The following is a 72,089-nucleotide window of genomic DNA, read 5'->3' as shown; positions in this document are numbered from 1 at the left end:
TGTTACTTAAGATAGCAAGATAATTAAAACAACTTAAATGTTGAATAAAAGGGGAATAGTAAAGTAGATCAGAACACATCTATATAAATGGAATCTTGTAAAAGTATGGTTTGTTGGAAATTGCTTATTTTATCACATTACATGATAAAAGCAGTATATGAAATTATATGCCCAGGATGGGCTCAAATACATGAAAAATTCACGGAAACAAAATTGGAAGGTAATATGCCAAAAGATTAACAGTGGTTGCCTCTGGATGGTAGGGTTATGACTGATTCTTGTTTCTTTTTATACTTTTCTGTCTTTTTCAAATTTTCTACAGTGAGCATGTAATTACTTGTATAATCAGAAAAACATTTTTTCTGAATAAAAGGGACAAGCAAGTCTCAAAATCTCAGTGCCTAGAAGCAGATCAGCAATCTGTTTTGAATGTTTCCAAGGCAGTGAACCAGGCAAAAGTAAGAAGGATGATTTCAGAGTCCCTAGGGGGGAGACTTGTGTAGTTAGTTCCTTGGAAACCAGAAGTTTTAGCCACTCAAAACACATGTAAGTGTTTTTGGTGTGAATCAAAACCTTCCATTAGACATAATTGCAACAGCAGCTGTTACACAACCTGTATAAACTATTTTTGGTGTGAACCAAAATTTTAACAACATAGAAACTCTGTTAACCATTTCATGGTCACCTAGGTGTAAACCTCATCCACTACTGGCCAGGTTTAGCTGCCTTAACAGAAGGGAAATTCCTGATATTGTGGTGGAGCGTGCAGAGAACGCTTAGCTAAGAATTAAGACAACTCTTCTGAGTGCTTCTTTTTCTTCTTCACAGTATTCTCTCAAAAGATAACAAGGCAATTTGAAATGGCTTTAATATTTACTGGATTTCTTAAAACGTTATAATTAGTTAATACCCATTGCAATAAGAATAAAAAAGTATATAAAGACATAATTTCCTTATTTTTTCTAGTTCCTTCCACTTGGAAAAACGACATTAATCTGAGGTGTATCCTTATGCACTTTTCTCTATGCTTATATAGTATGTACACACACACAAATAGAGACTTACTTCTCCCCTTATTTTCTTTACAAACATGGAGTGATACTTTACATCCAAATGAATCTTTAAGGCAGGGAAAGTACTCTGTATGATATACTGCAAAGATGGTTACGTGTGAGAGTACAGAACCAAGAGTGAACCCTAATGTAAACCATGGACTTTGGGTGATGATGACGTATCAACATAGGTTCATCAACTATAACAAATGCACCACCCTGGCGGGGATGTTGACAATGGGGGAGATTGTGCATATGTGGGAAGAAGGCAGTATATGAGAAAAGTTTTTACCTTCTTCTCAATTTTCTGTGAAGTTAAAACCGCTCTAAAAAATATAGTCTCAAAAAATTTAAAAAAAAATGAATCCAAACATAGACTCGCTTTGTTTGTCTTTAAAATACAGATTCCTGGGCCCCACCCTAAGCTTATTGAATGTGAGCTTTCAAAGAAGTTTAATGAGTTCTATAATCGGAAGAGTTTGATAAATGCTGCTCTATATATTATTCTGCAACTTGCTTTTAGCTCTTAACAATACACCATGGTTACCCTTTCAGGTTAATAGCTATACATCAAAGTCATTATCTTTTGGTAGGTGTAGGGACAGATTAACAGATTCAGTTACAAAATGAAACTAAATTATTTGTTTTGCAACAGACACTGTAAGCAAAGTTAAAAGGCAAAAGACAGACTAGGAGGAAATATCTGCAACACATGTAACAGAGAGTTAATATTCCTAATATACGAAGAGGCCTTACAAACTGAGAAGTAAAGAAGTTTGAAAAGAAGGGCACTGTTGTAGTAGAAAGTGGACTCTGAGATGGTGTTAGTAAGCAGCATATTAATTAACCTTTGGATCAACACCTATGGAAGGGAGAAGAAGGAAGCAGGAGTGAGCAGAGCGAGTAGAGCTGTGTTGCAGGCCCAAAGATAGTCTCAACTAGAATGGCCCTTCAGAGTTATTCCTCAACAACTTCTTTCAAAGCTATCATGGGTGGGGCTGCAGTGTGGCCGTCATTCATTTTCAGCTTACACCCACACGCCATAGCAATCCACCCATGAACCAAGTTCAGGCTTTTTCCTTTTTTGTCAGCTGGTCACGAGGGATATTCCCATATGCCATAAGTGTGAGCGTAGGAAGAGATGCTAGTGAAATAGTGGTGGATGACATGGGAGTCTGGGCCACCTGCTGATATAGCTACTTGACTCCTCCGGTCCTGCTTGTGCTGGAGTTATCACTTCCTTATAAGAGCTTCCTGTTAGGCCCATTTGCCCTCAGGATTTGGTGGGTCAGACAGAACCCAGCTCATGATGAGCAGCTGTGGCCACATACTCTCCTGGTGTCCCATGATCAGCTTGCTCTGTTCCTACCAGGACCCAGCAGCACACTGGGAGTTGTTTTTCAAAGGCATATAATTCTCTGAAGATGGCATGGCCTTTCTCCAAAACTCCAGGAGTCTGCACTGTGATTATCCCATGAGATTTGCCATCAATCCCACATGGCAGCTTTTCCCACCATTACGACCTTTAATACCATAAGGTACTCTGGTCACAGGGCCAAGTAAAAGGGCTGCTTGCACTCTGGTGTAGACTGCTCCAGAGCACTTCCTGCTTTGACCTCCACTCAAAGTTGCCAGTCTTCACATCATCCAGCATATGTGGCAGAGCAGTATTCCCAAGTGAGACATATACTGCCTCCAGAACCTGAAGAGGCCAAGCAGATAGTACACTTTTCTTCTTTGTGGTGAAAGGTACAAAGTGTCATAATTTGTCCTTTACCTTGGATGGGATTACTCAGTGTGCCCCTAACCTTAGTGGACACCTAAGAAATGTATTGATGTGACAAGCCCCTGAATCATCATAGCATTTACCTCCCGTGTTGTGACTGTCTATCACCAAGGCCACCAATGTGCAAGCCACTTTTTGCTCATCCAGACTGATTAACGTGATTTCTTTATGCATCAGTGTGATGTTCTGTGGGGTATCCAGATCCCTTCGGACTATATTATGACAAAGGGCAAGAGAGTCAACGTAGCCCTGTAACAAAATCACAGATGTACATTGTGGTCTGTCCCATGTGAATCTGAGCATTTTTTGATCCTCTTTTCTGAATAGTGTAGAAAAGAACACATTCAGAAAATTAATGGCAGCATACCATGTGACTGAGCCTGTGCTAATCTGCTTTAGCAAATATCCTACATCTAGCACAGTGGCAGAGGTTAGGACCACTACTTGGTTGAATTTACAATAGCCTGTCATTTTCCAAGATCTATCTCTTTTTCCCTAAGGGTCAGATCGGTGAATTAAATATAGCTGTGACACGGAGTGGCTGGGCCCGTGAGCCATGGCCGCTGAGCCTGTGCGTCCGGAACCTGTGCTCCGCAACGGGAGAGACCACGACAGTGAGAGGCCCGCATACAGAAAAAAAAATATATATATATATAGCTGTGACAGAGTCTAACACCTCTGCATGCTTGGATCATTAAGAATGACAGTAACTTCCACACTTCCATGCCAAATACAACATTATTTTTCCCACTGTTCCATTATGGAAAATATTTCAAACTTACAAAAAGTTTAAAGTATGATACAGTTAACACTCACGTAGACACCAGCTAGATTCTAAATTTTACATTTTATTATATTTGCTTTGTTGCATATTTATCCGTTCTTCTATCCATGTATCAAGCCATTTAATTTTTGGATGCATTTCAACGTAAGCTGCAAACATCAGGACACATCTGCTGGAAAAATTCAGCATGCATAGCATTAGAGATCACTGTTTACAGTTCCTGTTTTAGGTAACATTTTCATACAGCGAAATGTACAAATCTTAAGTGTACCATTTGATGACTTTGACAAATGCATATAACCCTGTGTATCATACCATTTAAGTACCTCCCATCCGCAACACATACACACACACCTGGGACTAGCTCCACCTGGGTGAGCTAACAAGCTACTCATCTACTCCTTCGCCCATAGGTTAGACAAGTGCCTTCTGCCCTCTGAACCCCACGTACCCAGGGACCACATCTCCTTGACCCACAGCTGACCAACTGGCACGCTGGCCAGCTGGCACCGTGAGCTCTCCAGGGAGAGCCAGCTTCGGGTGCTAACGGCACACTCCTGCCTGGTCTGGAGAGCCGGCCCCCCCGCCATAGGTGCCCCCTTCCTGCCCCTCCAGGTAGCTGCAGCTGCCCTCTCCTTTCCCCTGGGATGCTCTGGGATTCTCGTCAGGTCGGAGCCAGGAGGCGTGAGGCCCAGGTTTGTCACGATGGGAAAATGGAAATCATGGAAATCACAGTCACAGAGCACACGTGTGCTCTGTGCTGACCGAGGTAGCAGTCCTGGGGCAGGTCCGCTCAGGCCTCTGATAAGACCCTGGGAAGAGAAAGGAGGAGAAAGATTTCACTTAAAAGCCAACGAAGCCCAGAAAGGAGAGTGCCTTTCTGTAGGAAGGGCTTATGCCTGGCATTGAGCTGGAGGAAAGCGGCCACGCTCCCCATAACTGGGAAAAGGGATGGAGCTGCACAGACCTGGTGGGGGGCAGTCCTGGGGGCGCTGGGAGGGAGATCAGGAGGCCCATTTAGCACTTTGCTCCTGCCGCCTCCCTCGGACTGGCAGGTACAGTGGGGGAGTGCCGATTCCTCTCCCAGCAAGAACTCTGTGGAGCCATCACTGTGGGAAGGGAAGTCCTTTAGTCCTCTGTGCCACTGGCCCGTAGGTCTGAGCCCCTGGCCCTAATTTGCCCTCTGGGCTTCTCCCTCAGAGCCCCTTCCCGTCCCTGGTCTCTCCTATCCAGGCCCTCAGTCAACCCTGCTGTCCTCCAGCCCCCTCCTTCCACGGTGAGGGCTCCACAGTTTAATTATGCTCCAGCACTGTGTTTCCCTGTTCCCCTGGCTATAAAATTGCCTAATTTAGCTCTCTAGATCTATTTAGATCTCTAATTGATATGACAGTTGGAGCGTATATCTCTCCCACCTCTGCCCTTTATTTTATCTATTTATTTTCTGAAATCTGTTTGCCTTTCTCGAGTCTTCACAACTGGAACTGAAATTAGAGCTGTAAAGCACATCATGCCAGTGGCTGCAATGAAACTAAATCTCTGTTCAAAAATACTTATTCATATTGTATTCCGAATGTTCTACTTCATGTGCCAAAGCTTTTACCACTAGCAACAAGCCACTGGAGAAATAAGTACTAAATGTAAATCGAGTTAGACCACCCATGGGTCCTATTTGAAATGACTGGTCAGAACAGGTAAATTCAAAGAGTAAAGTGGAAAGGGAATTCCTTCTAATTAGGAAACAGGGTTTTGTATATCCTCTCTATCAATATGTTTTTGTCTCCCTTTTTATCTTCCGTGTAGTAAGGAAGAAAGAAGTAGAGAGAATGGGGCAGCTGAAAAAGCAAATGAAGTTAAACTAGTTTGCGTTTGCAAAGTGTAGGCCAGTGGTTCTCAAACTTGAACCTGAATCAAAATCACCTATTGGTCTGGGGCAGGGCCTGAGAATTTCCATGCTAACATGTCCCCAGGTGGTACTAATGCTGTTGGTCTGGGGACCACACTTTGAGAACCACCACTGCTTTAGGGGCTATGCTGAGTAGGCTTAAAGGTCACGAGTCTCTGGTCCTGGGAAGACTTGCCCAGTGACAGGCACTGCCCCGTGTGCCCTGGAGGAGGTTCTAGCTCAGCAGGCAGAGCTCAGCAACCCGCTCCTGGGGAGCCTACAGTGGCCAAAGAGCACAGGTTACGCCCGGGACCTCCTGTCAAAGGCCTGGTCTCTTTTGGAGTCGTCTAACTCCTGCCAAGTCATGCCTCCCTCTTTCTGGGTGGCAGACGGATCTGTAGCACTGATAAGCCCGAGGGAACGTGGCCTCAGATGAGCCCCAGGCTGCAGAGCAGGCGTGGTTCTCAAACTGAGCGTGCATCAGAGTCTCCTGGGGCAGGGGTGCTTGGGAAAAGCCAGATTGCGGGGCCCACCCGCAGAGCTTCTGAATGTTAGGTCTAGGGTGGTGGTGGCTGAGAATGTGAGTTTCCAGCAAGTTCCCAGGTGATGCTGACTGATGCCTCTTGGCCAAGAGAATAAAAAGGCTTCTGTGTTCTTATGACTGAGGCAGAGAGGCTGCTGAGAAAGATGCAGACCAGGAGCAGCCTGAGCAGAGGCTGGGTATTTACTTGGCACCAGACTAAAAATTCTGAGTGACTAGATTTTTGTTAAGGATTAGTGAGAAAGCACCAAATTATATACAGCATTTACTCATTCTAAATATATTTGAAACTAATCATTGGATGATGTTATTTACGTTCAGCTGTTTCAACAAAGGGAAGAGGCTTTGCAGTAGGCCCTTTACATATGTTACCTCATTTGCTTCTCACAACAAACAAATGGAAAAAGACATCAAAAAAAAAAAAGTCTTCATTTTTCCAGATGAAGAAACTGAGCCTCAAAGAGCTTGAGTGACCTGCCTAAGGTCACACAGCTGATAAGAGCGGGACCTGAGTTGAGGTCTGGCTCCAAAGCCCTTTCCGCTATACCCTGCTCACGAATGCATCCTTATTGAAAGAGCAGAGGAAGGAGGGAGAGTGTTTTCAGGGAAATCATGATAGAAACAAAATATCTGTCATGGAGAGTAAGCAATGAGGATGGAGGCTGAAGGGATAGGTCAGGACTAGATTGTGAAGGGCCTTGAAAGTCACCCAAGGAATTTGTACTTTATCATAGTCAATGAGGAGCTGCTGCAAACATTGTAGCAGGGGTGGGATGCTAAATTGGGTGTAGCCTAAGAGGCCCGGTGAGGGGGAGTCCTGGGGGTAAGAGCAGAGGGGGTGGAATCACAGAGCCCTGGAGCTGGAATGTGACAGATGAGAAAACTGGGGCCCAGAGCAGGGAAGTAACTTGCCGGAAGGATGCAGTGGGGCACCACCCAGCTCCACCCCTACCCTTTCGTGCTGGAGCCCTCATTCCCCAGCTGAAGGGCCTGTTGGTGACTGACAGCACACAGTCCAGCCCCTCCCCGGGAATGACCCTCAGCTGAAGAGAGCCACTGTGCCCAAGGCTGTGCACCCATCCCAGGTGGCAGCCTGCATCTAGTGACTGGCCAACACAGGGACATAAAGCCCTGGCTCCTTTACCACAACTTAGGACCTCTCTGACGGGTCATGCCGGCTCCAGAGCTCCCCATGTTGTGTCTGCATCACAGTTCAACTTCCTCCTCTGCCCGCTCCTGCTTTCTTCACTCCCCACAGGTACTGAGCCTGACGATGCTCCCCAAGAATCCTCCTGCCTGCGAAGCTCTGTGTCACGCTCTATTTCCCTGGGAACACAGCCCGTGATGCTTCCCCAAGGTCACAGGCCAATTCAGTGGATTCGGGACAGGAGCCCATGTCTTCTGACTTTCGACATTTCTACCAAACCTGGCTGACCTCCCACACTGATTCCTCTTAGGCTCTCTCTCTCTATAACATCCATCCAGGGATTTGGGACAAGTGACCTTAGAGACTGGGTCAAAGGGTGCTAGGAGAAATGCCCCTCGTGCGCCAGGAGTGCCCTGCACGGTAATGAGTACATGCGTGCGTCAAACAGTTAGAGCTGTTACAGGTTCATCCGCCAGGAGGAAATGCAAGGTGCCTTCCTGGCCCCTCCAGGCTCCTCCACTTGCCTGGGACAGTGGCTAGGGGAAGTCAGCCTGGACCAGGCTGAGATAAAAGAGATCACGTCAGTGGCTCAGGGCTTGGAACCCAAGGCCCTGGACCAGGTGAGGCTGGCCTTGAAGACTAAAGCTCTGCCCCAAGACACAGAGAGGCGTGCTAGGGATTTTCAGAGGGCCCACCACACCCTGCTAATGCATTTCCTGCTCTTCATTTTGCAGCAAGACCCAGGGGTTCACAACTGGCACCTATGCTGTGGCCACCGGCAGGATCTGCTCACTGGAGTCCTCCCTCACCATGTGTCGGCTGCCACTGCAGCCTGTTTGGTGGTGAAGTATGTGCAACCTCGCATTATGGCCTGTTTACAGCCCGGTGGAGCCACAGTGATGGAATTTGTACAGATTCCTTTGCTGCTTCTGCTTATCGCTGTACAGTGGCAGCAAGGCCCAAAGGAGACCAAACCCTGGTCTTTCAACAGTTCCCTGGGCCCCTCCGGATCGCGCCTCTGTCTTGGGGAGCTGGAGAGGGGCTGAGAGGAGGCCTCTGACCCCAGTTAACAATCAGGGGGCCAAGTACTTGGGAAGACACAAAGCTTTTGTTTAAATATCAAATCCCCCAAGTAGTAAACAGGCCAATACTTAGGGCAGCGTTCACAATGCCCCACAGCAAGCGAGACAGATGGACCACAGGCCTTACAAGAAGGCCAGGAAATGGGCATTTTTAGAAGTTCCAAGACTTGAGCCAAATAAGAGCGAGGGCCAAACAAGGCTTTCACAAGCGTTGTGCTGGGCTGAGAGGGAGAAATGGCAGCGGTCACTGTGCAAGGAAGATTACGGATGCTCGGTCCGGACAGAAGGGTGCTGGTTAAAACCTCACCAGAACGGACATTTATTTATTTATTTTTAACATCTTTATTGGAGTATAATTGCTTTACAATGGTATGTTAGTTTCTGCTGTATAACAAAGTGAATCAGTTATACATATATCCCCATATCTCTTCCCTCTTGCATCTCCCTCCCTCCCACCCTCCCTATCCCACCCCTGTAGGTGGTCACAAAGCACGGAGCTGATCTCCCTGTGCTATTCGACTGCTTCCCACTAGCTCTCTGTTTTACATTTGGTAGTGTGTATATGTCCTTGCCACTCTCTCACTTTGTCCCAGCTTACCCTTCCCCCTCCCTGTGTCCTCAAGTCCATTCTCTAGTAGGTATGCATCTTTATTCCTGTCCTGCCCCTAGGTTCTTCATGACCATTTTTTTTTTAGATTCCATATATGTGTGTTAGCATACAGTATTTGTTTTTCTCTTTCTGACTTACTTCACTCTGTATGACAGACTCTAGGTCCATCCACCTGACTACAAATAACTCAATTTCGTTTCTTTTTATGGCTGAGTAATATTCCATTGTATATATGTGCCACATCTTCTTTATCCATTCATCTGTCAATGGACACTTAGGTTGTTTCCATCTCCGGGCTACTGTAAATAGAGCTGCAATGAACATTTTGGTACATGACTCTTTTTGAATTATGGTTTTCTCAGGGTATATACCCAGTAGTGGGATTGCTGGGTCGTATGGTAGTTCTCTCTGTAGTTTTTTAAGGAACCTCCATACTGTTCTCCATAGTAGCTGTATCAATTCACATTCCCACCAGCAGTGCAAGAGGGTTCACTTTTCTCCACACCCTCTCCAGCATTTATTGTTTGTAGATTTTTTGATGAAGGCCACAGAATGGACACTTATTGTCCCTGCTCATTTATCCTTCCCCTAGGATGCCACGTCCTACTTATGGTTTCCATAACTGCACTTCAGGCTCCTTGGGCTTCTCCACCAACTTCTCCACCAACCTCTCTGCCGACCTTGCACTCATTATGATAATTGCACCCACCTGACTTCTGATGGTTACGCTCAGCCATAGGGTCTCTGTCTTTTCAGAGCTCTACAATGACCACTGCCATAGTGAGCCTACTGTCATGGCCTCTCCTCTGGACAGGCTGAACCTACAGAGGAGAACCACCACTGAATTTCTTAGTGGTGCCGGTAGCCCTCTCAGCCGCATGCTTCTCAGAGCCGTGGTAAATGGTGTATCCTGTGCCTTTCTGTTTGCGTTTTGCAGTCTTTTCAGTATGTCCACTCCAATATGCTCACTTCTGAATCCTTTCATCCCTTATTCCACTATTTCCATAGCAATGCTGGCATTTCGACCTCACTTAGTGTGGATCATCATGTTTTCTATACCTGTAGGAGCTGTCCTAGTAGTGAGTTTGCACCACCTCTTGTGGTCCTTGCCAGGGTATTAAATCCTATTTTCCAGAGGAGTGTTCCTACATTGATAAACTCTCCTCTTCCAAATTTATAGTCTAGCTCCCTTGATCAAGCGATCTCAGAATCCAATGTTATGTGTACTTTTCTAGGTCCTGCCGATCTATGCAGGCTAGGCCATGCAGCTCCTGGGGGCATAGTTACTTTCCTCCCTTATCAAGCCTAGCATGTTCATGCTATGCCTTAACCCTTGTTATAGGCCTAGTGGCCAAGAGGGGAAGTGAAGGTACATTTTGTCTTGTGGTGAAGAAGCTCTGCATCATCTCCAAGTAAGGGGTGGGGAGACTATTAGTAGGGAAGTCAGGCCAATTCTACAGGCTCAGAGGGTTCAGGGAAATCTGGGGATTCAAGATTTTTGTGGCATCCATCTGGATATCCCCAAACTGTATGTCAGGGTCCTATGCTTTCCCAGGAAGCATCCTGACTTTGGCACAGCAAACCTGTCTCCATTGGGAATTTAATCTTCTTTGGAGCTCAATAACCACCAAATTCAATTGGTCTTATAGCTACTCTTTCGCCCTGTTTCTCAAATACTTGATATATCACACCAGATCATATGTTCCCCTTCTACCAGTATACCAACCCAATTCACCACCCGGTGAAAGTCTTAACAGTAATAGGACTGCCACCTTGTGGCAGGGGGCTATCTGTGATCCACCTACCCCTCTGTGATGCGGTCCTCCTTGCCAACTGGGCAGTGAACGATCTAGCTCCCAAATCCCATCTAAGTGCTGACTTTCCCGGATAACACCCAGTTTCAAGTGTCGTAATTTGAGTTCCCCAGGAAGCCAACTCTATGACAGAATGTAGCATGCAAGAAGCCTATTAAGAGATGTCTTTTGGAATAACACCTGTGGAAGGAGCAGTCCTGGGCAGAGGGGAAAGTTGGGCTGCACCGTAGGCCTAACAGCAGCCTCTGCCAGCCCCACAGAGAGATCTGGAGTTACAATGACCCTTCCGAATTATCCCAAGTTGAGCTGAGATGGTCAAGCCTCTATAGTCTTTCTCTGGTCAGTCACTGCTGTGCGCTGCCCCAGAAAACTTTGTGACCTTGAGTGAGGCAACTCTCTGTACCTGCGGCAATCCCTGAAGGGGCTAACAGAGGCAGCTTTCCAACAGTGCTCTCTGCACCTCAGGCAAAAAGTCCTTTATTGAAATGGGCGATGGGCTGGCACATCACAGTATCCAACACAGGCACCAACTCTTTAAGAACTGTCAATTAAAAGTAAAGAATTAAGCATTTATCCTGCCCTTCCTATGGGAATTGTATTTCAGAGTAACCAAATAGCCATGGTTGATGAGGAGAAATTCTGTACAGAGGGGTACAGTTAATAAATTACAAGAAATGATGAGATTAGTTTATCATTGTTTTGCAGCCCTAATAAAATATTTTTTTCAGGCAATGAACATCAATTGATGAAACTACAAAGTAAAAGATCGATGGGAAACTTTATAATGGACCGTTCAAGTTGCCTCTGCTTGAACCCACTCATCAATCTGAACACCACTGACTGTTAGACAGTCTGTACTTTCTGATGTGTTGCAATAGGAAGTACATAACACCATCTCTGAGCATTCCTGTTTTAAAAAACTTTGTACTGGAATCTACTGAAGGCTTTAGAGCCAACTTCTGGTTTATAGTTATGTCAACTTTATTCCTCTAATGAGAGGAGCAACCTAAGTAACAACAAAAATAAGTAAACAGACAAATGATTATGTAGGACATTCAACAGTACAAGGGACTTGATTTCTTCAACAACTCAATAGAATGAAGGAAAAAAAAGAGGGGAGACTGTTTTAGATTAAAGTAGATTTAAGACACATAACCAAGTACAATGTGTGCCTCTTGTTTGGATCTAGATTTAAACAAACCAAATGTAAAAAGACATTTTTTGAGATAATTGAGGAAATCAGACTATGGCTGGGTATTAGAGAACATCAAAGAACTGTTATGAATTTTGTTTAGTGCAAAAGTGGCATTGTGGCTGTATATCTTAGAAATGTCCATATTTTTAGAGGACAATGAAGTATATAGGGTAAAATGACATGCTGTTTGAAATTTGCTCTAAAATACAGAAATAAAAAAATAAAAGAATATATAAAGCAGATAGAGAAAAGCCCTGATAGTTTTTTAAAATTTTTTAATTGAAATATAGTTGATTTACAATGTTGTGTTAGTTTCAGGTGTACAGCAAAGTGATTCAGTTTTTGAATTTGAGTAATAAGTACCTGGGAATTCATTTTATCATTCTTTGTACTTTTGGGTATTTAAAAAAAATTTAAGACGCCAAAAAAAAAAAAAAGACAAATTCAAAGGACCCAATGGGGGAAATAATGCTCAAAGGGTATAAATATACAATAAACATTTGAGAAGATATTCAACTACACTGAAAGGGAAATGCAAATTAGAACAATAAGGAGATAGTATTTTTTTATATTTATTTATTTATTTATTTTTTGCGGTACACGGGCCTCTCACTGCTGTGGCCTCTCCCGTTGTGGAGCACAGGCTCTGGACGCGCAGGCTCAGCAGCCATGGCTCACGGGCCCAGCCGCTCCGCGGCATGTGGGATCTTCCCGGACCGGGGCACGAACCCATGTCCCCTGCATCGGCAGGCAGACTCTCAACCACTGCGCCACCAGGGAAGCCCGAGATAGTATTTTTTATTCAAAAGATTGACAGAAAGTTGAAAGATCAAAGCTATGTAGTGCTATGAATGTGGCAAAATCGCTAACTGCTTCTGGGAGGGCAAGTTGCCTCCATCTTACAGTATTCGTTAAGAGTAAATCACACACATGCTATTAGACACAACAATATTCTGTAGAAATAATTGCACCAGAAATTCATGATCTGTACATGAGGATGTCTGAGGCAGCACTTTTTTCATTGGCCAAAAATAAATAAATGGAAAACAATATGAAATATCACAAAGGAATGGTCAAATAATGGTTCATCTGTACCAGGGAACATTATATTTAAAAACTAAATAAAAATCTCTTCTCTGTAATCAAAGTGTATGTTTAATAGTACAAAAACTAGAAAATACAAACAAGAAAAAAAAAGGGAAAATATTCATAATTCCAGACCTGGAGATATCATCTTGAAATATATCATTTCAGGTGTTTCTCATTGTAGGGTGTGTGTGTGTGTGTGTGTGTGTGTGTGTGTGTGTCCACATATGTATGTATAAATGTACTTGTTTTTCCAATAAAAAAGGTATCACGTTACACAATATGTGGTGACCTGTTTCCTTAATTCCCTCATGAATATTTTCCACATGAATAAATTTTCATCCACAAATACGGCCTTTAAGAACTGCATAGTATTCCATTTTATGGAAACTGCATAACCTAACCCATTCCCTACTTTGGGGTATTTAAGTGCATTCCAATTTCTCCTTTATAAACAGCCTCCCTGCGCGCTTGCAAAGCTTTGAAGTGGATTTGCCAATTGCCTTCTGGAAAGTTCTGGCTGTTTCTGGAGGCATTTGAGGCAAAATAGTCCGAATGCTTGCCCATCACGCGAGCTTGCTATCTCCCCAGATAGCAAAACTATAGTCTTTAGAACTTGTAAGACTTGTCTTATCCTGCCCGTTAGTCATACCGCCGAACTGGGACTCTGTTCCAGAAATCCCTGCACCCTCTCCCTCCCCTCGCCTCATTCCCGCCCCTCCCCACGCGTCCGCCCCCTCCCCCCCGCTTTCCCGCTCGGCGGCCTGGCCTATGGCAAACGCCAAGAATTAATTAGGGGCGGGGATCAAGGAGCGGCTGTCAGGAGGTCGCCATATTTCTGTACGGCCCCGCGGCCGGCCCAGCAGTCGCGGGTCGGGAGAGGTGCTGACAGGGCGGGGCCACCGCGCGGCGCTGCCGGCCTCACCCCTCCCGTCCCGGACAGGTGGCTGGAGCGCGCCCCGCCTCCGCCAGCTGCGGGTGGGAGCGAGCGAGGGCCAGTCCCGGACGGCCGCCGCCAGCTGCGAGCGGGAGCGAGCGAGGGCCAGTCCGGGACGGCCGGGCGAGGAGTCCGGCGGCGGCGAACGAGTATCGTGGCGGCCAAAAAAATGCTCCTGTACCGAGGGGCCCCCGCGGGCCCTGGCGCGCCGGGCAGCGCGCTGGCCCGGCCGGGCGGCGGCCCGCAGGCCTTTGGGATCCGCCTGAGTACGGTAGGTCGGGGGCCCGAGGGGGCGGACGCGCGCGCGGGTCCTGGGGCTGCGGGGGGCGCGCGGGGAGGGCCCGGCGGGCCGAGGCCTCACGCGGGACTGGACCTTCTCTCGCCCCCAGATGAGCCCCCGCTACCTACAGAGCAACTCCAGCAGCCACACGCGACCCTTCAGTGCCATCGCGGAGCTGCTAGGTGAGTGGCGAGGGCGGGCCTGGCCGCGATCGCCCGAGGCAGCGGTGCCAACGTGGTGCCGCGGACGCGAGAGGAATGTGCGGAGCCGCGCGGGGCGGGCGGGGGTTGGGGTGGGGGCGTCGGGACCCGCCCCGGCTCCGTCGCCAGGGACGAGGTTCCGCGGATTAAGCTGAAGAAACAAGGTGTGTCCTAAGAGTTAGGACTCCAGTGTGGTTTTTCTCTCTGGCTCGTGATGTTCCGGGCACTTTAGGATAGCGTAGTTAATAATCAAAAGGAGATGCATAAAAATATCGGGCCCTGAGGCAGCTGGGCTCCACGGGGGCCGGCGACAGACGGAGGACGCCAAGCTAGCAAAGGGGCATGAAGAAAGGTCTGGAAGACGGAGTTATTTAACTTTTGGGACCAGAGAGTCTGGGAATGATGGGACATCTCTTAGGAGATGACACGAGTGCATTTGGCTCCCTGCGACTGCGGAGGGCTGGGTCCGCGGTCCACGAGCGCCCTCACACCGCTGGAATGAATACTGAGCACTTAACCTCTCGCTCCACCGATGTTTGCTTTTAAAGCGTTTTCAGTTGATCCCTTGAAGCCAAGTACACCAGCTTTTGCAGCAGTGTGCTAAATACTGTGTGGAAAGCAAAGAAGAAAAACATTCCTGGACAAAATGCAGCACATTGCAAATGTTTCAAAAGCTGAAATTAGGGAGAGATGTTTATGGGGCAAGATAGCACAGAACAAAATCTTGAAAATGGTTTCAAAGCTCCCCAGATGAGCCCCAGTTACAACTTAAGCAATCGCTGTGACCATGCAGTGTGGATTGCCTTGGGCGAGAAGTCAGTGGGCAGCAGGAGGAGATGGTCAGGAGAGTGATTTGGAAGGGTGATGGGGAGCTTTGATGATTAGTTTGACCATAACACAGAATGCTCACAATATGTATGTTCATTAGAAGGTGAAAGGGGAAAAGTGACATTGGCACGTTTTGAATCCTGGAGAACAGGGACTATATTTTTAAGGTTTTGCACCATGCCTTGAGGGAAACTCATAGTGGAATGCGATATAAGTGCATGCAACTTACAAAAAAGAGGAAAAAGTAACAATTTGCTTAGTGGGAAATGAGAGACAGAAATGTGTTGTTCCCTCACAGTGGCACTGTGCAAAACCATATGCACTTATGCTGTACTGTGTACTGAACTTTATGGGTGATTTAAAAAGTGTTCCATTTGTAATTTTGAATATATATGATTTTTGCCTTAAGTATTAACTTAACCTAATTCTAGCCTGAGCTGACCCGTATAAGTGCAAGTATACACGTGTATTATATATCAATACATACGCACACATCCCTGCACACATACATACAAACACAGAGATTTTAAAACCAAATCACAACTATTTGTGGTCATATTAATAATAGGGAAAAGGGAGAGCAAAGTGTTAACAGGTAATCCGAAGCTTTCATTTTAGGTTTTCCTTCATAGTTTTCTCCTCCACTTATGCATTAATTTTCTGGTGAACCATTCATTCGATAAATATTTATTGAGCACTCACTGTGGGCAAGGCCACTGTGGTGGGTACAAAAATGAATACAACATAGGTTCATCTTCTAGTAGGGGAGACAAAACATGTACAGAAGGTTTATTCTTTGTATAACTGCAAGATAAAAAGTGATATATCAGCAAAGATAGACACATTGGGTGCTGTGGAAGTTCAGAGGAAGGAGGGATGACTTCCAGCTTACCAGGAAGAGGAGGTTTAGGAGAGGCTTTGGAGAAGAGGTGACATTTGAGCTGAGATTTGAAGGATTGGGACATGTGGATATGGGTGTGGGGAGGGGAGGGCATTCCAGGCAAAAGGAACAACTGCATGAACAAAGGCATGAAGAATACTGAGTAGTTGAGTTTAATTGGAGCATGGAGTTCATGAATAGTCAAAGCTATAGGTCCTTAGAGAGTTTACATAGAGCTTTCATAAATACATTTTTAACTATACCTTTTGGGGTAGACAGCATCATCATCATTATTATCATCCTGCAGATAAGAATACAGAGGCTCAGAGAATTTAATTGACTTTTCCAAGATTGTGTGTTTAGTAAGTGGCAGACCCAGGACTCAAACACAGACATTTTTACTCCAAGTACCAAGCGGGGAATGAAGTTAGGAAGGTGGGCTGGGACCGAAATGTGACTGGGAGGCTTGGGTATTTGAGCTTTTAATCTGAAGTTTTCTGAGCAAGGGAATGTCATGATCAGAACTGTGCTTCAGGAAAGTTAATCTTGCAGCATTGTATAAGATGAATTGGAGAAAAGAGAGACGTGGCTTTGAAAGACGAGGTAGGAGGTTATCGAAATAATCCAGATGAGAGGGAATAAACTCTGTAAACTAAGAAAGTGTCAATGGGAATAGTAATATTCAATAGCAAGGTGTAAGAGAGCCTAAGGATGTATAGGGTAAGAGAGAGGGAGCACAAAAAAATGACTGAAATTTCAAACTTGTGGTCATTTGAATGCTGACACTGTGTGTGTGTGTGTGTGTGTGTGTGTGTGTGTGTGTGTGTGAGAGAGAGAGAGAGAGAGAGAGAGAGAGAGAGGGAGGGAAAACAGGAAGAAGAATAGCCTTGTATCAGAAGATGATGACTTTAATTTTAGACAAGAACAGTTTTAGATACTTGCAGGATGTCTGTAGGGCTGCAGCTTGGCCCTGACAACCTTAGAGGATCCTCATAGGCTATTCCGCTGCAACAGGAGGGCATGGGAGGAAGCGCTGCGTCAAAGCCATCTCCCACTCGCCATCCTGTCTCTCCAAGGATTCTGTCATGGGACACTTTCTCATTGCTTCCTGGGTTATGATGAGCTATGAAGCTTCAGTTACAATGCTATTTTAGAAGATCAGGGGTCAGATGGTTAGGGGATAAGATAGAGTCCCTGGGGTCTGGTTTCTCATGCTCTTGCCTAAGTGGTGGGTGAGGGAAGTTAGAGTTCTCCCACTGAGGGTAGCATGGGCCAGGTTACGAGAGATAAGACTACTGGGATCTGGTAGCACATGAGGTTGTGTGGGCCAGGTTAGGGAATAAAGACATCCCAGGACCTGGTAGTGTAGCTCTTGTTACCAAGTCCAAGCTCGCTCTGCTCGCCGCACAACAGGCCAGTGAATCAGGAGACGAGGTGTTGAGACAAGGAATATGACTTTATTCGGAAAGCCGGCCGACCGAGAAGATGGTGGACTAGGGTGTCAAAAGAACCATCTTATCAGGGTTTGGATGCCAGTATCTTTTATAGAACAGAAGGGGGGAGGAGATGAGGAGGTAAAGTGAAAAGGCCATAGGTTTTGCAAATATCCTCTAGAATGGCCAGTCTCGGGCAAGGGATGTGTTAATTTCTTCTTTCTTGCAGCCATCCACAGGTGGACTGGGTCAGGATGCTTCCCTGAACAAAGGCACTTTGGTTTAACATTCAGGCAGAGAGGCAGGATTCCCCAGGCAGCCCATTGTGTATAGACAGTATCCTTTTAGTGAACAAAAGCAGTGGAAAGCAAAGGTTAAAGTAAAAGAAACAGATCCAACATGTAGTCAGATTTGGGTCTTCCCTGTTACCCTCTCACCTAAGTGGTGGGCCAAGGGAGAGGAATAGGGGTTCTCTCACTGCCCTACCTGTTCACAGGCTAGATGGGCTGGGCCATGGGAGAAGATAGATTCCCTAGGATTTGATAGCATATGCTACGTGTTGATAAATTTTTGGAAGGTTAAAAGAGGTAAGATTGAAGCCAGCCACCGGATTGGTGCCTTATTATTATAAGTTCATTTATTGAGGCCAATCTGTTATTATTACAATTTCATTTGTTGAGGCCAAGTGAAAGGCCACTTAAAACTGAAAGTAAGTGCAAAGCTGTGCTTACTGCTGCTGGCCTGTCTGCTGATCTCTCTTTCCCTGCTGCTTCAGCTGACCCTGGCCTCTGGCATGCCACCCCCATACTCCACCCGCTTCCAGCCAAGGAGATAAAAGGTCTAGCTGCTCCTGGCCGTTACCTTGTAACTCCTGAAATGCCTGTATTAAAACTCTTTGGTATGTTTCTGTAAAAAAATACCTAGTAAAGTTTGGGTGAAATTTACAGTAAAAAGGGAAAAAATAAAAGTGATTTTTTGGTGAGAGGCCTGCAAGCTGGTTCATTGAATGTACAGTTTTATAAATGCAGAATTGGAATTGATATGTATTATATGTTTGAATTGTGAATGTTCATTGAGTGTTAGAAAAAAATTCCTCTATGTCCAAAGTTTCCAAAGTAGAAATGATGTCCTGTTGGTTGACAAGTTAAAGGTATCAGTCTCAATGGCCTTGGCTTTCTTCCAGTAGGAGTGATTGATAGGTTCTAAAACAATTCAGGGCCTGCTTGCCAAGTAGTTTCTTGGAACAATGTAGGCAGCTTCACAATGCTGAATCCTTCTGTCAGTTAAAGAAAAAAAAACCTGCTGCCTCTTATTACAAAGTAAAACACTGTATTTCTGATAAAGCCACTATCGCATGTCAGACTTAAAATTCCTGCCAGAAGTTGACCCACTCGATTTACCACGTGCCACAAGGCTTGGCACCACCTAGTCCTTAAAGATTGACTATATCAGACCTTTTAACCCCCTTCTGGGGCTATCGGTGATGCCTTTCTGCTGTTAAGACTTTTTGGTGACAGCTTTATCAGTGACTCTGGCAACACCATTGTGGCCCTTGAAATTAATCTGTCTTGTTTTATTTGATGGACATTCCACACATTTAAGTGGTTGTAACTGATACTGTTAATCGTGTTATAAAAACTGATATTTTGAATATGTGCGATACTTCTCTTGCTTGTAAGGGATGTTCCCAGTAGAGAAATGCCATGATCTGAACATTGGTAGTGGGACGAGTACACAACCAGAACCCTACCCGGATCCCTCAGCCCAGCCACATGGTATTAGTAAATCAGTGTAGGATCCCAGGGAAAGGGGAACAGGTGGAAGGGAAGGTCTTTGTCTTGATTAAACAGCTAGTAAAGACAGGAGTGCTTAAGGAACCTATCCAACAGATTGCACAGACTGCCCTCCCACTTGGGCCAGTGAGCCCTAATGAGACTTTTGTACCACATGTGTTAGTGACTGACAATTATGTAAACTGGCACCTGTGGCAAAAAGATGTGGCTATTAGACAATGGCACCCCCTGGGGTTGTAGATATGGCACATATGTTAGAATATGGCTATATTGGATGTTTTTGGAGTCTTAAATAATTAACCTATTGTGAAGACCTAACTCAGAAAGAATCATGAAACTTTCTGTATTTATATTTCCTACTCTAATTCTATGTTCTCCATTTAATGAGGGTAAACAGCCTCACCTTCAGGACTATTACAGAGTGCCTAAGCAGAATCACTCCTCTAAGCATGCTTACTACGATCATTGGGATTTAGGCAGGCAGTTAGTGTTTTGGTTTTTAACCTGTAACTCTTTCAGTGCCTCTTAGGCTATAAACAAGGATGGTGATAATATCTGTGTTCTTCAATGGAGGAGGTGATGTAAAAAGAAAGTAAAAGATAAAATCTTCACAATAAACTCTAACGCGTGTGGTATGTATCTATTTGTACCAAAGCTGCAGGTTCAACTCTTCTCCATAATCACCCCTTACTGTATACGTTTGTGAGCAGTAAAGTGGCTGAAAAGACAAGAAGGGATAAGACGAAAATGGAGCAAAATGCTTGGTATATGGAGGAGTTATTTTTCCCACAATCTCTGAAGTTTGAAGAGAGAAAGCAGATTGCACATCAGTCATCATATGAAATCTAGAAATCAGCTTCATAAACCCATCTGCCATCATACCTATTTTTCCCTATACCATTAATGCTCCCTGCTCCCTTCTGGGACATTCACATGAAGGGAATAAAGGACAGTTTCTATGCCTTAGGGGCACTGAACTAGAGCTTTTAATAGAATATTAGAAAAAGAGATCTGATATCACAGATTTCTACCTTTTGCAGATAATGCTGTAGATCCAGATGTATCCGCCAGGACGGTCTTCATAGATGTTGAGGAGGTCAAGAATAAATCTTGTTTGACCTTTACTGACGATGGATGTGGGATGACACCTCATAAACTACACCGAATGCTCAGGTAAAGATGTCTTCATTCTTTTTCTCTTGTCTTGAGTTCATGAACTCTATTTAAGGCTTAATAATTTTCCTTTCCCTTTATTCATTCAACAAATATTTATTGAGCTGCTGTTATGTGCCAGGACACAGGTTATGAAATAATCACTCTTCTTGCCCTCACAGAACTTAGAGTCTAGCTGGCAATTCAGACAGTCAAGCAATAATCATAACAAAAAATGATAGAAAAGTATAGGATGCAATGAGATAACTCCTCAGGGGAGCCCAGTCTGATCCAGGAGGTCAGGCAAAGCCTCTTAGATTAAGTGATATTTAAGCTGAGATCTAAGGGGTGAGTAGTAGAATTCAATGAGGTAAAGAAGCAGGGGGGCAAGGGATGAGAGTCCCCGCAAAAAGAACAGCATGGGTAAAAACCTGGAGGTCTTCACTGGTCTAAGACCTTTGCAAACTTATATTAACTTAAATTCACTCTTAGTTCAGGAGTATTGGCGTTGGAACAATTTATGGATTGAAGCATGAACATGCCTGGGTATAATCAAGCCCCACGAAAGATAAATAGAGGACATCATACACATAATCTTTGAAAGTTTTGCAGTAGAATTACAAGGTTAGGAAATTCTCTTTTCTAACTGCTGAAGCTGGTGATAACAGATTTCTCTTGCCACTGTCAGTTCATTTAATTACTTTAAAAGGTTTGTAGTTAAGAATGTAAGTTTGTACTTTATCATCTTCACATATCACTCAGTAAAAGATGAGTGTTTCCTCAACTCCTTCCTTCTCTCTTCCTTTTTTTAGCAGATGAGGTTGATTACTCTCCATGAGGCTTCCTGAACTAGCGTGTGAAGCATGAGTACCAGTGGAGGGGTTCTGTGGAGGAGGGAAAGGGCTCTGAACTATAAAAACGGAAAAAATTCATTTGGTTGTAGTTCTCTTTGAAGGTATTCTAATTCTATAACCCTGTTTGTAGGGAAATCCCTTTGATCCACCAAAGAAAAGAAGTGAAATTTGGACATAACCAATTATAAATTTGGTTATGTTTTACCACTCAGCAATCTGTGTACCTTACGTCTCAGATCCTTATAATTAGAAGAATATCTGAGGAAAGCTTCTAGAAGTGAGATAAGAATGCGGCCAGTATGTTGATGAAGGTATGGAGTTGGCCCTATTTTTAAACTTATAGCCTCACTTTTATCTCCTAAAATTAATATTTTATATAAAGAAAAAGAGGATTTTAGATGGGATGGAACCAAAATATTTATGTGTCTAATTCTGTATATACTAGTTTTTTTTCTAAAATCACTTATCCTCTTATTGGTTCCTTCCCCCCACACCTTATCCCGGTGACATGGGTGTCAAATACTGGGCCCGACAAATCTTACTACCTTCTATTTTGTCTGTAGAACTACATCTGTGAGATTTGGTGCTTACAATTACAAGGCAAGAGGAAGGAGGAGGATGGTTTCAAAATAATTGCAGCAACTTTTGTTCCAGATTCTTTCAACAAATTTTTACTGAGCACTTTTGTGAGAGTCACTGGAGATAAAGTGGTGAACCAGACAGACATGATCCTTATTGCCAAGGGGCTGGCAGTTTAATGAGAAAGATATAAAATAATTGACTAGTAATACAACTACACAGGTTATTCCACTAGTGGTAAGTGCTATGAAGGAAGAGTATAGTTTCTATGAGGGTATATAGCCGAGGGATCTAGTCTAGTCTGTGGAATCATAAAAGGCTACCATGCAGCTCGGTGCTTTGTGACCACCTAGAGGGGTGGGATAGGGAGGGTGGGAGGGAGACGTAAGAAGGGGGAGATATGGGGATATAGGTATATGTATAGCTGATCCACTTCTTTATAAAGCAGAAACTAACACACCACTGTAAAGCAATTATACTCCAATAAAGATGTTTAAAAAAAAAAAAGGCTATCATGAAGAAATGACATTTGAGTTCAGATACGAAGGATGTTTTGGTCCCAAAAATCAGGCAGGAACTACAGCAGCCATAGGGTTTTTTGGCATTATCATGCCAAATATGTTTCCCACTAATTTAAGCTGGGCCGTTGTTCCTCATATTTGAAAATTAATTTCAGAGAATTTTTAAAAATTTTGTTGAAGTATAGTTGATTTATAATGTGTTAATTTCTGCTGTACAGCAAAGTGACTCAGTTATACATATATATATATATATATATATATATATATTCTTTTTCATATTCTTTTCCATGATGGTTTATCACAGGGTATTGATATAGTTCCCTGTGCTATACAGTAGGACCTTGTTGTCCATCCATTCTATATATAATAGTTTGCATCTGCTAATCCCAAACTCCCAATACTTCCCTACCCCTCACCCCCTTGGCAGCCACAAGTCTGATCAATTTTAGAGAATTTTTAAAATGAGTCCTGGATTATGTATAGTTATATGTGTTGGATTTTATTTCTGATCATATCTTAAAATAAACTTGAATCTGTTAGAAGGTCCCATTTATTTAAAAGAGATTATTTAGTCCAATTCTAACTTCCAGCCAGGGATTCCACTTACCACAATTTGTTTTAAAATAGTTGAACTTTAGAGGTAACTTTGAAAATTATTATTAAGTATATTAATTTTTCTGTTTGTGGTTTGGAGGCATATTATTTTTGTATTTGGAAAAAAATAATAGGTAACTATGCAAAATTATTAAGCCTACAGAAATTCTATTTGACCTGTAACATTTGTTATAATCTTATTCACATTTTCCAACTTTTTATGCTACTCTTATATTTTCAGGCTAATAAAATAGTTATGTAACTGAAACAACAGTTTCTCCCATAAATGCAGAATCCCATGAAAATCAAGTTAAAAAGAAAAAGCCTATCATTAAATTTCTGTAAGGTCCATAATTAATTCTCTTTAGCTTAGGGGGATAGGGTGTGAACCAACTAGTCTATATATTCAGCTGCCTTTTTCAGCAAGTTGGAAAAGGTCAAGGATTAAAAGCAGCCACAGATCCATGGATTGAAGGTATTTGCTACCTCTGATCAGAAGTGCATTTCCTAGTAGGTCTGTTCTTCTAAAACAACAGCCAGAGAATAACAGTGTGCTTAGCATTCTTTCATTATTTTATACGACATATTACATCACCAGTATATTTAGGGAGCAGCAGTACCTGCCCTTGTATGTCCATGAATTTGCTAAGGTTTTTTTCTCATGGATCAGAGTCCCAATTTAAATTTACCCCTCTAGATTCTAGAATCGTGACATTTTAAGGAACTTGGGAGCAAGCTGCTATTTTCCTGGATTCCACTCAAGGAGCCCCCTTGGTGTGTAAACACCGTTATCTATTACACGAGAGGATAGAATAGGACTTACTTAATGAAGAGAAACCACCTGTCTAACCAAACTATATAAGATACGTTCCTACCATTCTGTTATTTATTGTGAAGGCTTTTATATTAGGTAGTTATTTGATTGGTATCTGGCATCTATTCTGCGATTTTCAGTTAAATAGAATACCTAATATGGGAATGCAAGTGGAATAAAAGAACACACGGGAAGAGTTAAGGGTAACATAACAACACCAACATACTGAGCTTCCAGCTCCTCTCATCTCATTATTCTCATCCTTTTCCATTTCTGGTTCTGGCCCTGCCCCACTACTTATCTTCTCAACCTTATATAGTCATTTAGTCTCCCCAAACCATAACACAATGAAAGTTTATAGTTACAAAGGAAAAAAGAGACGCTAGATGGCAGAACAGGCCAGAAAGGTAAGGAAATTAAGGGAGTAATATAGTCTCCCTATTCTCACCACTTCTCCTTGAGCACCTAATTGAAGCTTTGGTGGCATTAGAGTAGGTTTAAGTCCAAATAACCTTATAGATCCATTTCACATGGTAGGTAACATTACTGTTTATGAAGAGCCCTGAGTTTTAGATATGACATTAGATCTCAAGTAGAGGTAGAGGATAGCACATGACAATTCTCAGAATGACTTCTAGAGTTAGTTTAAAATTAAAGTTTGAATACTACTTTATAAGTTGTAATATATTGTACATACAGTGTATCATTTAACCCTCCTAACGACCCTATCGTTTTTAGGTAATTCTTCCACAGGAGGAAAAGGAATGCCTGAATCTTACCAACTTCTTTAAGTTTACTTCCTGGAATGCTAAGACCCATAGACTGCAGAAGCCCAATGCTCTTTTGGTATTTTCAAAGGAACTACTCTCCTAGAAATTACCTTTTTATGTGGTAGGATTTATTTGTTGGATACACAAAGCTCCTATAAAGTGTCTGCTCTAGAGGGACACAATGATGTTATCGTTTAACACTTTGAAATAGAAAATTAAAAGGTGGTCCCCCTTCCTCAGGAAGTGAACACAAACCCTGGCCTCCAGGAAGTTGAAATCAGGCACCTCAACCCAATTAAAAGAATAAGAGCCAAGGCCAAGCTGCTCAGCCATGGCAGGTAGAACATCTATTTTATTGATGTTGGAGAAGCATCTAATCTGTAATATACGAAATCTTTCCTTAGACTGTAAACCATGCGGGCAAGAACCATGTCTCTTTTACTAACAGTTGTGTCTCCAGTGCTTAGCATGATGCACAGCACATAGTAGGTACTCAGTAAATATTTATTGAATGAATGGTAGTGTACAACATTGTAAACTTAGTCCATCTAGAGAGAACTAATCCTTAAAAAATTAGTTTCATTTGTAATGAGAGAAGATACATGAAGATAATAATCATTTTCTAGATGTCATATCTTTAATTTTTTTTTGGTTCGGTCATTTTGTTGTGTGTTTGAATGGAAAATATAAGAAAGGGAAAGGATCTGGCTCCCAGATTAAGCTGATCATAAGGGGCTACAGAGACTGTTGAGGTGGCTCGGTGAAAGGCCCTTAATAAAACAAGGGAGACTTTATACTGCAGCTGTTTGCTGATATTCACAGGCAGAACTACCTATTTTTATCCCTTGGCCACATTCCAATGAACTGTCCCAGCAGATGGAGCAGAGGGTAAGAACTGGAAGTGTTATCCTTTGAGTGAATAGTTGAAATTGTCAAGATATATAACCTCTGACTTTCAGATTTCTAGAGAGTGATATGACCAGGTTAGGGATGCCTAGCCTAGTACCTCTAACTAGTGCTAGTGCCAGTTATCTGGTACTCTTGTTACCCTCTCTAGGGTGTACTCTGAGATAACCACCCTTTTCATCTTCCCCTAACTTTACTATTAGCAATCACAGCTATTTTATCTAGACAAGAAAGGCAGCTGCCCCATGGCCTTCTCCAGCTCTCTCTGTGAATGAAAAGAGGCCGCCTTTACGTTTTATAAAGTGTGACTCTAATGTAGCGGAAGCGTTTATGTACACACAGACCACACAGGAAAATCGGTCCCATTACCCTGTAGTTATTTCCTATGTTTTTAACTTAATAATTTTGCCCAGAAATACCGAAAGGAAGAAAAAAGGAAGGACTTTTCATAAGTGTTCTTCATTTGAAAGCCAGACATTCTGCCTACCTATCTTAGGATGCTTTTTACCTTTCTGATTTCTTTTTTCTTGTATAATTACAGCTTTGGCTTTACAGACAAAGTAATAAAGAAGAGCCAGTGTCCCATCGGGGTCTTTGGTAATGGTTTCAAGTCAGGCTCCATGCGACTAGGAAAGGACGCTCTCGTCTTCACCAAGAATGGGGGTACTCTCACTGTTGGACTCCTATCACAGACCTATCTGGAATGTGTCCAGGCCCAAGCAGTTATTGTACCAATTGTTCCATTCAACCAGCAAAACAATATCCTTTCTGGAAATGGAAAATGTTAGTTAAAAATTAGTCCTATCTGACTATTCTGATAGAAACCTCTTTCTACAGGTCGAATCCAGCTATCAAAAGTTTTCATATTTAAAGAGGTATTCAGGTGTCTTAAATTTAACTGGAATTTCACCCTATTAAATATTTTTTAAATAAATGGATCATTGACAGAATCTTAGAATTATATTGCAGTTTTCACTGTTAGGCGATTTGATCTATATACTATCTCCCCACTCCCACCACTCCTGTGGTAAAGTTCCCTAGGGCCTTCTCTTTTCTTTCCCCCTAAGGGTAGTTACATTTGCGTCACTCTCCTAGAAACATACTATTTATCAGCTTATCTGACAGCTGAATAGCTCACTTTTCTATACCTGGACAAGCTATTATTTCTGTTAGACACCAGGTGTCTTTACGCAGGCAGTATAGCAATAAAGTTTGAACTCATTGCTTCCAAAGAGTTGAAAAATTCAGCCTTTGAACTATTTCTTAAGTATAGGACTGTCTTAATTTATATTATATCTTTGAAGCTATATTCTGCAGGCGTAACTGATTATGGTTTTTGTCTCTACAACCTTTCTGCATTTCCCCCCTTTCCTTTCTTCTGTAGCAGTAACACCCATGCTTTATATCTATATGTCTATATTTTGTCTAAACTGGCAACCCAAAAGGCAGATCTTCCTGACTGATAGCATCCTCTTAAGATATTAATTTTTCTTTGACTATACTTGGTTTTACAAAAAATGATTATTACTGAGGATTCCTTGCCCAGCCTAGAAGCCATCTTGAACTATTCAATTTTCAACAGTGAAAATGACCTGCTGTCCCAGTTTGATGCCATCCCAGGCAAAAAAGGCACTCGTGTTCTCATTTGGAACATCCGCAGGTATAGTATTCCAAGAGTGATAGATTCTAATCAGCAAAAGCAGTATGATGAAGCATATTTTAATAAATCGCTCTAGAGAAACAGAGTAGATAAATTTTGATACATGTTTGTATATCATTGCAAACCTATCCTTAACTTTCTTAGAACCACAGCTCTGTTTGAGACAGTGCTTCTTATTGGTAAAACGTGGAGCTTGATAAGGTGGAGACCTACATACATATCCTGAAGCTATTACCATCAAGACAGTTCAACATTATTCTAAAATCTTCAGAATCCATTATAAATATCTATTTTATATTCACGGACACTGTTTTGAGATAGGTCGATGGTAGTTATTTTACCTATTTGCAGTGAAAATGAAGTAAGAGAAGGAGAAATTAGGGTAACAAAGCACAACACAATCTTTAAATAATAAGGACCTCTGTATAAATAATAAGGACCTCTGTATTACTGTTTTCAGAGTAGCTGGATTAGAAGTGGAAAAATCTTCAAAGCAGATACATTTGAACTATAATGAAGCTGGCTTCAGGTTATGTATTTAGAGCTAATAAAATAACCTAGAAATACTTTGGGGTATGTCATTTGTTTAACTTTGCCATGTTAAATGGAACACAGTGTCCACTGAAACCTAAAAATCTTTAATATAAAATAGAGGTGTTACTCTTATGTTTAATAGAACAGAGGAGCAGATATATTCATTCTTCTTTTTTCTCCATAGGTCAAGTATTTTGCCTCATTTCTTAGTTGGGTAAAACTTAGATAAAAACCATGCTGGTTTATATAGAAAGTACTTTCCATTAAAAAGAAAAAAAGTAAGGTAATTTACATCTTCCTGTGTCCTACTGCGAAAACCTCAAGTAATATAATTTATATTATAAAGGATCATTTTCATGAGCCATTTCCAGTGATTTAAATACAATAAGCAGACTTTTTCTTTGCATATTGTTTCTCAGTTATATGGTACTAGGTGTTATATAAATAAAGGATTCTGTGGTCCAAGAACTTTGGAAAAAGCTGGCTTAAACAAAGCTTACCATGTTGCTTTATTGCAGGACTTCTCCGAGGCTTTAATATGCTAATATTATTTCAAAATACATTGAAAACGTTTAAGAGAGCAATGTAGAATGCAATGTTTCCCAATTTCAGAAAAAATGTTTCTCCAGACCTCCTTTCCTTGGATGGTGAATGGTGAGCACCAGAGAGGACAGGGAATCTCCTCAGAGTACATGCGTTAGAGTGGGGTGGGGTAGCAAGAGTCAGGATTATCCTGCAAAATACAGGATATACTATTATAGTGACATGAGCTTTAGACAGGATACGTATCATAGTGGCTCTGGTTCAGCCCTGAAAAAGGAGCTACATTTTCAACACAGCAGCTCTGAGCTTCTGAAACCTCCAGTATGTGGGAGGTATCCCTAGAGCTTGAGGTGGCTCTGGGAGCCAGGAATTGTTTCTCAATTTTATTTGATTATACAGGCTTTATTTATCTCTTTATTTCTTATTTAAGAGTATCTTGGGGGACTGCTGTCCCACAGAACAAATTTGGGGGACCATTGTTCTGATATGTATTTTTTCTCTGTAACCTATCATTTGTTTTGCATTTTTTCCAGTAACAAAGATAGGTCTTGCCTTTTTTCCCTGGCAGTTTTTAGTGATGTAGCCCAGGGTCTTGGAATGGACCATATTTAGGTGACCCAAAGGGATTATGAGAAGAAGAAATGGTCCTAAGGAAAACAATATGAGTACTATTATATTTAAATGATAATTCTAGAAGACTAACAAGTATATGCTGTTCCTGTCGCAACCTTTTTTTGTCCTTCTAAGAAATAGAATTAGATCTGGGGAAATCTTAGTAGTCCTTATACTATTGCTAAAGTTAGAAAGAGTAGGTTTTGATTCATCTGTCTATTCATTTGGGGGAAATGATGTTGAATGACCTACCGAACAATACCCAGAAAGTTGAGATCTGTTTTCAGATCCTGCCTTGAGGATAGCTGGCATCCATTTGATTTATCGGATCACAGACATTCCCACCTTCCTTTTTTTTCTTTCCTTCTGTGCTTTGTATCACATCTCTATGAAACTTAGTAGATTTTTTTAGGCTGGAAAGGCCCTTAAATATTGTGTGATCTTCAAAGCAAGTAATGTGTAGTTCCTTTGAATTGGTAGTCAGGGAAAGAAATAGGTATCTGAGTTTTGGCTCATGTTGTTTCTTTTCTCTTGGGTTCCTAGTGCATTTTTGTCCTTTGGAGCCAGTTTTTGTTAGATTGGTACTTGTCTCTTTTACCCAGAAATAAAGATGGAAAGTCTGAGTTGGACTTTGATACAGATCAGTATGATATCCTGGTATCAGACTTTGGCACAGAAGAAAAAGAGACTGGTGGCATTACCTCTGAGCTGCCAGAAACAGAGTATTCTTTACGGGTGAGTAAGAGTGGTTTTTCTTCAACAATGAGAGGTAAGATATCCTGTAACATGAAAATATTATAATACAAGATCTCACTTTAGTTATATAAAGATGACAACCTTTTGACCCTATGCTAGGATTCCTTTTCACTGTCTCCACTGAAACAATGTAGCTAATATAGTCAGCAGCACTTAGTGTGGTAGTTGATTTAGAATAACAAGGTATAGAAACTGAGTCAAGTATTTGCCCAGATTAGATCTCAGTTGCTAGCAGAGTCAGTAGATGGTAGCAACAGGGATGTCAGTAGAATTGGCAATATTGTGTAATAACTTTCCCTTCACTGTTCCATAGGCATTTTGTGGCATTCTATATATGAAGCCACGAATGAAAATTTTTCTGCGTCAAAAGAAGGTGACTACCCAGATGATTGCCAAGAGCCTGGCCAATGTAGGATATGATATATATAAACCTACCTTCACAGTATCCTTACAACTACATGAAGCTGACCTCTTTGTTTCAGGATTAGATTTCCAAGTTGGCACAGAAAAACAGAAACCTTTCCTTTTCCAATTCAAAAATATGTGTTATAGTACAAACCCTATTTTAGGTACCTAAGGAGGTATTTCTTGAATGCCAATCTGTGTGCCAATTTTATCAGAAATCAACTAGAAATTATTAAAATAATACAGTATCCTGAGACTTTAGAGATTCTGGTTCAGTAGATTCTGAAATCTCTTTTTTTAATAAGAAATATTTATTTATTTAAATGAATAGCTAGGTTTGAGAATCTCTGCTATAAGGAATGATTCACACTGTTTGGTTTGTACTGGAATTTTGTTATATATATATTACATTGATTGAAATAAGCAAAATGTTGACTAGAACTTGTTCATCTTTTGGACATACTATGATTTTTGCTGTAACAAGTCCAGACTTATGTTGATAAAAGTTAGGAGATTGGAAATTAAAAGTTGATTTTCTAGGGTGAGATAAATCTTCAACAGATTTGACATGGATTTCTTGGTACTTCTCATATTGACAGCCACTCAGAGAAGTAATTACTCATTTTCACTTCTACCCTCCACCCCACCCCATTGCCCTGGGAATGGATTTCAGGCACTTGAGGAAATCTTAAGATGAGCTTTGGAAATTAGGTCCATCTTTGTTGATGGATTTTGGGGTCAAAAACGTCTTTGAAAGGGTGAGAGTTCATAAGCAGTTATGAAGAATTGCTCTTGTAATTTATTCTCTAGTAATAAGCTCAGCTCTTGGCCCAAGAAACATGTTCACACTCTGTTTGCTTTATCAAAGTCATTATCTAGCTTACTTTGTCTTTATTCCCCTGACCGAAAATTAGAAAATGCCATTCCCTTTTAAATAGCCATATGGTTGTTACTCATAAGCAGATTGATTTTCTCCTTTTGAAGAACACAACCCTTGTCTACTGTGAAAGTTTTTTTTAAAGCCCTAAACAAACCTAACTTAACAAAGCCAGAGCTAACATTGTTAGCATCTGTAGGTAAATTAGTTATAATATCACTGTATGTAGCTAGGATCTTAGTGCCATAGTTTTAACAGAGCCAGTCTAAAGTGTCTTTCAACTACTGTCTCAGGATATACCACAATTCTACCTCCAGCTTCTTTCTTCTGTGGGTTTCTACCAGGGTACCTCCTATGCATGCATTCTGTATGTACCTGAGCTCTTCTCAACCTCCCTTCCCATTAAACTGGTTACCTTTCCCTATTAGAATTTGGGCTAAACGAATTCACTCTAGGCATGAGTAAAATGAAACTTCTAATAAAATTTCCCCTAAAGTCACTGAGGGAAAAGATTACTGATGCTGACTTATTTATTCCTCAGTTCAGTTAGCAAAGGCGTCTGCTCTCCTCTTGTCCTTTCTCCTTATTCTAATTTGGGGAATCTCCTACCCCAGTGTACTTCCACCCCATAATTTAGAATTTAAAAGTATACAACAGAAAGAATTTGACTATCTTTATCTTTAAAATGTTAACTTTATGGTGTAGAATTTTGGGTTTTTGTTTGGGGCAGTTTTGCCCTGTTTTGTTTTTTCATTGGAATAGGGTCTTATTTGAGATTTGATTTGAGCTTCTGGAGCCCAGAACATTGTATGTTCTGAGCCAAACATTACTGTGTTATGTACCCACTCGTATTATGTCTTCATATCATACCTGACCCACTTGTCACATGGATTTGATGCAGGTAGCTTGTTACTTAGAGGGGGTAATGGAGATCAGTTTTTGGAAAAGTAACAAAAATAAGTTTTCATTTAACTCATTTGGACATGAAGATTTCTTAGTATTTGTTTTAATGAAAATCTCAGTTTCTCTATCTCCTTTATCTTTCTCACTCTATTACCTTGGTTTTTAAATCAAATAGGAGTTGCTAAAAACTCATAAATTATTCATGTTTTATGTATAATACTTAGTTCTCTTTGTTTTATTTATCCAAGCTTGTTAACTTCTTCCCATGAAATATATTACAACAGGACTATTTATTGTCCTTTACCTTTAAAAGTGGTTTTGTTCTTCATGGTTTTGCTTTCATTGTGTTTTGTATGATTAGCCGGACTTACCTTATTGCATGTAATTGTGTGAATCTGTGTTGTACCATGTATCTTACCTAGCAGCAAGTTAAGCAGTTAGCAAGTGTTAAGAAACGTTTTGTGATTTATGAATTTTTAGATCACTGATGGTATTTTGATATATTTTCTTATAGTCTTTTCCATGTATACATTTATAGTATATATTTTTAGATGAAACTTGTTGTTCTGAACATTTCCTAATGTTCCCAAATACTTTTCAAAGACATAATTTTAAGAGCTGCACAACAGACCATGTGGATACACCAACATTTATTTAGTCATTCCCTTATTGTCAAACATCTAAATTATTTATGTTTTTTTAGCCATTACAAATCACTGATAAATTTCTGTAACTCATAAACCTTTATGGTCTTCTCTGACTGTTTCTGTAGGATAAATTCCTGAAAGAGAATTACTTGTCCAAAGGTTAAGAATATTTTTAAAGCTGTTGCTACCGATTTTTAAAATGCCTTCTAGAAAGGTTATACCGGTTTACATACAATGGTGTTTGATGTGTTTTGCTGTAATATAGTGCAAAATTTTGTGTGCTAAAGCTCCTGGTGTTTGTCTCCTTAATGATTTTCTTCTCAGAATAAGCAGGTGAAAATAACTTTTGGGTTCTCTTGCAAGAATAATAACCAGTTTGGAGTAATGATGTATCATAACAACCGCCTCATAAAGTCTTTTGAGAAGGTGGGATGCCAGGTGAAGGTGAGTAGTTAATGCTTCTCTGTCATAGAGGCTGAAAAGAGTAGGAAAAGGATTTAAATTTTGCAAAAGCGATAGACTAATGAATGGCTTTTTACTCATCTTGAGATAGTTGTTAAATCTGATCCTAGAATTCTATGTTACCAGTGAGCTGTCTTATGTTCAAAAGCTCTTTCTACTTCTCATTCTTCATAGATGTCAATCAACCCAGGAGTTTTACTGAAGGCATTTTCTAGGTAGCTGTTAATAAGAGGTAGAATTAGAGCACCAGCAACTCTGCCATGCGTATAAGTTTATTAATGTTTGAGGTAGCTCTTTCCATTTTCTTGGGGAGACAGTAAGGCATCGTGGAAGATGTATAAAATGTAGTGGTTTATGACCAGGATTTGAGGCCTGGCTCTTCCACCTAAAAGCCATGTAATCCTGGCTACATTGTTTAATTTCTCTGAGGCTCAATTTCCTTACCTGTAAAATGGAAACAACGATAGTAATTTTACTTGCTCTGCCTACCTTACAACTTGCAGGGTTGAGAGATTTAAATGGGATAAATTATGCAAAAGTACTCTATAACTGAACTATACAAATATTACCATCATCTTAAAATTTTGATGACAACTTAAAGTAGTAATATCTGCAAGTATCCCATTCATTCCTATTTTACAGATAAGATTGCTAAAGCACAAAGAATGATAAACTGCTTTATATTACACAGTAGGACAAAGTTACATATGACCCAGGAGAGCTAGTTTTCAGCCTATATTGCTTTTCATTGTTATATCATCTTTATACAACTTGTTTGTTTGCCAGTCTAATTACACTCCGACTCAGCTCCTTCCATTAAAGTATACAAAAATGATTTTAAATCCAAACATCTCTTGTATCAACTTGTAATTAATAATACTGCAAGTCTGACTCTCTTTAGCAGTTGTTTGGTGGCATACATATATAAAAATGGTTTATTTTAATGGAGTGTGATTTATATAGCATCCTTAATTTTTTTTCAGATGGAGTTTGGTTTTAGTTCCCTAGAACAGAAGTATATAACCTTGATTTTTTTTTAGCATTGTCATTCTTTGTTCAAGTGAAATCTTCTGGCAGTCCCATAATATAAAACAGATGAAAGTGGAGGTAGTGTGGGTGAAGTAGAGATGACTATTAATCCCTGGAAAATCCTAGGAAATCTATGGATCACAGTTTGAAAATCTCTGCCCTGTAATTTGCCAGAGGTTCCAGTTCATTGTAATACTTGCAGTCTATTGGCGTACATTCTCAGTGTTTCTCTAGATATTACTGGCCTCTCCTTGCCCGTGAACGTTATGTAACCTTTCTATTATTGTTTAGAATCAAAAGGAAGTGCCTCCAGGCAGTCAACAGTAATGTAAGTGTTGAAATTAATATTTTTCTTGTAAGCCAACTCATGGAGAAGGTGTGGGAGTAATTGGAGTCATTGAGTGCAATTTCTTAAAACCTGCCTACAACAAACAAGACTTTGAGTACACCAAGGAGTACCGGTGAGTCACTCCCAACCTGAGGTGTTTCTGATGGTTTGTTCAGATATGATTCTATTCTCTGAAACCTCTAAAATCATCTCTAAAAGCCAGACACATAAGTTAACTGAGAATCCTTTCAAATCTATTTTCCAAGATTAGAGATAAAAGGATTTGATTTTTAAATTAAAAGCTTACTGATACATGATGTATGGAGCCCAACTGAAGTAAACCTTAACTTTAAAAATTAGGGAAAGAGCATAGGGGTTATTTAGTAAAATACTTTGGTGAAACAAAGAGCCTTGGAATTGATCTTAATGAAAAGAGATGAGTGGATCTGAAGTTATTGAATATGTTGTGGGGAAAGCAGCAGTTTGAAGTTTGTTCCGAAAGATTTCCTTGAAGCCAGTGAACAGATTGAGAGGAAAGTATTGGAGCAGCAGGAAAAACGTGTGTTTTTCCGGAAGCATCTAGATTTAATAGGTAAGACCAATAAAGAATCAGAAAGGAACTTGACATTGAGGCTGAACCAGTAAGGATATTTTTAGGAGGCAAAGAAGGGAGTTGTTAAAGCCAGGATATAATAGTTTGTTTTAAAACTTGTGGGGAGGGATGGATCATACATTCCTTCTTTCATCAAGTATTGTGAGATATCTCCTCTGTGCCAGGTATTAGGGACATAAGAATGAAAGTTAAGAATCCTTGATGCCTATGAACAAATGGGATGAGATATATGTAAATAAGAAACTTAAATACCTATAGAATAATTGCTTTAATGGGGGATGTATGCCAAATGGGAAGAAGCTTTAAATATGCCTAAAGGGATTCACAGAGCAGAATATGTTTGAGCTTAAACTTCAAGGAAAAATTGGAGTTTGCTAGGTGGATGAAGAGAGGGAGGACATTCTAAGCACAGGGAAGTGTTTGAAATGGCAAAGGGTGTTCTGGGAGGATGGAGAAAGAAGGCATGAGGACATTTGGTGTCATTTTTCTAGAAATCTCAGTAGCAAATCTTTTCTTAGAGTGGGGGAAAAGTATTTCCCCAAATCTCTTTTTTTTTGTGTCCGAAACTGTAATAAAATTAGTTAAATGTTGTGCCTTAATTTATATGAAACCATAAGAATTTTAGGTTTAGTATTTGACAGAGAACTATTTGGATGACAACCCCAGATTAATTTCAAGGTAATTGGTTCTTGGTCACTCGGGCTGCTCAATGATTATAATAACTACCTGCCCTTAGTTTAAGTAAAATGGTCTTTTAAATATGAGTCTGGCACATAATGGAGATCTTTGACTAGGACTTGACTCACAAGAGTGAAAGTTTAGGAATGACATCAGTTTGACAAAAGTCTCAGAGCCAAGTCATTCTATTTCTCTTGAGTGAAAGGAATAGAGAATTTCTGGTGATTAACCAAATAGTTAAGATTTGTGAAATCCAAATGTTAGATATTAAAAATTATGTAACATCCTCTTAAGCCATCTCCACCACCCCCCAATCTAGCTTTTAAAGTTTAGAGGTATTAGATGCTTGGTTTGTGATGTTTCGTTTCAGTATGATGGGTTTGAGGTGATGGCAGGGGAACCAAATGGAGGTATTCTATAGAGAGTAGGTTTATTCAGCTAAACATATGGGACTTCTGGCTTAAGTAGCTTAATATCTGCTACACATTTTATTAAAAACAGAAAACTAGTATACTGTCCTGCATACAGAGTCTTCTGAGGGTAATAAGTGTGCATAACTCATCCCAATTCTGGCAGCATTTCCCTTTTTACTCAATTTATTTTATGTTAAATGAAAAAAGTCTTTAGTTAAAATATAAGGGAATTTGAGAGGGCGATTAGAGAAGGTTGTCTGCTATCACAAACTCATCCTAAGAGTATTTATTATACATTTCAAAACCGCTATAAGAGATACCAGCCATCATACTGCTGGAATGTCTACAAATAAATCATTTGTAATATCACTTTTAATAGTTGTAGATATCAGATTTCAGCTACAACTATCAGGGCTCAAACTTATAACATTTTTAGAGTGAATTTCAGCTGAAGAAATGCAGTCAATGCATACTAAGTGAACACCTCACTGGTACATGGCACAGTGGCTAGATTTTGTGGAGTTTTCCAGAGAAATTCGAGACATGGTTGCTGTCTTTGAGGAGCTCACAGTGTAATTGTAATGACGGATTGTCACAGGCACGAAACAGTTTAGAGAGCAATAAACTTGCTCTTTGATCAATCAAAACTAAGTGGTATGGTATAGGAAGCATTCCCTGGTAGAACAGATAGGGAAGGTTTTAGGTAGAAGGTATGACTTGAGATTTGCTTAAAGGATACAGGTTTAGAAAAGGGAGGGAAGGGAATTCCAGGATGGAATTATAGCGTGAGCTAAGTGACAGCAACTCAGAGTGGGAAGAATATGAGGAGTGGGGATAAGGGGATGTAAGTAGAGTGAAGGGGAGTGAAGTCAGATGGATAGAGTATGGCCCTGTCCTAGGGCAGGGGTTGGCAAATTTTTCTGTGAAGGGGCAGGAAATAAATATTTTAAGCTTTGTGGGCCGTATGGTCTCTGTCACTACTACTCAATTCTGCTGTAGTAGGAAAGCAGCCGTAGACAATAAGTAAAGGAATGAACGGTGTCTGTGTCCAATACAATTTTGTTTACGAAAACAGGCAGTGGCCCGGATTTGCCCTACAGGCTGTAGTTTGCTGACCCCTGTCCTGGAGCCACAGTTCCCAAACTGTGTGCCAAGGTGCACATAATGAACTCACAGAGGAGCCACAGGATGTTTAAAATTTTCGAGGGGAATACAGTGATATTGACTCTTGCCTATAAGCAATAGAAATTGTTTTCTGTTGCTGTCGTAACAAATTACCACAAACTTAGTGCCTTAAGACAACACTGGTATATTGTCTTCGAGTTCTGTAGGTTAGAAGTCCATCATAGATCTCACTGGGTTAAGATCAAGGTGTTGGCAAGGCTGCATTTATTTCTGGAGGCTCTAAGGGAGAATCTGTTTCCTTGGCTTTTCCAACTTTTAGAGGCTGCCAGTACTCCTTGGCCCATGGCCCTCTTCCTCCATCCATATTCAAAGCCGTCAGTGGTGGGTTGGGTCATCACATCATAACACTCTGATGACCTTGCTTCTGTCATCACTCTCCTTCTCTGATTCTGACTCTTCTGCCTCACTCTTCCACTTTTAAGGACCCTTAATGATTATGTTGGTAATTCAAGGTAATCTCCCTATCTTAAGTTCAGCTGATGAGTAACCTTAATTCCATCTGCAACCTGATTTCCCCCTTGACATGTAATCTAATATATTCATAGGTTTCAGGGATTAGGACATAGACATCTTTGGAGGACCATTTTTCTGCTACTACAGTCTGCCCTCTGGCCCCTTAAGATCCACTTACATCACACATGCAAAATACATTTACCCCATCCCAACATCCCCAAAAGTCTCAACTCCTACAGCAGCTCAGTCTAACTCTTAATGTCATCAGCTCAGAACACCCAAATCTTCTCATCTAAACCAGGTATGGATGATACTCTGGGTCTGATGCATCTTGAGGTAAAATTCCTCTCCATCTGCAGATGTGTGTCTTTTTTTTTTTTTTTGTATTTACTCCCAAAATATAATGGTGGGACAGGCATAGGATACCAGTTATAGATGTTCCAGTTCAAACAGGGAGAAAAAATGAAGGAAAAAGGAATCACAGATTCCAAGCAATTTCCATGCTAACTCCATTAAATTTCAAGGCCTGGGAATACTCTTCTGGGGCTTTCAGCTCCACCCTCTGGATTTAAGGCTCTGTTCTCTGTCCTCATGGCTCCACCCACAGACTCATTTTTCCTTTTTTTTGAAAGGTAGCATGCATGTATTTGTAGCTGAGTAGTTTCATCAGCCTGTTTCTTAACTCTCGAGTTTTGGGGGTCTAAATGCCTTCTTTCATTTATACTCTCTCTGTCCCTTTCAGTCCAATCTAGCAGTTTTGTCCTTGTATACCATTCTCAAGAACCTTGTGGGTCTCAAGTATGTATCATGGATATTCACTCCATCAGACAAGCGACTCTTGACATGTCTTTCCTAGATAATCCTATTTCTGTTCTTGGCTTCTGCTGAGATGGTGGTGGAGATCTGATTCACGTGTTTAATCTTTTCAGAGAGCTTTTTGTGTGACTGAATACTTTGACCTTTTGATCTTCCTGAGATATTAGTGAAAGGTTGTCCAGCCACTGCCTTGGCTTTTTCTCTAGAGCATCTTTCTAAATTTTAGCATCTTTTGCAGTCTGGATAAACTGAGAATTTCCAAAATCATTAAGTCCTGGTTCCTTTTTGTTCAACAGTTCTTCCCTTAATTTATTTCTGTCCTCTCACATTTTATATAAGCAGCAAGCAACCACCAGGCCACACTTTCAACAGCCTGCTTGGAAGTCTCCTCAGCTAAATTTCCAATTTTATCATTTACAAGTTCTGCTTTCCACCTAACTGTGGGACACAATTCTGCTAAGCTTTCTGCCAGTATGTAACGGGGATCACCTTCCCTCAAGTTTTCCAATAACATGTTCCTCATTTCCTTCTGAGCCTTCACCAGCCACAATTTTAACATCCATAATTCTACTAACAGTCTGTTCACAATGATTTAGATATACTCTGAGGAAATTTGTGTTTTCTCGACCATGCTCTGCCCTTCTGAGCCCTCACCAGTGGGGTGTTTAACATCCATATTTGTACTAACAACAGTCTGTTCAAGGCAATCAGGCAATTTCTGTAATGCTCCTCCAATTCTTCCACCCTCTGCCCACTGTCCAATTCTAAAGCCACTTCCACATTTTTAGGTATTTGTTATGGTAGCACCCACTTTCAGGTAAAAAATGTTTACATTCCTCTTGATTATATCATATCTTTGTGAATCTGGGTTTTTTATGATTGCTGTGATAAAAAGCAAGTATTACCAAAAATCAATGTTGAATAAGAAATGAGGGAAGTTGTGTCCAGTTTGACTCCAAGGTTTGAGTAGTTGTACAATATCCAACAGGCGTACCCATTCCATTATAAGTAATTGTGGCTATTTAAGATTGAAACAGAAATATTTTTAAAATATATACATATATTTTTCAAATGGACCCTAAATTTTAGCACATAAATAGTTATTAAGTTGTTTCGACATAACCGTTTAATAGTAATTGGAACCAGTACATATTTCTTTAGACCTAAGGGTGCCATGAAAAACTTGGGACACTAAAGGTACCATGAAGCGAGATAGTTTGAGAACTTCTGTCTTAGAGGGACATTGGATAGAGTAATTGATGCTTTAGGCAATGAGAATTCATTGTGTATTCTTAAGTAGAGGGGTGACTTGAAACAATTCTATCTTAAGAATATAGTACATTACACTTATATACTGCTTTATGGCTTATAAAGTGCTCTACATGAATTATATCAGTTGATAAATCTGGAAAGAGGGTGCAGGATAGATTGAAAGAAGGATTATATGTTATTTGAGTAATCTAGGTGTGGGGTGAAGGTGTGAAATAAGAGTAGCTGTGAGAAAGGAAGTATGTGACAGATACTGAAAAAAAAGATCAAAAAGTTTGGTGAGGGCTTCCCTGGTGGTGCAGTGGTTGAGAATCTGCCTGCCAATGCAGGGGACACGGGTTCGAGCCCTGGTCTGGGAAGATCCTACATGCCGTGGAGCAACTAAGCCCGTGAGCCATGGCCACTGAGCCTGCGCTCTGGAGCCTGTGCTCCGCAACAAGAGAAGGACGCGACAGTGAGAGGCCCGCGCACCGCGATGAAGAGTGGACCCCGCTCACTGCAACTAGAGAAAGCCCTCGCACAGAAACGAAGACCCAACACAGCCAAAAATAAATAAATAAATTTATTTTAAAAATTGATGATAAATTAATAATGGGATAAGGGAAATAAAAGAGAGGAAAGTATCAAAGATCACTTCAAAGCCTCAAATTTAGTAGACTGGCATATTGACAGGATCGTTGATAGAATAATGAGGTTGGGGAAAGGAACAGTTTTGTGTAGTGGCAATGGTGGAAATTAGATTGTACGGGATTAAGACAGGAGAATGAAGAGGAGATAGTGGGTATAGACCACATACCAGGATTGGGGAAGTAAAAGGAAAGAGATTACTGGAACAGTGGAGTCAAGCCAGGTTTTTGCAAGAAGGAATGGGGTTTCAAAATACATGAGAATGGTGTCTTGATTGAGGTGGTGGTTACATGACTGTATGCATTTGTTAAAACCGATAGAACTACATGTTAAAAAGATAAATTTTACTCTGTGTAAATTTCACCTCAATATTTTTTGCCCGAGTACATGAGAACAGAGGTTTATTTTTATTTTTTAAATTGAGATATAATTCACGTGCCATAAATGTCACCATTTAAAAATGTATACTTTAGTGATTTTAGTATATTCACAAAGTTGTACAACCATCACCACTATCTAATTCCAAAACATTTTCTTCACCTCAGAAAGAAGCACCTTGTCCATTAGAAGTCACTCCCCATTTCCCCTCCTCTCCAACCCCTGGTAACCACATAATCTGCTTCCTTTAGTTTTCAATTTTTTTGTGTGGTAAAATACACATAACATAAAATTTACCATCTTAACCATTTTTAAGTGTACAGTTCGGTGGTATTAAGTACATACATATTGTTATGCAACCGTCACCACCATCCAACTCCAGAACTCTTTTCATCTAGCAAAACTGAAATTCTGTACCTATTAAACAATAACTCCTCATTCCCACCTCCTCCTAGCCCCTGGCAACCACCATTCTACTTTCTGTCTCTATGAATTTGACTACTCTAAGTACCTCATAAAAGTGAAATTATACAGTATTTGTCTTTTTGTGACTGGCTTATTTCACTTAATGTAATGTCCTCAAGTTTCATCTATGATGTACATATGTCAGAATATCCTTCCTTTTTTAAGGCTGAATAATATTCTATTGTATGTATATACTACAGTTTGCTTATCCATTCATTTATCAGTGAACACTTGGATTGCTTCACCATTTTAGCTCTTGTGATTTATAGTCTATTTTGTCTGATATTTGTATAGCTACCCTTGCTCTCTTTTGGTTACTATTTACATGGAATATCCTTTCACTTTCACCCTATTTGTGTCTTTGTATCTAAAGTTAGTCTCCTGTAGACAGCATATATTTAGGTCATTTTTTTTAATTTTACCCATCACTCTGTGTCTTTTGATTGGAGAGTTTAATCCATTTACATTTAAAGCAATTACTGATAAGAAAGGACTACTGTCATTTTGCTATTTGTTTTCTATATGCCTTATAGATATTTTGTCCTTCATTTGCTGTATTACTATCTTCTTTTATGTTTAGCTGATTTTTTTTGTAGTGAAACATTTAAATTCTTCTCATTTCCTTTTGTGTATATTTTATAGCTATTTCCCTTGTGGTTACCATGGGATTACATTATCCTGTGATCAGGAGCAGCAAACAGAGATCAGAGCACAGATCCCCAATATTTGGAGGACAAGGTCTTTTTTGCCTACCCTGGCTCCTGCAAGCTGGTCTTGAAATGTGTGCACAGCTGCCTGTCACAGGGCTGGGGTAGGAGATGGGTAGCTAAGAGCTGAAATTTGCCAATCTATCATCCAAGCATTCCCCTGGAAATTACAAGTCTTCAGTAGACTCTTGAGTTCCAAATAGTTACATTAGACAGATTCTGCCAGTGTAATTGTTGTCTAGATGGGAAGGCAGATTCCTGGTGCTTCCTACTCCATCACCTTTCCAGAATCCCATGTAATCTTTTTTAAAAAGTAGATTTAAAGTAAAATTTTAAGAGAAAACAAGAAATAGTTCTTCATCTGTGACTTTAGGGAAGGATATAAACATAGAGGTAGGAACATTGGTACGTTGGAGGGGACTAAGGGTTTATAGGGGAACTCATATATGATTTAATCTTCTCTGTGTAGTCAGAATATAATTTAATATGAGTAAGGTGGAGTTAAGGAAGAATTCCTCTTAAGGAGAGAAGAGGTCTACAAAACCTTTGGGGAATTATCCGGGGAGTCAAGAGATCTAAACACTAAATTTGTAGTGTTTCAGGTGTGTACAGCTCTACATTAAGTTGTAATCCTGGGTTGTAGAATTAAATAGGAATTAGTCACTAGAAATTGGCAGTTTTTAAAAGTAAAATTCAGGTTTTCTACACATTATATTGTTTAACCCTGGGTCTGCTGTTGTTCATTTGGGAAGAGAGATAAAGGAGAAAGGGCAAGAGCCATAATTGGGGCATAGCCTCCACTAACAGCTATAGAGTAGAAGGTTGAAGGGGACTTTGTTGCCTGTTGTTGCTATAACTGCTGTGATCAGCATTTAGACAAAGAAGAACCATATAGACATTTTTAAGTTAGTGTTTGATTTGTAATAGATAGGGTGCAGTATTTGATCCTCTGCCTTTCAACTTGGTCCTCAATTGTTTACCTGTAGTCATCTGACAATTGAATAACTCCCCAACAACTTATCTGCAATTTAGTCTTCTATCATTGTCTCTAATGTCAGCTCCCCTCACCATGATTCTAAAATTTGGAGAACACAGTACTTTTTAGGACTTGTGACCATCTTACCTTTTCAACTGACTTCGTCATTTTAACATGTAATTTACAAAGGCAGTACATTCCCATCCTAGTTTCTGAAAGTGTAGATGTTCAGACCTATCCTGAATATTCTAAATTGCTGGTTTCTGTTAAATGGGAGCATCTTAAAGATTGCAGAATTATTCAACAGATTCTCAACATTGACATGTTTCTTTCTTTTTCTTTCAGGTTGACAATAAATGCCCTTGCCCAGAAGCTCAATGCTTATTGGAAGGAAAAGACCTCCCAAGAGAATTTTGAGACCTCAGCCATAGTCAGGCCAATACCGTGAGTAGTAAATTTAGAATATAAAAGTATTAGGGGTAATGTCTATGGAGCAAATGGAAGGAATGGGATAAGATGGTGCTTTTCACATAAGGAAGTTTAATTAACTAAAAATAGGAAATCACAGGTACTAATTTCATCATTCTCTAGACCTCTTCATTCTGGTTTGACACTTCTGTGATTTGGATCATAAATATGAAGAGTTTAGTACTGTCAGTTTATCCTGCAGGCAGCATGATATAGTAGAAGATGATGACCATTTAAATCAGCCACTCCTGGGTTGAAAATCTAGATCTTTTTCTTCTTTTTTATTTAATAAACAACTTGAAACTTTTATTGTATCAATATAATATCTAATGTATTACAATTGCTTTAAGGTTATAAGTTCTATAAATATTATGAATATTACTTAAAACCCTAAATAACTCACTAGTGTATTCTCTACTTTCAAATAATTAGGCAAAAATCATGAAATTAAATCATGGATAAATGTCTGTTAGTCTTTGTTTTTAGATTTTATTGAAGTATAGTTGATTTTAAATGTTGTGTTAATCTCTTCTGTACAGCAAAGTGACTGAGTTATACATATGTATATTCTTTTTCATATTCTTTTCCATTATGGTTTGTTACAAGACATTGAATATAGTTCCCTGTACTATACAGTAGGACCTTGTTGTTTATCCATCCTATACATAGTAGTTTGCCTCTGGTAATCCCAAACTCCCATTCTTTCCCTCCCCTACTCACTCCCCCTTGGCAACCACAAGTCTATTAGATCTGCTTCTTAATAGTTGGTTGAGCTTAGGTTAAGTAAGTCACTTCACCTCTCTGAATATATTAAGTTAGATGACATAACCTTTTTTGCACAGTACCTGGCATATAGTAGGCATTCCGGCGTTCAGAAATACTAGCCAATTTCCCTTCTCTTTATTACTAGCGAACATTGTTGGAACTGTACCAAGAAATTTGAGACTAGAAGTAGAGAACCCAGGATGTCAGAAAAAGATGTAGAATTTATTGAATCTAAGAGAGGAGATTACACACAGAATGGTGGATCAGGATGAAATGCCTTAGTAGGCCAGGAAAGGAGCATAATATAGAGGATAGGATGCGTAACAACATGTATACAGTCAATTATACCATCAAGACAAAGATTAGAGGTTCATTTTGGGATAGGCACCCATGTTTTTTTAAAAATGGAAGTAATCAGGGCTTCCCTGGTGGCGCAGTGGTTGAGAGTCCGCCTGCCGATGCAGGGGACACGGGTTCGTGCCCCGGTCCGGGAAGATCCCACATGCCGCGGAGCGGCTGGGCCCGTGAGCCATGGCTGCTGAGCCTGCACTTCTGGAGCCTGTGCTCCGCAACGGGAGAGGCCACAGCAGTGAGAGGCCCGCGTACCACCAAAAAAAAAAAAAAAAAAAAAAGGAAATAATCAGACAAATGTTTGATATAAAATTTTGTTTTAAATGCAACATGATTGCTGTATGAATATCACTATATCTTATTCTAAAGATCTCTACTCCTGTCCAACATCCATGGTTTTCAAAGAAATGCAAATTGAGATGCCTTTTTTTGCCTTTTAAATAAGCAGTGATTAATGCAGTGAAACAGATGTTCATATATCGCTGGAGTGTGTTTATGTATGTTATACAACCTTTTCTGTAGGCAGAATGATGATTGTCTATTGAGTACTTACATGCCGGACACTGGTCTAAGTTCTTTACATGTATTTATTTAATCATCACAACAACCCTATGAGATAGACAGATGATATTATTACTTCTTTACAAATGTAGACACTGATACACTGAGAGCTTAAGTAACTTGTTCAAGATTGGATAAGTAAAAAGTGGTAGATCCACTTATGTTCAAATATAGGCAATCAGGCCCCCAAACCCAGGTTCTCAACCACGACACTCTTCTGGGAGGATGCAATGAGAATATGGCATAGCCCCTTCAACTACCTACTTATTGCAAGCACAAGCTAAAAGTCTCTCCTATCTGCCTGGATAGGAGGATCTACCATGGTCTGCATGTAACCTGAGGGAGGGATTTACCGTCTCTAATGCTTGTCCCCAAGGGAGTAATATTGGCACGCTTCTGCACGAGACTCTTCTGTGTGTGTGCACGTAAAACCAAAGCTACTGTGACCTTTCCTCTCCCCTTCCACTACGGCTGAAACTCCTTTCTCTGGCTCTAAATAAAACGGTGACTGTACAGAAATATTTAGACACCAGAGGTCAGGCCTGAGCTTAGAGTTTAGAGGTTGCAAGGCTGGAGCAGCCTGTAGCTAGGAGATAGGAAGCTATATATCCAAGAATATGTATGAATTCTCTTTGTTAAAAACAGTTTTGAACAAGAAGAGGGCATTGTATTTGAGTAGTAGACTTATGGGCACCTTTTACTTCTTTTTTATATCTTTCTGTATTTTCTATATGAGCTTATATTGCTTTTATAACTAGAAAAAAAGCACCATTTAAAATAGATAAGAAAAATATTGAACTAAGGCATAAAAGAATCATACCACTCTATTGAAATGTCTAGTATACTAAAGAGCAGTGTAAATGTAACATACACAAAATCTTTTAGTCTAAATTACATGTTTTTCAAATTGGCCCTAGGTGTCCCTCTACCCTCTTTCTGTCTTTTCTCCAGCCTTCGCCTTTCCCACCCTGGTCTGCCTTTCACATATTAGATGCTGACTACTTCTATTATATAATGATCATCTCCTCTTACAGAGAAACAAATTTACTCTAAGGTGTAGGTGACTGGGTTACACTTCCTAGAGGAGATGGGAATGGGCATGTGTTTTAAGAGTAGAACTCTGGAAGAATTTTCTCTTCATAACTTAACCCAGTTGTTGAACTGGAGCCACCATTTCTAGTTACGAAATTTAATCAAATTTATGTTACTTTTTTTTTTTTTTTTTTTTGCCGTACATGGGCCTCTCACTGTTGTGGCCTCTTCCGTTGCGGAGCACAGGCTCCGGACGCGCAGGCTCAGCGGCCATGGCTCACGGGCCCAGCCGCTCCGCGGCATGTGGGATCCTCCCGGACCGGGGCACGAACCCGTGTCCCCTGCATCAGCAGGCGGACTCTCAACCACTGCGCCACCAGGGAAACCCAAATTTATGTTACTTTTTAAGGTTAACTTTGGGAATATCAACCTAATATTGATTTTGATTTAAGTATGAACAAAGACTTCTTGAAAGGAAAATAAAAAAGGGAGGACTAGGGAGCCTGCAGGGAAAAGGGGGAGTCATTTTAATGACGGTGCTTCAATGACTCTCACAAATGCATTTCAAATCTATCACGGGATTGGATAGAAGCAAATAAAATGATTCTATCGGTCTTATTTTTTAGTAATATTGTAATATATATAAAACTTTTTGCTGATTAATAAATTTTAAAGTTATCCTTTTGTTTGCTTAAGGATAAGATTCCAAGGTAAGTACTATGGACCTCTGTAATATGGTAGCTCACCATGTTAAAACTTGCTACTAGTTTTCATATCCATATCTGGTCTAGTCCTGTCATTATTTTATCTGTGAAGTTTAAGATATATACATTTTAGACACCTGGACGATAACATTTCTAACACATTTCATATATAAAATCATGCTCTTTCATTTTTAGGTTATGCTTTTCTAATGTAAGACAGAGTACAGAGCTAGGATATACACAGTCATACTTCTGTTTTCCTTCATTCAGGAAGATTCCTGACCAGACATGGGTACAGTGTGATGAGTGTCTTAAATGGAGGAAGCTTCCTGGCAAGGTTGATCCATCTACATTACCTGCAAGATGGTTTTGTTACTATAATTCCCATCCAAAGTACAGGTAAGGTTAAGACTCAGTATTATGTCAGAGAGAACTCCTGATTTGTCTCTGTATCCTAAAACACTTTTCATCTCAAGTCCACACTCTTCACCCTGGCATTCAAGCCCCTATGCTAACTGGTCCCACTCTACCTATTCATTGTATCTTAACACAAACCTTCTGCTTTAGCAGGCCTGTGGCTTCACTCTTCCCCACACATGCCATACGTATTCCCATCTCCATGACTTGATACTGTCATTCCACTTGCTTACAGTGACTTTCTGTATTCCATCTGCCTATCTAAATCATATCCGTCTGGTAAGCTTAAGTATTTTGTGTGATACTTCTCCAGTTGACAGTAGTTTACAGTTATTTTACTCTGGCTTCCTGTGGTATTTAATTCTTCACATTTGTTCACGTACTGTTTGAATTTTTTGGATGTTTTTCATATATATATACTTGGGCCCTTCAAGAGATTATAAATTATTTGAGAACAAGGGATTTACATTTCAGGTTGAGTTGACAGTTTTCTTCATATGCTTCCTATACTTGCATCTGTTGTAGTACCTATTGTACATTCAATGCAGGTTGTTTACATGTTTGTCTTTCTAATATACCATGTGTTTCTTGAAGCAGCTAACATCTAGATAGTGCCTGTCATATCCATGGGTATTCATTTCAATTTAACAAATATTTTTTATATGACTTAGTCACATATGTTGATAATAACTCAGTTTGCTTCAGTTCAGCTGTGACTTTCTTAACTTTTTTCTGCAGAATAAATGCTGATAGAAAAAAGGTACTAAACCAGAGTATGCTTTTTAGAAAAAAATTTTTTAAATGGAGGAAATTAAATAAACAAAGTCCAGGTCTGTAATGAGCAAGCATTTCCCCGTAGTCTCCAGGTGTGCCTAAGTACCTCCTAGGGTTGTGTGATTAAAATGTAGGACTGAGGGCTTCCCTGGTGGCGCAGTGGTTGAGAGTCCGCCTGCCGATGCAGGGGACACGGGTTCGTGCCCCGGTCCGGGAAGATCCCACATGCCGCGGAGCGGCTGGGCCCGTGAGCCATGGCCACTGGGCCTGCGCGTCCGGAGCCTGTGCTCCGCAACGGGAGAGGCCACAACAGTGAGAGGCCCGCGTACCGCAAAAAAAAAAAAAAAGAAAGTAGGCCTGAGTGCTTAGAAGTCTCATTTTTGAATCCTGTATATGCTATCAGTCTATACTTAGTCCAGGAGACATAGCCTTCCAGGACACTTTGTGCCCTAATAAAATGGGTATAACATAGGGTTTCCAATTATTATTAATTTTTGTTTATTTCTAGGATTGCTTTTGTCCATTGAGTACATTTTCTAGTACTCCTTTCAGCTTTTACTCCTAAAATTCTCTTCCTCGTGCTTTACATCTAGTCTTTTCATTTATAGAATTCTCTTTTTCGTCTCTTTGCTGGTCTCTGTTCTGTCCCTTTTACAATGTCAGCTCCTAGTCTCTTCTTGCTGCTCTCTATCATAGCCTCTGATTTTCCTCTTCAGGTATCATCACATAGTCTAGGGATGCTCCTGCTTCTAGATGGCACCTTGGGAATTACTTTCTTAGTACACGAGGCAAAAGACCTCGGTTCTAGTCTCAGCAATATTCTCTTTGTATGGAACCTCAAGCAAGTCTCTCTTGTGCTTGAACTTCACTGTGTAGAACTAGAGATTATGCTTCAGTACTTTGAGTGTCTTGGGAGAATGGTGATATATACACCAAAAATAATAATATGATATGCCTTGAAAAGAGAATTGCTACATGTTATCCTGCACACAGGTTTTGTAATGTGGGTGGAATCTGAACTCTGTAATGTTAGAGGGGGGTTAACCTGCCTTGTCATAGTCGTGAGGAAAGTTAAGGGTAACAGTGAAGAGCACATTTTGTTTCTGAAAGATGATTTCTTCTCTGTACTGCAGGAGGTGCTCTGTTCCAGAGGAACAAGAACTCATTGATGAAGACCTGTACTTGAGCAAAGCTAAGAAACAGTTGAGTATACCCGAGGTGGTGCTCTATATCGTACGGTAGAGGAGCCTGACCCTTCCTAATAGGACAGGGGAATTTTGAGAAGAGAGATGATTTTTTTTAAATGATTTCCCTATTCACCTCTCTGGTCTTCCAGTTCTTTATTCTTTCTAGTCATCTCCTGAATGTCTCAACTAGTGATTGACTTTACCCTCTCTCCCTCTTCCCCCCACCTTTTGATAGGGCATTTGAAATCCCTCTTCAGTAGCAGAGTTCAGGAAGGAACACTTAGTTACTCAACAAGGCTCACACTATTTCTAGTTTAGAAGGAACATTATAACCTAAGTCTATAATTGGTAATCCATTTCAGACTGAGAAATTTCATGAGTGAACTAAATATCCCTTTTATCTTCTCCTAGAGATCAAACTGTTGAGAAGAAGAAGGTACCAGTGGAAAGTGAGAGCCACCAGGTGAGAGACAGTCCACCCTCTTGCTTTTCTTACACAAAATTTTCCCCAACAGAGGACATAGGTTGAAGGAAGCAGCACTCTTGAAAGCTGCATAGCAATAACAAACCAGTTGTTCTGGTGGTCTTTTTTTTCACTGGATCTTTTGATTTTGCTTTGATCTGCTGTTACTGATGTTCAGATCACCAAAAATAGAAAAGCCAAATCATTTATTGTCCAGATTTGGATTCAGTACTGATTCTGGACAGTGTGAATATCACATTCGGTGTCACAGAATATTCAGGGTTATGTTCCATCCTCATACAGGCTGCTCCTGTTGAGTGTCTGGTTTTCCTCAGTCTCCTTTCTTCCAGGATTCAGGGGTGATTCCTTTCTCCTTCCTCTTGGGAAGAAGGGGTGGTTCTTTGTGCCCCTCCCCATCCCTGCTTTCAGGCTGGCTGGCTTTATAAAGACTCTGCTGTTTTGAATTTTCAGGAGCACTGTCTCTCGGACATGGTTGCCCAGCTCCGGACGCTGAAGGGTGCAATAAGGTTGGCCGTCCTTTCAGGGACACTCCTTTCCTGACAGCCACCATAGCACCCATATATCTTCCCCACCCAACCTTGCCTTTCTGCATGATTTTCCTCTTGACCCTCTTTCCCAGAGATACCTGCTAGTAGCATGTTAGATTCACCTTCCTCCCACTCAGTCAGGGTAGGTCAGACTGGTGAGGATAGAGGCAATTAAATACTAATTCTTCCTCTGATAGCCTTCCAAGACCCAGGTGTATTAATAAACAGGTTGCATACCCTCATGTCTTGGCTTAATAGTCTGATCTAGAGATTGGGAGATTTCCTGGGACCGCCCTGTCCTCATTCAGTTTACCTCCCCTTTATACTCCTTCACCTTCATCATTCATACTATCTTCATAAGCTGGCTCTCCCACAAGATCCCAGATGCATGTCTCTGTGTGTGTGCAATACGAATATATATTAGTCTCTCGCATGCATTTCTCCAAGACCAGCACAGACCCTTGCTGCAGTGCTTATTCCCTTCATCCCTTCCCTCATCAGAGAGCTCAGAGGAGTGAAAACCCAGCCTTAAACTGGGTCACGAGAGAGAATTAGACAGTGACTAGGGGGCCTGGGTTTGTGTTGCAGATGGGATGACTCTAGGAGCCAATAAGTGAGTTGGGGAGGTCTGTTGGTGTCCAGTTGATAAGGTTATAACTGAACGTGCCTGGGGTCAGTGTTCTAGTGTACATTACTGCGCGCTGTTTGTTTTGTGTAGGAAACAGTTTGTTTTTATTTGGCCAAGTGTTCTTTCCTAGCATCAGAAGGATTGACTCATCCTTTGGTATTTAGTTTGAAATTGGGATTTTTTATGAGTTCTTTCTTTCTTTGCTAGGTATTCACTAATCCACTCAAGATCCCTTCTATTCAAGATATGGACGACTTGAATAATAAGACGATTGAATATGAGGGAATTGATAGCCCTAGCCGGCTTTCATCTGTTGGAGAAGAAAGCAGAACACCTTCTCTTCAACTTAAGCCTCTGGATTCCAGTGTTTTTCAGTTTTCCAGGTGGGTAAAAAAACAGACTCTCTTCAGTAATAAGCCTCAGGGTTTTTTTTCCTATAAAATAAATTGGTATGGTTATAATGTTTATGTTTTTCCTAAGGCCTGGCATGGAATTCAGAAGGAGAAACACCATTTTGGGTTGATAGAATTGCATGTTGCATGTATCCCCCATTTTTCAGCATTATAACTGTCATGTCAAGTTTGTCGATCTTTTTTTTTTTTTTACTTTTTGGAGGTGATCATCATCTGACAAATGCTCTTTTATGGATTATGTATTCACATTATGTTGGGAATTGTGTAAGTGAAATAATGGACATGAAAACCCTTTGAAAAGCATAATGTACTATACAAATGTAAGGTAACATTACATAGATAAGCATTATTTCTTTCCTTAAGTTTAGGAATATTGAAATCCTGTGCAGCCCCGTAGGCCTAGCACATGTTGGCCACATATAAAAATAAGTATCAGAAGTTTGTGCCATTAGGTAAGCCTTCTAGTTCATTGTTTCCTAGGGTAAATTTTTAGTATAAGTTTAGTCTTAGGATTTACTTGTTCATCTTCTAGCACCTTATCAATATTATTTTGTTAGTCTTTACAACAGAAATTTTCTTAAACATCAGGAATATTTGAAGCACTAAAAGGTATGACTGCCCCTATGCTGCCATGAGACTGGAACTCAGGACTGCTATTTATGACTTGCTTTCTCCTCGCCACTGTGCTTCTCACTTCGGGCAGGGCCAAGCCATAGGGAAGGTACAGAGTTGTTCTCTAACAGTAGAAACTTCTATAGTCCTCAATAATATGACTGTTAAATAGTAGGTTGTGAAGTTTTCATTAACCCTTTTCCGTTTGGATATTTTCCTAACATACTGTAGGAAAAAAACAGTGGAATATATAATAGGGTAAAAATGATTCCTGCCCCCGCCCCTGCCAAAGTTACTGATTCCTTTCCTTCTTTCTTCTTAGGTGGGTCTTTTCAGCTTCTTATACCTAGACAAACATCTCTTTATGTGTGCAAGTCCCCTCTTCAGTGATTCTTCCACAGTTAAGCCGTGTAGATACTGAAGGAACCCCATGTCACCCCGAGCATGAACAAAAAGTCTCAAGAAGAAGTAAACTGTTAGGAGAAAAACTAGTAGAACTCTAAAGGAATTAAGTGAGAATCTGTATGAAAGCATCAAGAATAGTGCCTTGGAAGAGAGTAGGTACTCAGTAACTAATGGTTGAATCGAGTCATATTGAAGGAGCTATTTCTGAGATAGAACTATGCAACAAGGGAGTAAGAAATATAGCCTAGTCGGTCTCAGGGATTTGAGTCTAATTCTACTGTTTCCATCCACAGTTTTCCAACTCCCCTTTTTGGTTGGGAGGGGTGTACAGTAAAGTGCTGTGTTTTTTCAAAGCACATTGTTACCTCTCTACCTCGATCTCCTTGAGATGGTCATGTATCAGAATTGCCACTGGAGTATCAGGGTGTCATTGCTCTTGAAGGCTGTCCTTTTCCTACTGTGACCACTTTTCCTTTCTCTTCAGTGTTTCTTTTGGTACTGTCTAGTGAATTTTGGTAACCTGGAGGAGAAAACAAATGCTAACCTATGTATGTGTGTATTTTATGAGTGCAGTATGGCAGTACATCCATTGGGTGGCATACTTCATCAGTCTTAATTAGGATTTCTATATGAGTCTTTATAGAACTGCTGTATCCAGAGTTGGGTTTTGGCTCTGGAGGACAGGCAAAGTACTGTGACTATTTACGTGTAATTTTAATTCGAGAATAGTGTTCTTTCAAGAGATATGTGATAATCGATGCTGCTAATGTCATATATTTTATGTAAGGTCAGTAAATGATATGTCGTTTCAAGCTACACATATAGGGGGATTCAAATTTTATAGAGGAAAATTAAGGTGCCCAAGAGTTTAATAAAATATACAAGGTTTTCTGTTAAAACCATGTTAAGGGAATAATAAGTTTAGTCCAGGGTTGCAAAAGTCTCCTTCGTTATCAAAACCTGAAGCTGGTAAGGGTCCTTGGGTCATGTAGTACAGCTCTTTAACTCTAGATAAAATAAAGCCTACACCATCCAAGCATGTTTTAAAAATTTCTAGTGGAGTAGGTTATAAGACCTAGAAGGTGTTCCAGAGGTGTCATTGGAAACAGCTCTGTGAGTCTCACGAATCTAGCAAGGGGAGGGGAAGACCTGCAATAAAGAGTAAGTTTAGCTAGTATGTAAGCAAGCATAACCTTTGAGGGGAAGACAGCTTATATCTGTTAAAGGGAATAGTCCCCTTTCTGTTCATTCATTCTACATACATTTGAGTGCTTACTATATGAAAGCAGTGCTCTAAGGCAGTGATGGAATCAAAGATGAAGGAGCTTATGGTACTCAGAGTTATATATGTAAGCATCCCTGGTACATGCTAGGTTTCATATGAGTGGTATAAACTAAGGTCTAAAGTAGCCATAAGCATACAGACAAAGGTGAGAATTAGTGGCTGTAATTTATTTAGATATTTAGAGAACCTTTGAGTAAGCTATATGTCAAAGGCTAATTATTTCATGTTTTAAAAAGATAACCCAAAAAAATCCAAATTACATCGTAATGGTGGAAGGAGAGGAGGGAGACATTGTAATATAGTTAAAGGAATATTTGAAACAACAAACATGAGGTAGAAATAGAAAAACAGTTTTGCAAATGAATAAGATTGATTCAAGAGCCAGTATTAACATTTTAAAATATGATCTTTGAGAAAGACTTCCAGAATGGCAAAATGAGTAGTGTGATGAACTCTTTCACCAACAAGTACCCATTTAACTGGAAAAAAATATTAAACAAAACAAAGCAATCATTCCTAGTTCCTAGAAATTGTCCTAGGGGCATACAGCAAGTACAGAAACATTCATTCAAGAAAATCTATTAAATCTCAGAAAGAACAGCAAGAGTCTTTGGCATTCGCCTGCTCTCATCCCCCTCCAAGCTATGTAACTACTCAAGAAGCTCTAATCCAGGTAGGTGTGGTCAAGAAGTTGGGGGCTCTCTCTCTTCCTAGCTCCTAGTCTAGAGCTATGGTTTCACCTGGGGGGTTAGGCCTCTGACATTTCTCATATCCCCCAGGTCTGTCTTGCGGGAGCTCTATTCCAAGCAGAATCAAGAGGACTGGGTCTCTCTTCCCCCACCCAGCCCCCATTCAAAGCGTGGAATCACTCACCTAGGGACAGCATGCTGACAATCCTGGACTCCTATTGCTCCAGCCCTAGCTTACTTATAGGGCAGAGTTTCATGCCAGAAGGAGCAAGCCAAAAACCATCCCAGCACCCATTTGTAAAGAAAAGTTTTCCCTCTTAGAGAGTGGACCACTCACTGTCCCTGCCATCAGCTCTTGCACAGTGGCACAGAGGTTCTGCTTAGGGAGAACTGACTTTGTGTGGAACAGATCATGAAGAATTCCATTCCTAAGGGCATTGTCACAAACAATGGAAATCTTAGTGGCGAACAATTAAAAGGGCACTCGAAGCTCCTTGATGCAAGTTACAACAAGCAAAATGGCTGCATAATCATAAGTTAGGTAACAGAGAGAATCAAGCAAAAAGATAGCCAAGAAGAGCACTCCTGGGATCATAGTCAACCCTGGCGGTTAGGAAGGCTGTGCATAAGCACAAGACCGCACTCATTCAGGACACAAGGTGGACTTGAATGCAGTCCCCAAGCCTCACACAGATCAAACAACAGAGAGCAGGAGCCTCACTGGTAGTAGGGACTTAAGCACAACCTCTAATCAACCACTGGATGAACAGTAAGCTACTCTGACCCAGGGGTCAGAGGTGATTGGAGAGGGAAAATCCAAGCTACTACTACCTGGCTGAATGTGGGGTAGAAACATGAATTCCTTGAACTGTGATAGCAGCCTCCAAGCCACACATATATCCAGTGGTAAAGGGTAAAAATCTAACTGGCTAAGAGGGCTTAATTATAACCTTTGGCCTATGCTGACTCAGGGTAACTCCTAGATTGCCAGGTAAAAGATAAAAATCAAGAATAAATCTGAGCAGAATACTCAGCATACTACTGGGGAAACAAATTTCATAGAGTCACTTCAGCCAAGTCACTGAGAAAACAACCCAGCAAACAGTGGCGACAACCACTCAGGGAAGTGGGAGTTGCTATACTGTTATTATCTAAAATATCAATTGTCAACAAAAAATTATGAGACATGCAAAGAAACAGGAAAGTGTGACCTGTACATAGGGGTAGGGGGAAAGCAGGTAATAGAAACTGCTCCTAAAGAGACCCAGATGTTGGATTTAGCAAACAAACACTTCAAAGCAGCCATTATAAATATGTTCAGAGAACTAAAGGAGATCATGTTTCATCAAGTGCAGAATATTAATAAAGGGACAGAATTTATTTTTTGAAAGAACCAAATGGAAATTCTTGAGGTGAAACGTGTAATAACTAATGTGAACATTTCACTAAAGGGACTCAGCAGCACATTAGGGTTGGCAGGAGAATCAGCAAACTTGAAGATACAGCAATTATAGATTATGCTGTCTGAAGAATAGAGAGAAAAAAGAATGAAGAAAAATGAAAAGAGCCTCAGAAAAATGTAGGACACCATTAAGTGCACCAACATATGCAAATTAGGAGTACAAGAAGAAGAGGAGAGGGAGGAAAAGAGGTATAAAAAATATTCAAAGAAATAATGGCTGAAAACTTTCCAAATTTGATGAAAAACATTAATTTACACATCCAAGAAGCTCAAGTAACTCAAAATAGGATAAGTGCAAAGGTATTTACAGCTATGCAGTGAAAATATTGAAAGCCAAAGACAAAGAGAATATCTTGAAAGCAGGAAGAGAAAAATATTCATCATGTAAAAGAGAACCCCAGTAAGATTAACATCTGGCTTCTCATCAGAAACAATGGAAACCAGGAGGCAGTGGGATGACATATTCATAGTACTTAAAGAAAGACTTAACCGGGAATCATAAATCCAGTAAAACTATTTTTAGAAAATGAAGGTGAAATAAGTATATTCTTATGTAAACAAAAGCTGATGGAATGTGTTTGTAGCAAAGCTGCATACGAGAAATACTAAAAAGAGTTCTTCACCTTGAAAGCAAGTGACACCAAATAGTAATTCAAATTTGCATGAAAAAACAGAGTACTGGCAGTGGTAACTGTAATTAATTGTAAAAGACAATACAGTGGCATATTTCTTCCTCTTTCTGTTCTTAACTGATTTAAAGAATAATTGCATAAACAATGTGTATATATTTGTATATAATTTTATATATGAATATAATTTTATTGTTGGGCTTGTCTATAGATGTAAAATATTTGCCGATAACAGCATAAAAGAAGTGGGTGGGAGCAAAGCTGTATTAGAGTAAGGAATTAACACCAGATGGTAACTCAGATCCACAGTAAGAAGTGAAGAAAATTAAAAATGGAAAAAGAAGGTTGATTTAACAAACTCTATAAATATTATAAATATGTCCTTGCTCCACTTTCTTCTCTTAGCTTCCTCAAAAGGCATAACATTACATAAAGTAATAGTTGTAGTAATGTATTGTTAGATTCATAAATGTTAAACTAGAAAATATCCACAAAACATGAAAAGAGGAAAAGTAGAGGAAGAAAGAAACAAAGAAGGCATGACACATACAGAAAACAGAAAGCTAAATAGCGGACGTCAATTCTGACATAACAGTAAAAACGTTAAATGTGACCAGATTAAACAATCCAACCAAAAGATGGAGATTATCCAATTGGATTTTTTTTTAACATACACAAATTTAGTATCTATACACTTTAATTCAGAGATACAAATAGGTTGAAAATAAAAAGATGAAAAAAGATGTACCATATAAATAGCAACCATAAGAGAGCTAGAGTGGCTATACTAGTATCAGGAAGAATAATAGACTTTAAACAGAAAATGTTACTAGATATAAAGAGGGACATTTCATATTGATAAAGTCCATTAGGAAGATATAAAAATTATACCCATATATGGACCTAACAACAGAACCCCCAAAATGCATGAAGCAAAAGCAGACAGAATTGAAGGGAGAAACAGATAATTTAGCAATAATAGTTGGAAACTTTAATATCCCACTTTCACCATAATTCGAAAAGAGACATGTACCACAATGTTCATTGCAGCACTGTTTACAATAGCCAGGACATGGAAGCAACCTAAGTGTCCATCGACAGATGAATGGGTAAAGAAGATGCGGCACATATATACAATGGAATATTACTCAGCCATAAAAAGAAATGAAATTGAGCTATTCGTAGTGAGGTGGATGGACCTAGAGTCTGTCATACAGAGTGAAGTAAGTCAGAAAGAGAAAGACAAATATCATATGCTAACACATATGTATGGAATCTAAAAAAAAAAAAAGGTTCTGATGAACTGAGGGGTAGGACAGGAATAAAGATGCAGATGTAGAGAATGGACTTGAGGACACGGGGAAAGGGGAAGGGGAAGCTGGGACGAAGTGAGAGTAGCATTGACATATATACACTACCAAAGGTAAAATAGATAGCTAGTGGGAGGCAGCCGCATAGCACAGGGAGATCAGCTCGGTGCTTTGTGACCACCTTAGAGGGGTGGGATAGAGAGGGTGGGAGGGAGACACAAGAGGGAGGAGATACGGGGATATATGTATACGTATAGCTGATTCAGTTTGTTATACAGCAGAAACTAACACACCATTGTAAAGCAATTATACTCCAATAAAGATGTAAAAAGATATATCTCACTTTCAGTAATGGGTAGAAGATCAACAAGGAAGTAAAACAGTTGAAGAATGCTATAAACCAACTGGACCTGACAGATATGTGCAGAACACTTCACCCCCAAACAGCATAATACATATTCTTCTCAAGTGCATATGGAATATTCTCCAGGATAGACCATATGTTAGACCATAAAACAAGCCTCAACAAATTTAAAAGGATTGACATCATACAAAGGATGTTCTCCAACCACAGTGGAATTAAATTAAAAATCAACAACAGAAGGAAATTTGGGAAATTCACAAATATGTAGAAATTAAATAACACTCCAAAATAACAAATGAGTAAAAGAAGAAGTCACAAGGGAAATTAGAAAACATCTTAAGATGAAAATGAAAATAAAATATACAAAAAATTATGGATTGAAGCTAATAAGGTATTCAGAGGGAAAATTATATTTGTAAATGCTTATATTAAAATTGAAGAAATATCTCAAATTGGTAACAAACTTCCGCCTTAAGAAACTACAAAAATGAGAGCAAGCTAAACCCAAATCAAGGAGAAAGAAGGAAATAAAGATCAGAATGGAAATGAAATAGAGAATAGAAAAACAATAGGGAAAATCAGTGAAACCAAAAGTTGGCTCTTTGAAAGGAACAACAAACATTAAAACAATTAATAAAATAATTCTATTTATAGTAGATTCAAAAATAGAATCTTTGGGAACAAATTTAACAGAAATTAAAGCTAGACTTGTACACTGAAAACTACAAAATACTGTTAAACGAGATTAAAGAAGACCTAAACCAATGGAAAGACATTTCATGTTTGTGTATCAGCAGATTTAATGTTGTTAAGATGGCAGTACTCCCGAAATTGAGTACTCAATGCAATCCCTATCAAAATATCAGCTGACTTCTCTGCAGACAGCCAATGGAGGAATATGACTGAAAGAAAAAGGAAAATAAGAAGAAACTATGTAGTTGGAAAATAATTCCTGCTATGTAAACTCTAAATTAATCTCTACTGAATCAGTGAATACAGGTCTGGAATAAGATTTGATTCCTAGAGGGAAGAACCAGGAGTATTTACAGAACCAGTAAGTAAAATCCACTCACTGTCTCTCATTAACATAATAGTTCCTTTTTTGATTGCCTTTTATTTGCAAAATTTTGTTCCCTCATCTCCATGTAGCAAGTTAGTTAAACTACCTTCTGTTAAGGAGTTTATACTTTAGTGGGAAACCTGCAATACACACACACACACACACACACACACACACACACGCACACACGCACACACACACACACAGTAGAAAGTAATATATATTATACAGAGAGTGCTAAAGTGCTATAGGAATTCAGAAGTGGCATTTGAACTGGACTTAAGACCTGCAGTGTTGAGGAGGAGAAGTGTATTCCTTTCAAAAGAAGCAGCCCGAGAATTTGTGGGGCATTCTGTTTGGCTGGTATTTTTGAAGGGAAGTAGTGAGAAATAAAGCTAGGGCCAATTATATCCCAGCTCTGCCACTCACTAGCTACATGACCTTTGGAAAGTTATTTAATCTCTCTAGGCCTGAGCATCCTCTTTTTAAAATGAAGATAAAAATACCTCCTCCCTCAGGGTTATTGGGAGAATTGGGTGAGACCATACACATTAAGAGCTGTCTGGCACAGAGTAAGTGCTCAGTAAATGGTTCCTGTGTTTTGGAAGGGAAAAGCTTGAATACCAAGCTAAGACATCTGAGCTTTTCTGTTGTGGGGAACAATAACTAAAGATTGCAAATAGGGAGGTGATATAATCAGAGCAATGCCTTAGGAAGATTAACTTGGCAGTGGGTGATCTGGAGGTGTGACAAGGGGAGACTGGAGGAGGCCATTGCAAGAGTCCAAGAGAGGTAATGAGAACTTGAACTTGGGTATTGATAGTGGTAGAACTATATAAAATTACTGAGAGTTTGTTGGTGTCATAACACAAATAGGAAACATGGGAGAGGGAGCAGGTTTGAAGGTGAAGGTGAAAGGTCAGTTTTATATATACTGAGTGAGATATCAGTGAGACCTCCAGAAAGAAATGTGTAACAGGCAGTTTGAAATTCAGTACTGGAGATCAAGGCTGGGAAAATGACTTGGAAGTTATCTTCCAGAAGTTAGAGCCAAAAGATTGTATGAGATTACCAAAGAAAAAAAATGTAGGGGGACGTCCCTGGTGGTCCAGCGGTTAAGACTCCGCGCTCCCAATGCAGGGGGCCCGGGTTCAATCCCTGGTCAGGGAACTAGATCCCACATGCATGCCACAACTAAGAGTTCGCATGCCACAACGAAGACCCAGCACAGCCAAATGAATGAATGATTAAATAATTAAATGGTTAAATAATTAAATAAATAAAAAGAAAAATGCAGGGATAGAAGAGAGGATAATTAAAGACAGAATCCTTAGAGATGGGAAAATGAAGAGAAGGCAGATAATTTGACTTTAATTGCCTTTCATAAAACTTTGTTGTTGCTATCTAGTATCATGTACCCTTCCTTTATACCTGCAAACTGCTTGTTTTACTATCATCCTCATTACCACCACTAAATGGACCGCCTAGAGTGGCCCTACGCATGTTTAAAGATGGATACATTCGTTCTTACATAGCCCCTAAGTCCTTTGCTTTCCCCCTAAGGCCGACACAACAAGATCTATTAAGATGACAGACCAGTTTTATTTCTGGGTGAACACCAGTTTTGAAGAACATTCAGGGCATTCTAAGAAGCTAAGGTTTGAGATGTCTTAACAGATATTCTCAGAAATTACAGAGAAATACAAGCAGCCTTGAGATATGGTGGCCAGTAATGTGCCTGGCTCTTTTCTCATTGGAAAAAAATTTTTTTAATTAATTAATTTATTTATTTTTGGCTGTGTTGGGTCTTTGTTGCTGCGTGCGGGCTTTCTCTAGTCGTGGCGAGCAGGGGCTACTCTTATTGTGGTGCGTGGGCTTCTCATTGTGGTGGCTTCTCTTGTTGTGGAGCACGGGCTCTAGGCGAGCGGGCTTCAGTAGTTGTTGCTCGTGGGCTCAGTAGTTGTGGCTCGTGGGCTGTAGAGCGCAGGCTCAGCAGCTGTGGCACACGGGCTTAGTTGCTCCGCGGCACGTGGGATCTTCCCGGACCAGGGCTTGAACCCGTGTCCCCTGCATTGGCGGCGGATTCTCAACCAGTGCGCCACCTGGGAAGCCCTCTCACTGAGAATTTGAAAGTTAATTTTCACCTTGAAATTTCTTGGTTTTCTGGAGAGAGAGCACAAGAGTTATAAGGATAAAAATGGGGGTCCCATGGTGCTGCATGATATAAACTTGCATATGGATTTCGTTGGCATCAGTTTTCTTGGTAGTTCCTTCAACCGTTAGTATAATATAGCAGCTACAAATAGAAGGTGATTTGAGGTCACTGTCCTGGGCTTTCCTGAAGAACTGAGGGAGTGCCTGTTTGCCCTGACAAAGGGGAATTCTTTTGCCCTAAGTGGGGAATGACTTGAATTGGCCGATTCAGTTTCTTTGTTTCTGACTAGGGCCCTGTGTTTTAATTAACTTTTACAAGTGGATAATGGGCAATAGCCACAATCCAGTTGGCTGGCAAAGGCATTGTGTATTGTTCCATAGCAGTATAAAAAATGTGCATAAGTCATTGATACTGGAAGGTCTTTGTGACACTAACGATCTGGCTCGGTCTCCTCTGCTTACTCCACTAGGCTTTTTATGACCTTTTTTCCCATTCTCGTGTTAGGGGATTTTGAATGTGTATTTTTTGTGTTTGTTTTTCTTCCTTTACTTGCCGTTCGGAAGCTTCTAAGTCAGGCTAGCTTCAATCCTATTTTCAGAAATCTTACCAAGGTCAGCCTGGTCCTGTTATATCCAGATGCTGACTCTTCGTACCTTTCAATTTACTCTGTCTCTTAAGACACATTGCTGTCTCAGCAAATTGCATAAGTGAAGGGTTTGGGGTTTGGAGGTAAAGACATATTCCTAATCTGAAATGATCTGTGAATAACAGCTAGAGTCAGTTTTAATATGGGAAATTTGAAGAGGGGCTCCATAGGATAAGAATACACTTAGCTTGTATTGTGACAGCTTAAAATTTAATTTTCTCTTCTTGCAGTAAGTACAAATGGATCCTAGGTGAGGAACCTGTGGAGAAACGAAGAAGGCTCCAGAATGAGATGACAACACCTCCTCTAGATTATTCTATGCCTGGCCCTTACAGGAGGGTAGAGGCAGCAGTTGCCTACCCAGAAGGGGAGAACAGCCATGATAAATCGAGTTCTGAGAGAAGCACACCACCATACCTTTCCCCAGAATACCCCGAAGCAATGAAGAATACCAGTCAGAGTAGGGAGGTCTCAGTTCTGTATGCAGGGGCCCAAGACCAGCACCAGGGCTCCCTGCTCCCTGAAGAATTAGAAGATCAGATGCCAAGATTGGTGGCAGAAGAATCTAACAGAGGCAGCACACACCTAAACAAGGAGGAAGTAAGCAAGGGACCTTTTGTAGCTGTTGTCGGTGTTGCAAAAGGTGTTAGAGATTCAGGAGCTCCCATTCAGCTGATCCCTTTTAACAGAGAGGAGCTTGCTGAGAGGAGGAAAGCAGTTGAATCCTGGAACCCGGTGCCTTACTCTTCTGTGGCCTCTGCTGCAACTCCTGCTGCAGCTGTTGTGGAGAAAGGAAGAGGCTCTGAGGAGAGCGGAGGTCGTCATACACCAAAGATGAAGAACCAAAGAGAGCTAGAGGAACTGAAGAGAACCACAGAAAAGTTGGAACGTGTTTTGGCAGAAAGGAATATGTTCCAGCAAAAGGTTAGAGTAACACCTTACCACTAGGAATGAGAGGCCATTGTAACCAAGGAACCAGAGAGATGGAACTCCAATGATCTCATGTTCTGTGGCCTTTAAACAGAATAAGCCATTGAATGATCCTGTGGTATATCTCAGATTGAGTGAACCCTAATGGGCTTCCCTCCTATATTTGGGGTTTGAAAAGGTCCATAGTAGAATATGTTTAGAGAAATCACAGGGTGAATATATTCAGGAAAATTTGGGGCACTCTCTTTAGCTTTCACTAGTATGTGGGGTCATTGAATTTCTGTTTCTTGGACTGCAGGTGGAGGAGCTGGAACAGGAGAGGAATCACTGGCATTCTGAATTCAAGAAAGTCCAACATGAATTGGTGACCTATAGTACCCAGGAGACAGAAGGCTTGTACTGGAGCAAGAAACACATGGGCTATCGCCAAGCTGAGTTCCAGATTCTGAAAGCTGAGCTGGAAAGAACCAAAGAGGAAAAGCAGGAACTAAAAGAGAAACTGAAGGAGACAGAGACACACCTGGAAGTTCTGCAGAAGGCTCAGGTCTCCTACCGGACCCCAGAGGGAGATGACCTAGAAAGGTTAATTACTAGGGTTTAGTAATCAGCTTGTGAGTGCTAATGGGAAGCCTCCCTTAGGACCCCTCCCGCCCCCCCCCCCGCCCCATTACTGGTCATAGATAAGGGAAGAAGCCTTAATTAATTCCTAGGCCACCAAGGATTGAGCAATCGCTTCTTAGAGAGCTGCAGCCAACCTCCCAGTGCTTGGTGGCATTGTGCTTTCTTCTTTCTTTCTAGCTAATGGAAACGTAATTGTTGAGAAATGTAGGCCTGTTTTGAAGGAGCTTCATTTTGTTCTGTTGGCTAACGACTTCATGTCATCTCTTCTCCTGTCCCTCACTCCATCATACAGGGCTTTGGCAAAGCTTACGCGGCTGCGTATCCACGTCAGCTATCTCCTTACCTCTGTCCTCCCTCACTTGGAGCTTCGTGAGATCGGGTTTGACTCAGAACAAGTGGATGGGATCCTGTATACGGTGCTGGAGGCAAATCACATACTGGATTGAGCACCAGATACTCTATATCCCCTTTTCTACCCTATTCTTTCCTCCCTCCCTCTCAACACCTCTCTCTCTCTCTCTCTCTCTCTCTCTCTCTTTCTCTCTCTCACTCTCTCTCTCTCTCACCCTTATGCCTTACGTGGAGAATCTTTGAGTAAATCCTGGCTCTTAATCAGTCTGCTTCTTATTCAGTCTTGGTGTGGAGAAAGAGGCTAGTTAAATAGGCTTTCAAGAGTTCCAGGAATGGAAAAGCAGTAGTCACCAAACCAGGTGACCGGAAAGCTTTAACTTTCATGACTCAGATACTTGGCCAATTTCATATCCTTTCTGAAATGATTTGTATTCATTTAGGTTAAATCAGTCAGCAGATATTGGGTCCAATGTACCAGGTGTTTGGGTTCAAGTGAAGAAGTATAACTCATGGTTTCAGCCTTCAAGGATCTAACAATCTAGCTGGAAACACAAGACATACACCAGGTTAACTGACTTGTACAGTGAGTGGTACAAACATGATAGAGAAGTTCTGGAGGAGGAAGGTCAAGGAAGGCATCACATCAGAAATGGGAGCTAAACTAAGGTTTGTTTAAAGAATGGGCATAACAGCACAGTTAACAACGGTTGTTCTTTACATGGTAGGACTATGGTTGATATTTTTTTTCTTCTTCCTATCTTCCTGCCTTTCCAAATTTTCTATAATAAACCTGTTATTCTTCTTACATTGGAAAAATAAATCGTTTTTTTAAAAAAATGAGTAGGCTTGGATTTAGATATCAAATGAAAGACTGTGTGAAAATATAAGGTAATTTTTATATTTATAATTTATGTTGTATTTAGCATTACCTCTGGAAGAATAACATGAAAGAAAGCATGGAAAAAGCTGGAATGTAAAAAATGTGTCTGGTAGGAGTGATGGGTTAATGTAAAGGGAACTAAGGTTAAATCATGACCCACCTACCCACCTGCCTCTGTGGTATTTGCATTTTAATGAGGAATTCTTGAAAAAGAAATCTTCAAGGCTCAACATTTTTAAATGTGTATCAGCACAACTATGGGATTTAAGGTAGTGGTGGGGGAGGTATTTTAGAGCAGCGAGATCTATTTGATATCCCTCAGAATGCACCTCCTACCTACTCTTCAGGCTAGTGCTGATGAGGGGTAGATCTTACATTATCAGAAATAGTAAAACTTACACTCTTTTAAAAGTAGACATTTTATTTATTCATTTCTTTATAGTATTTATATAGTGCATACTCTCCGGAGAGTTCAAGGTACTCTTCAAAAGGCTTTGACCAATGAACACATAAAAATATACCAGCAGTGAAAAATAGGAAGTAATGGAGAAAAGGGAGGAGGTGGGATCAAGCAGTCGCAAAAGGATTAGCTAGTCCGGAGGGATGTTTTGGGTGGTCGTTTTATTTCTCCTCTGCAGAGTTACTTCAGAAGACTCTCCCAAACTTACTTGAACTTTTTAAAAAGGAGGCCCATCGTAGATATTCCAGTGGGACTGCAAGGGAGTAACGGGGAGGCTAGAGCCACGCTTCACCAGTAGAATGAGTGCTGAGAGATAGCCCCGCCCCCTTCCCTCACCTCTCTGCTGGCTCTTGCCTGCCATGTGATGAACTCTCACGTCAGACAGACCATGATACGGAAGGCCCTGGTTGTCTAAATGTAAGTTTACTGAGAGAAGGCGGGTAGCACATTCAGCCATTCTCTCTGGGATACTTGTTCTCCAGATGAGAGCTATGAAACGGTGGGACTTTGCACAGATAGGGACAACGTGGAGGGGAGGGTGGTTCCGGGGGAAATTCAGAGCATTGGAGATTCAGCCTGAGAGAGATGATGTGGGCGGGGCGGGTGCTGGGTCAGCGGTGGAGCAGAGTAGGAAGGAGGTCAGGCAGTTGGGCTTCAAAATGAGCAAAGGGGAAACAGTTTAACTCAACTCTACTTGTGCTTACTCTCAGCCCATTTCCTAGTCTGTGGCCTCAACCCCAAAGTGCTCCTTCCAGCGAGAGTTAGCTGTGCGAGTTCATTCCCTGCAGTACCAGAGCTACCTCTCTGTTACCTGTTTACAGTGAAACCTTACCAGCGTGAGGTCCCTTTAAGCAAAGTTAAATGCAGCAGTGGAGCAATTGAAAAGTGTCACCCAGCCTTAGCAGAGGTTATGACGTAGCGTGGAGGCAAAAGAAAAAAAAAGTTGGGTGCCTCGTTCTGGCTATCCTGTTAGGTTAACATAATCATAATTCTCCTTCAGTTTTTCATTTCCACAGTCAACACTTAGGTCCTTACTACCTCATGCCTTCCTAATTGAAAGATTCCTAGCTGGCCTCCCTTGTCTCCAATTCTCGTTCATTTAGTCTACTCTACTCTCTGTCACTAAATTGCTTTTAATGACCTCATCAAGTTAGGCCTCTGCTCAACGACTTGCCAGCGCTTTCAGTTGTCCGCCGAGTACAGTACGAATTCCCATCTGGCTTCAACCCTGCTCTCTAGACTCTTCCAACATTCCAAATGCCAACCGTGTTCCATCCAAACTGAACTAGTTTTCAGTTTCTGAACCTGCCTTGAGATTTTCTCCTTTTCCATCTTTGCCGTGTTCCATCCCCTTTGCCTGGAATATTTTCCTTCATTATCCTTCCTTTGGCTCTAAAATCACTTTTTTCCTGAAAATTCCTCCGATTAACCTAGCCAGGTACGACATTTTCTTTGAACATGCAAGTTTTGTGTCACTTAGGCTCTTATCACAAGTGTCCTTATCCTGTGCTCCCCATTAGAAAGCTCCACATTCAAATAAATTCAACTGCCTACTTGACATGTACACTTCTATGTCTCACAGACATTTCAAATAAAACATGTTAAAAAACAGTGACACACACACCCTGGAACTGTTCCTTCCCCCAATTTTACTCATTTTATAAAATGGCACCTCCACCCACCCAGTTGCTTAAGCTAGAAACCTGGAAGTCATCCTTAATTTTCCTCTTCTAGTCCCACACATCCAGTCTGTCAGAAAGTCGGTCAATTCTGTCTTCAAAGTGTATCTTGACTCCACTCATTTTTATCACATCTACCTTAGTCCAAACTACCATCATCTCCCATAGATAATTGCAACTCCTAACTGGTTCCTTGTTTCCGCTCTTGTTCCCACGATTGTCTTATCACTACAGCCAGAGTGATTTTTTTTTAAGAAGTACACATCAGAACATGTGACTCCCCGCTTAACGCCCTTCCACTACTTCTCATTGCACTTAGAATAAGATCCACACTCCTTACTATGTCCTACAAGAGCCCTGCCTGTTTCTTCTACTTAGTCTCCTGCAACTCTTCTTCATATCTCGCTTTTCCCCTTGCTCACTGTGCTTTTCCCACAGAAATAGTTCAGGCTCTTACTTAAATAGAGACTTTCCCCATACTGTTTCCTCTCTTGGAATGCTGTGTGTCCAGTCTTGGCATGGTGGACTCTTCCTCATCCTTCAGGCCTTAGTGTTACCAACTTTTCTCAGACAGGCCTTCCCCAGCAGCCATTTTTCTCCATCTACCCAATTCTATCACTTTTTCCTGTTTTGTTGAATCCATAGCACTTCTCACAATTTGCAGTCACATATTTGGCCGTTTAATTTCATGTATTCAACAGATATTTATTGGGTACCTACTGTGTGCTGTGTGATATACAGTGGAGAACACAACACGCGGTTTCTGTCTTCCCTCACTTCCATGAGGGGAAGGGCCACGCCTGTTTTTTCCAATCACTGTACCCCAGAGCTTATCATGGTACCTGGTATATAGGAGATGATCAATGGTTGTTACTGAACAAGTTAATGATGGAAACTGTGTTTTGTTCATATCTGCATCTCCCTCAAGAGCCTGAAACAGTGCCTCGTTTGTAGAAGGGGTTGGATAAATACAGTATGAGTGAGGTAGATAACAATCCTGGGCATTAAATTCTGAAAATGAAAGCCTGAGACAGTAAGTGCTACAGGTTATGGGAGGCCTAATGTTTCTCTTTAGCTGATCTTTGATTTGGATAATTAGAAAGGCTATCCAGGAGAAAGGGAGTATGGGTGACAAATATTTGAATATTGTCACAAGGAGGCTCCCTAGATTTCAATTTTAAAATACTGAAAATTACAGAATGTAATCAGAAGAAGTTTATAGAGACCAGATCTTGAGAATGAGAACTCAAAGGGAAAAAAATTCTGAGGAATCTTCTGCTCATTTTCCCAAGAGCAGTGATAGTTTATTTCAAGGGAAGAAAGAGGAGCTATCCTCTTTCAAAGGACAGACAGAACACACCTCAAGGAAATACAGTCATACCTCGTTACCTCGTTTTATTGCGCTTTGCAGATGTTGCGATTTTTTTTTTTCTTACAAATTGAAGGTTTGTGGCAACCCTGTGTGGAGCAAGTCTATCAGTGTCATTTTTCCAACAGCATTTGCTCACATCATGTCTCTGTGTCACATTTTGGTAGTTCTCATGACATTTCAAACTTTTTCACTGTTATTTTATTTGTTACGGTGATCTGTGATCAACAATCTTTGCTGTTCCTCACTGAAGGCTAAGATGATGGTTAGCATTTCTTATTAATAAAGTTTTTTAATTAAGTATTTTTAATTAAGGTATGTACATTGTTTTGTTAGACCTAATGCTATTTCACACTTAATAGACTACAGTATAGTGGAAACATAAGTTTATATGCCCTGGAAAACCAAAAATTCCTGTGACTCTCTTTATTGAGATATTTACTTTATTGCAGTGATCTGGAATTGAACCTGAAATATCTATGAGGTATACCTGTAAGTTCCCCACACAAGTTAGCAAATCAGTACAAGTACAGTCAACCCACCAAATCTGTGAGTTCTGCATCCACGAATTCAACAAACCATAGATTAAAAATAGATTTTTTTAAAAATCCAGAAATTTCCAACAAGCAAAACTTCCATTTGCCTCATTCAGGCAACTGTTTACATAGCATTTACATTGTATTTACAACTATTTACATGGCATTTACATTGAATTAGGTATTATAAACTGGAGATGATTTAAAGTATACGGGAGGATGTGTATAGATTTTATGCAAATTGAACACCATTTTATCTAAGGGACTTGAGCATCCTTGGATTTTGGTGTCCGATGGGGATCCTGGAACCCATCCACCACAGATACAAAGGGACAACTGTATGTACATGCTTGTTGGATGAACACATGGGCACCTACCAGAGGACTAGATCAGAGACTTTGAGGCCCCAGGGGACAGGAAGATTTGCTTGCCCAAGTCCAGTGACTGCAAATAATCTGGGGTAACAATTTAGAGAGAGGGGCTTAATTGACAGGCTCTCAGTTCCCAAGAGTAATCTCCAGATAGAACATGTTTCAGAGTTCTGTACTATGCATTAAAACCTCTTTCTGTAGTATTGTGTTAGGAATAAAGCACTGGGGTATGCCCAGGAAAGCTAGGGGTGAGCTCAAGCTAAGTCAAGTGTAATTTCCCCAAAAGAATAACTTGTGCTTGGTGACAAGGACATCCCTAACTCACAAATTACCTTAGGCAGAGAGGAAATTCAGGAACCATACTTTCTGATTCCAAAGTCAGGGCACATGGTTGGATAATAAACTACACAACTGGAAAGAATTGACTTAGATACTCTTGGGTATGTTAAAGCTTTAGTCATTAAGTGAGACATAAAGAGCATTCATTTTCTAATGGAAAATAAAATCTGCAAGAGTAATGTGTTTTGTTAATTGCCTCTATACCTAAACCCAAAGTTTTGATGTGAATCTCCAGAAATCCCCAACACACTTTTAGATAGTGGTTCAAATGTTTCGGTGCCACGTTCCATACATTTGCCCGTTGAGTCCTCAGGGACAGGCAAGATGACTTTAGGCAGAGGCTCAGGAAAGTGTTCACAAAGGCCTGATCTTCCAGATGGGCTATGGAAACCTGTAAGGATTGGAAAGGTGGAGGTGTGTGGGGAGGGTTTTCCAGGTGTAGGGAATAGTATAAGCAAAGTCACAAGACTGGGTGTGGGGTGAATAAGGGAACGCCCAAGAAGGTTTGAGGAATAGTGAATTATTCGATTTGGAGCATAAGGAACAGAATGGACCAAGGGCTTGGAATGCCAGCAAGAGCGGGGGCTGCCCTAAATCTGTTTAACAACGGAGCCTCCGTAGGATATGAATTAGGAAAGTGGCTAATGGAATCTCCCCACTTGTTGAGTTTGGGAAATTAAGCCTAGTTTGCAGTTCCCCTGGACTAAGCTTTTCTCTAGCAGTGGGACGTGATGGGTTATGATTCTGTTCCACCTCAGATTTTTACAAATCTGGATGAAGGTCAAAGAGCCATCACCACCCCTTTCCTCTCCAACTTCTCAAGTCTGTTTTGCCCCTGGCTTCTGTTAATGGAATCTGATGAGTAGAAGCCTATTCAAAATCTTCAAGGTATTCATTCAGACTTTGGGGAAGAATCTTAAGAAGTTTTGTCCTGGGAAGGAATATCCCCTTGCTAATGCAGATTCTGATCTGTGGTAGAAAATATACTTTGTCTGCCTCCTTTCCCCAAAGACACATACATTTTAGTGTGACTTTGGCACAACTTTTTAGGTCACCTATGCTTAGAATACAGTTAACCATTTGCTGAGGACCTACTATATGCCATGACCACACTGAGAGGCAGGTATAATCCCCATTTTACAGATGAGGAAACTAAAGCGTGAAGAATTGAAGTGACTCTCCGAAGACTACACAGCTAGAGTGCGGCTAACGAGCCTCCAGGCTCTTTTCCCACTATACCATACTATCTTGAAAACGATCAGTCTCGTCTTCTACCTCTTGATAAGAAAATGCTACAGCCAGCCCACACTAATAGGAATTTCCAAGGAAGAAAGTTCCACAATCCCACACAATGTTTAACTGCCCTCATGATCAGGAAATCGTTCACTCTGTAACGAATATCCCTCTAAACAACGTGGAAATTCATTTCCTCTTGACTGGGTTTTTCACTCAGGGCTGTCGCTTGGCAGCTTTCCTGATATCAAAACAGCCACCAAGATCCTATTCTTACACTCCAGGAGGTCTTGGACTTGTTGGCCTCTGCCTTTGAGTGTTCTCACTGGCTCCTTTGCACCACCCCCTCCAGACAGTGCTGAGTTGGGCAAATCTCTTTGGGAGTGAGAAAGTGACACTTGAGAACATATTGGTTTATTATTACACATGGAGGAGTAAAATTAACCACACGAGGTGCCTCTGGAATTGCCGAGGGGAAGGTGGCACCACCTTTCTCATCTTGTCTGCCTTTCTCTTGAATCCTACCTCATCTCCATTCTTAAAGCTGTTGAACCATTTAGTTGAAGGGTGTGTGTGTTACTCAGAGAAGTCCCCTGGTCCCCCAAATTCCAGTGTCCGTAGTCTCTGAATTAGTGTTCCTTTTTTTTTTTAACTCACTAGACTCATCTTCTCATTCTGGCTCCTTCAAGAACGAAACTGAGAAACTAGTGCAAGTTCTGGCGTTAATGGTCAATCTGTGGCTGAATGTGTGTTTCTTCCCAGAAAATATACTTGCTTTTTAATCAGGGCGTTCAGTGCCTTTAAAACCAAGGGAGCAGGATCTTCACCGTGTCATCAGATATCCTTTGTGGGGCTGCTGATCCACCTTCTTGCATCCAGTTGGGTAATTCCAGAAACAAATTCAAGTCAAGAGCATCTTCTCTTTGTACTTTTGGTGTGACTGGCCTTTCTCCTGAGCAACGCAAACAGAACTTTGTCAAATATCACAGACTCTGAAAGTGCTATTGGAGAAAAGGGATTAACCACTGAAATGCTGGGTTGCCTGCCACACTACTCACACTCCTTTGGCATCTAGTTGCACATCCCGTTACACTCCCTAATATGTGTTTGAAAGCACGTGAGTTTTCTCAGTGTTTTCTCCACAAGGCCATGTCTGCGAAGAGAAACTTCTTCACAGCCCTCCTGGGAAGTGACTTGTGAAGCGGTGAGAGGGTGCTGTTCTGGAGGAATGGGACTTCCAGGATAACAGAAAAGCAGCACCTGATGATTTGCCCTTGCATGGTGACTTCCTGCTTCGTCAAACCCTAAGAGACTCCTGCTTCTCTTGTGGAGAAGTGAGGCCTAGAGCAGGGAAGTGTAGGCAAGTTTTAACTAGGAAACCCTGAGCTGCAATCCTCAGGAAGGTGGTAGGTTGTGTGAGGTGGAGGGGTAGTCAGACGACAGCTTCTATATTGCTGTGCCTGATAACAGCCTGTTAATATTTTATCAGTGATCACATCACAGCATGTGGGGAGCCACCACTTAGGGCCAAAGAGA

General features: G+C 40.6%; 1 protein-coding gene across 1 annotated transcript; it reads left to right on the top strand.

The window, feature by feature from the left end:
* The first annotated feature begins 13,794 nt into the window (after positions 1-13,794).
* MORC4 (MORC family CW-type zinc finger 4) lies at positions 13,795-64,526 on the top strand. Its single transcript, XM_079911597.1, has 17 exons — positions 13,795-14,187; positions 14,306-14,378; positions 20,371-20,503; positions 26,062-26,280; positions 27,034-27,180; positions 29,472-29,604; positions 29,939-30,067; positions 32,782-32,901; positions 34,309-34,409; positions 43,202-43,300; positions 47,008-47,136; positions 49,062-49,130; positions 49,527-49,578; positions 50,962-51,137; positions 62,015-62,708; positions 63,013-63,296; positions 63,628-64,526. The coding sequence occupies exons 1-17, from the start codon at positions 14,086-14,088 to the stop codon at positions 63,779-63,781; spliced, it is 2,814 nt and encodes a 937-aa protein (XP_079767723.1). The 5' UTR covers positions 13,795-14,085; the 3' UTR covers positions 63,782-64,526.
* Positions 64,527-72,089: the final 7,563 nt, after the last annotated feature.

The sequence above is a fragment of the Stenella coeruleoalba genome (genome assembly GCF_951394435.1).
Source record: "Stenella coeruleoalba genome assembly, chromosome: X".
Classification (NCBI taxonomy): domain Eukaryota; kingdom Metazoa; phylum Chordata; class Mammalia; order Artiodactyla; family Delphinidae; genus Stenella; species Stenella coeruleoalba.
This window is presented reverse-complemented; position numbering and strand designations above follow the sequence as displayed.

Excerpts from the sequence above, each read along its gene's own strand:
- MORC4 (XM_079911597.1), top strand. The coding sequence starts at position 14,086 with ATGCTCCTGTACCGAGGGGCCCCCGCGGGCCCTGGCGCGCCGGGCAGC. Across the intron at positions 14,188-14,305 it reads TTGGGATCCGCCTGAGTACG|ATGAGCCCCCGCTACCTACA; the intron begins GTAGGTCGGGGG and ends TCTCGCCCCCAG. Across the intron at positions 14,379-20,370 it reads TGCCATCGCGGAGCTGCTAG|ATAATGCTGTAGATCCAGAT; the intron begins GTGAGTGGCGAG and ends TACCTTTTGCAG.